Source organism: Talpa europaea, assembly GCF_964194135.1.
Source record: "Talpa europaea genome assembly, chromosome: 5".
Classification (NCBI taxonomy): domain Eukaryota; kingdom Metazoa; phylum Chordata; class Mammalia; order Eulipotyphla; family Talpidae; genus Talpa; species Talpa europaea.
The window spans coordinates 142,512,567-142,581,051 of NC_140071.1; the positions used below are offsets into that span (position 1 = coordinate 142,512,567).

The 68,485-nt window shown below is 67.6% G+C and overlaps 2 protein-coding genes across 3 annotated transcripts; both read left to right on the plus strand.

The window, feature by feature from the left end:
- Nucleotides 1-7,516: 7,516 nt before the first annotated feature.
- On the plus strand, nucleotides 7,517-25,508 carry SH3TC1 (SH3 domain and tetratricopeptide repeats 1; the record flags this gene model as incomplete). Its single annotated transcript, XM_084233036.1, has 17 exons — nucleotides 7,517-7,691; nucleotides 9,703-9,777; nucleotides 10,913-11,040; nucleotides 11,474-11,579; nucleotides 12,786-12,932; nucleotides 13,486-13,660; nucleotides 14,300-14,376; nucleotides 15,057-15,252; nucleotides 15,455-15,588; nucleotides 16,712-16,762; nucleotides 17,694-19,340; nucleotides 21,170-21,350; nucleotides 21,926-22,076; nucleotides 22,508-22,630; nucleotides 23,163-23,313; nucleotides 23,967-24,163; nucleotides 25,251-25,508. The coding sequence occupies 17 exons, from the start codon at nucleotides 7,517-7,519 to the stop codon at nucleotides 25,506-25,508; spliced, it is 3,972 nt and encodes a 1,323-aa protein (XP_084089162.1).
- Nucleotides 25,509-34,097: 8,589 nt separating this feature from the next.
- Nucleotides 34,098-55,268, plus strand: HTRA3 (HtrA serine peptidase 3; the record flags this gene model as incomplete). Of its 2 annotated transcripts, XM_084233382.1 has the most annotated exons (9): nucleotides 34,098-34,494; nucleotides 40,604-40,703; nucleotides 42,135-42,357; nucleotides 43,015-43,209; nucleotides 43,679-43,711; nucleotides 44,927-45,041; nucleotides 51,544-51,592; nucleotides 53,081-53,176; nucleotides 54,536-55,268. In XM_084233382.1, the coding sequence occupies 9 exons, from the start codon at nucleotides 34,098-34,100 to the stop codon at nucleotides 54,699-54,701; spliced, it is 1,374 nt and encodes a 457-aa protein (XP_084089508.1). In that variant the 3' UTR covers nucleotides 54,702-55,268. The 2 variants fall into 2 exon arrangements, with proteins under 2 accessions (XP_084089508.1, XP_084089509.1); XM_084233383.1 differs by lacking the exons at nucleotides 51,544-51,592; nucleotides 53,081-53,176; nucleotides 54,536-55,268 and adding an exon at nucleotides 45,842-45,910.
- Nucleotides 55,269-68,485: the final 13,217 nt, after the last annotated feature.

Consider the following 68,485-nt stretch of genomic DNA (forward strand, 5'->3'; position numbering starts at 1 on the left):
CATGCTGTGTACCCCACTCTGGCCCCTCACCTGCTGTCGCCTCTGCTCGCCCATCCTGGTCACCCCACGACTGGGTCCAGAGGGCGGGCGGTGGACCAACTCTGGCCTTGCACCCCAGGTGGGCCTTCTGACCCGCTCCCTGCACGGGTGTTATTTGAGGTGTTGAAGACCCCCCTCTTCCCAGTGCTGCACCCACGGGGAGGACACTTCCTGGAGGAGCGTGGGAACAGACACGCCAGGCACTGCCCCGGCCCAGCCAAGAGGCGGGTGGGGCTGCTGAGTCAGCGACTCCTGGGCTTGGAGCACCCCTGTTTGGGGGGATGGGGGGGAGCGTCCTCGAAGACCCAGGCAGGGAACTGCTGACGCTTCCTAGCCTGCGACCTGGCAGGCGCCATCAGTCCTCTGGGCGGCCTCTGTGGCCCCGACATCCTGGTTTGCAGAGGACGGCTCCTGACATCCTGGCCCCGAGCTGCGCTCACCTCCCAGGCCCGGTTCAGCCGCCCAGGCCAGAAATAACAAGCGGCCAAGCCTGGCTCACCCTCCCCGCGAGGCCAGCAGATCCGGGCACGTCTGTCCTCCTGCGGGGCGCAGGGACTCGGCCACCCTGCGGGCTGCTCGCGGGCGCTGGGCACTTGCTGCAGGGAGGCGTGGAGGTGGCTGTCCTGGTTTTCCTGGGAGACACCTGACTTGGGGCCACAGCTGCACTTTATAGATCAGGGGAGACAGCCGTCTCCCCTGTGGTGCCCGGGCTAGGGACAGGACCTGGACACTTCTCGAGCCTCGGTTTCCCCACCTGGAAGCCAAGGGCTGTGCTGGGCTGCCTCACCGTCCCGTGCCCTGGCTGTGTTTGGCACGAGTCACCTTGGCCCTCAGCGGGAGGCAGGACTGGGCTCCACTGCTCAGGGCCTGAGCCTGTGTCCAGCCCACTGCCCGCTGGTCGAGCCTGCCCCTTCCCGCCCTGGAGTTCCCCACCCCACTCCCTGCTGGGCGGAGCCCTTACCCCGAGCCCCTGTACCCTGCCGGCAAGCAGGCACCCTTCCTGCTCTGGGGTCCACCTGAGATGCGCCCACAATCCCCCACAGCACCCCACTCTCTAGAGCCTTGGCAGGAACCCACAACCCAGGGCCAACCCCAGCCCCCCCGTTTTGCAGATCAGGTGTCATGGGCACACGGTCGGCACCCCTCACCCGGGCCCTCCTCGTCTGCTTTCTCTCGGGCAGCACGGAGACCGGCCGATGGCGCCCGAGCCAGGCCTGTCCAGTCCCGCCTTCCCAGAAGGCCCTTGCCCTGCTCTGGAATTTCCTGCATGGCCCGGGCCCTGCTGGGGGAGCAGCCACCGCCGGGGGCTGGGGTGGTGCTGGCCCCAGGGCCGGGGCCTCCACATTCCTGAGAGTCACTGTTCCCGGCCTGTCGGAGATTAACCCTCTGGGCGAGAGTGACCGCTTGGGCCGACTTTGTCCCTGGTGGCCTGGAAATGGTCCCGCAAGGGGCGGGCTGTTCCCTGAGCGGACTCTGTGCCGGAGACCTTCACACCCTGCCTCCGGCTGGCTTCTCTCCCTCCAAGCTTCCACCAGGAGCTCCAGCTCCACGCAGCCTTGCCGGAGTTCACCCTTGGCCCCCCAGGCCTCCCTGCCTGCGCGTGGGTTGGGCAGGACGAGCCTGCTCTGGGGCCGCGCTCTCACCCACTGGGGTGGATGGGGGCCCTAGGTCATCCTCACGAGCGCAGGGGGGCGCTGTCTGGGGCTCCGGGGGGCAAGCGACTCTGGCCCTGAGCCGCTGTTGGATACCGTCGCTCTCTGCTCCAAAGCAGGAATGACCCCCGTGACCGCCAAATGAGAAATCCCCCGAGCTTCTGACCGCCCGCTGGCCAGCGAGGTGGACCCTGGCCCCATAAGGGTGGGGACCCCTCGGGCACGGAGGTGGGGTTGGAGGCGGCCCTGGGATGCTGCAGGGCTCCAGGTCTGCGCCGCTCACTGGGCTCCGCGGCCGTGTGCCCGCCACACGGAGGCCTTGTGCCTGGGCCTTCGGTGTTGCTGCAAACGTGTCCTGGCACCTCCCCTGCCCAGACTCCTGCGTGGCCAAAATGCAGGACCAGAAGCTGCCCTGACCCCGACGCACTCTGACGGGGACCACCTCGGGGGCCAGTTGCTGGCAGCCCGGCACTTGCTGCTCCCTGGGCAGCTTGACAGGACACGCGGGGGACGGGACGAGGCCGGCTCTCGACCAAGTGACAACTGGAAACCGCTGCAACCGGGTCAGGCATCTGAGAGGTTGGCCGCAGGCCCCGGCAGCCTCAGGCCAGTGCCACCTTCAAAAGGGGAGCCAAGGCCCAGGCGGCGGCTCTCCCCAAGAGCCCCAGCAGGGCTGGGGTGGGGGGAGCCCGCCTCTCCCGGGCAGTCTGTGTGGGCCTCCAAGAGAGACCCCACTGGAGAACCCCCCAGTCTGAAAGGTAGTCGGGAGCCCTGAGCGGAGTTGGGTCCTCTGGAGTTGGGATGCATGTATAGGGTCAGGGCACATTCTGTGGTGTTGGGGTGCCCTGCGGGGTTCCTGTGAATGGGGGTGTACCATGCAGCATCCAGGAGCACTGTGCACAGCTGGGGAGGCTCCTGGAAGCCCCCTCTGGCCGTGGGCCAAGAGCACAGCTGCAGAGACAAACAGGATGCAGGTCGCGGCTGCGGGACAATGGCCAGGAGAGGAAACGTGTCCGGGCCCTTTCATGGACTCGGAGCCCGCCGGGGGCCCCGTCCAGCATGTGCAGACGTCAGAGGCGCAGAAACCAGGCTGCTCCGCCGCGCCCACCGTGGGTCTGGAGCATGGCCTGGAGTTCAGGGCCTCCCCGCAGACTGGAGGCCCCGCACCTGTCAGTGAGGGTCCCGGCACCCCCGCCGGCTCTCACGGTGGCTGCGGGACCTCCCCGAGCGTGGCCGGGCAGCCAGTTGAGTGGGCTGTGGGCAGGTGGCGGGGCCGGGGCTGGACGGTCCAGTGCCTGCCTCTGGCCACGCGGCCCCTCCCCCTTGCTGCTGAGCTCTGCCCCCGCACTGGGCAGGTGGAGGCCGAGGGGCAGACAGGGCAGTGGTGTGACCAGATGGACCAGGGGGTCACCCTCAGTGGAGAAGGGGGTTGAAATGTGGGGGGCGGGGGGCAAGGACCAGGAGGGCGATGATGCCTGTGACGCCGCAGCGGGACCGGCCCTGGGCCGGGGCCCCTCGGCGGCGGCAGGCTCCCCAGGGGCGGGCTGGCGCCCCCGCCCTCCAGGGTGACGAGACGGAGGTGGGCGCCCTGTCCGGCCGGGCCGCGTCCGGTGCCGCACGTGGGCCCCACGCCCTGTGAGCACGCACGCGTGCGCTGGCCTGGTGTGCACATGTGCTTGCAGCCAGTGGAAGAGGAACAGAGAGGGCGCCAGGCTGCAGGCGGGGCGGCTGGTGGGCTTCCCCAATCCGGCCTGAGGCGGAGCCGGTGTCCTCGGCCTCCACCCGGCCCGGGGCTGGGCGGGGCAGCAGGCCAGGCCAGCGGACCAGGAAGGAGCTCATGACCCACGGCCCTCGGCCTGGAGTAGGCGCAGCCACCGCCAGCCTCTCCCGCCGGCCCCCTGCGCGGGCAGGAAGTGGGGCAGGAAGCAAGGGCGGCGCGGCCAGCAGGGCTGGAGGGCGACGCGGAGGCAGCAGGGCGGGAGTGGAGCGGCCACCTGGCGCCGCCTCGGGTCTGGGGCCTGAAAGCGGCTGCGGAGGGGCCGGGCACAGGTAAGGGAGCTCTGAGACAGGTGGAGGCGCTGGACAGGGCAGGGCGCTGGACAGGGCTGGGCAGAGAGGGTTGCTGGAGAGTGGGGGCGCTGGAACCGGCAGGGGCATCGGATGGCGGAAGCACTGGGGTAGGCGGGAGAACTGAACAGAGCGGGTGCTGGACAGAGTGGGGCTCTGGACAGCGGGGTGCTGGGCCAGGTGGGGCCTGGCGGGGGCTTGCAGAGCGGGTCTGGCCACAAGTAGATCCAAGGGTGGTTGTGGCCACAGGCAGATGTAAGATGGTGCCTCACCTTCCCCTACCTTGAAGGCATCTCTGACATTTGGGGTGGGGTCAGTCAGCTGGGAGGACAGAACCAAGGTCCGGACAGTTCTGGAAATCTGAGGGTGTGGCCAATGGCTGAGCCGGGACAGTTCTGGCATGAATGGCGTGATCCACGGGTGGGACTTGCTGCTGCTGGGACCTCACTGGCCCTCAGCTCCCATGGGCACTCAGCGTGTCTGGGGGTCTGGACGAGCCACAGAAGCGTAGCCAGCCATTCAGGGCGCCAAGCCCTGGTCTCAGTGGGACCCTCCCTGGTTAGTGCCACATGGGCGGACAGCACGTGTGCCCAGCCCAGGGGCGCCACAGGGGGACGCAGCCCCCTGGGTCACTGCTCTGAGCCTCTTTTCCATCAGGGCCCTGCCTTGACCAGGGGCATCACCAGAGGCTCTGGGGCACGTGGATGCATGTCCTGCCCCGGGGTGCATCAGGGACCTGCAGCAACCCTTGGCCTTCATGTACAGACCCTTCCCCTGGAAGGGCATCCCCTCAGCGCCCAACCATGGCACCCCAGGAGCTGCTGCCCCAGCCTGGCCTGAACTGGGCCAGCTCCAGATCTCAGTGGACGCAGGAGCCCAGCGTGGTCCTGTGGACACCCCTGAGACCCTGTCTCGGCCTCCAGGGACCCCCAGGACCCCCAGGAGCCCAGCTTGCCTGCGGGAGTTCCCAGCTGGGTAGGAGGTAAGCCTCATGGGAGTGTGGGGGAGCCCGTGGGGGAGGGGTCCTGCTGGCCAGGCTGGGAGGCGGGCAGGGCTGGGTGGGGTGGGGAGGGTCCTTGGGCCCCTGGGCCCCCCAGGTGGCCCTTCTTCGATAGACCTCATCCTCCAGGCCGCGAGGAGGGTGGGCAGGCTGGCCCCCCACTCCTGGTGGGAGGGCTGCTGTGAGGTGGGTTCCCCCTAGTCACTGGCAACGAAGACGCTCCTGTAGGCTGTCGTGCCAGAGCCCCCTGCCCGCGAGCACGTGATTCTCCTCATTAAAATGCCCCCTTCAGCAGAGAAGGTCAGATGGGGGTCTGGGGGGGCAAGTTTCCTGTGGTCGCTCGCCGTGGAGAAGCAACCCCAGGGGACCTGTTTCTCCCAGTTTGGAGGTCAGGGGAGGCCTCTCCCTGCCTCTTCCAGACCCTGGGGGCCCCGGGGTCCTGGGGTGTAGCTGACACCCCCTCTCTCTCCTCCACGTGGCGCTCTGGGGTTGTGTCTTGGGCTTGGGCCCCAAGTCCAGAGGGACCTCATCCTAACTCATCTGCAGAGGCCCCACCCCCAAAGACGGTCACATCCTGAGGTTGGGATGACATGGATTGGGGGGACCCCAGTGCAACGGGCCACCAGATAGCCCCCCGCTTCTTGGTGACATGGAAGCTGCATGGCCCCCAAAGTGCAGGAGACCCCAGCGAGGCCCGGCTGGGCCCCCCGCCCCGGCAGGGCAGGACTGCGGCTCTCGCTCCCTGCTGAGACCCCACGCTTCACCAGTGCTGAGGGGGGCGGCAGGAGTCTGCACCCCACTGGCCGGTCCCTGGGAACCGGCCTCTGCCCGAGCTGACACCCGCGGGAACCAGGCTGGCCCTGCACGGGCCCCGTCCGCAGAACAGGCTGCACCCCAGGCCCTGGCTGGGGATGTGTGGGAACGTGGGTGCCCGTGTGTGGGGGAAGGCAGGGGCGCGGGGCTCCAGCCCTGCCGGGGCGAGTGTTCCTCCTCATTCTCAGCGAGCAAACCGCATGACGGGGTCGCCCCGTCCGTGGACCCAGGGCTCGGGGCTCCGGGCAAAGTCCCTCCCCGCGTGCGGTGCAGGCCAGGGCGAGCCCGCTGCTGGCCGCCAGGGCCCAGGTGGGCAGGAGGGAGGTGAAGAAAGGAAGGGCTCCCTGGGGGCGCAGGACACCCCGGGGTGTAGCTCGGGAGGCCGGTGGCCACTTAGCCTGGGTGAGGCCATTTTAAGGACCAGCAGGGGACCCCCTGCAGCCCCAGCCCCATCCTCAAGCCCTGGCTGTGACTGGCAGCCCCAGGCCAGCAGCGATCATGGTGATCACGGGCAGCCCCAGCCCCCACTGAGCCCTGTGCGTGGGGACCAGACAGGGGCACCGGCCTGAAGCCCCGAGCTGCCGGGTCCGGCCCCTGCCAGGTGGCGGCACGGACAGCCCCACCGGAGACTCGGGCTTATGCCGGGTGATGACACCGCACGCGGAGGGCTGGGGGCTCGCACGGGCAGGGCACGGCCGGCCCAGCGCTGCCCACCCACGGCCCCGGGTGGAGGCGGCCCAGGGGCACCCTCCCCCGGGGACAGCCAGAGCCTGGGGGCCGCCCCTTCTGCGGGCAGCCCACGCAGCCCACCCCTCCCGGGCGACCAGGCCTGCGCCGCACATCTCCCGGGGGTGCCAGGGTCTGCAAGAATGGGGGTCATGCGTGGGGGTGCACAGCCCAGCCCTGCGTCTGTCTGTGACATGAGGCGGTGGCGCCTGCGGGGGGACGCTTGCCGCCTGGCGCCGGGGCCTGAGCCATGGTCAGGGGGTCTCCGCGGGGCCCGGGGGTCCCCGGGCTGCAAGGCGGGAGGGGCTCTGGCCACGGGCCAGGCGTGCTCGAGCGCGGGGGGCAGCGCCTCGCACACACCCTCCCGCCAAAAGGCTCCATGAGCTGAGGGACGGGGCGGGGAAGTCAGCGCGTGGACTGGGGGGGCGGGTCCCCAAACCTCAGTCCGTCAACAGCACAGCGTCTGTGAAGCTCTGGGGCGCGGGGAATCTGAGCGCCTCCGGGGCTGCCCTGGGCTTGAGGCGCCTCCTCGGGCCAGCCTGGCCCGAGGCCCCGGGGCCCCGTCAGGACCCACTCCAGGGGGTCCCAGGGCACCCCAGGGTGGGGAGCCTCTCGGGGCTGCCTCACCCACTTCCTCCTCCCAGCTGCCTCCTCCTCTTCCTTCCCTCTTCCCGACAGGGGCCGGGGCCGCGGGCTGAAAGGCCGGCATGGGGCCTGGGCCCTGGGAATCGGGGTTCACTCGCAGTTGTGGGAGCTGACTGGGCCGCTGTGGCTCAGGGGTGAGCTCTCTCGGGGGTCTGCCCCCCTCCCCCTGCTGGGGCATGTGCGGGCCGTCCCCAGACCACAGGCCTCACATCCGAGGAGGGCCCACCACAGAGACCTCGCGAACGCCACAGCAGCGGGGGCCTGTGTGGAGCCGGCGGGGTCACCTGCCTGCCCCAGGACACCCCGCCTGCCCCAGGATGCCCCGCCTGCCCTAGGACACCCCGCCTGGTGGTGCAGGCTCCACTGCTGTCCTGGGCTGTGCTGCTCAGAGGGGCGGGAGGGCACCCCCCCAGGCAGAAGGGGTCTGTCTTCCTGAGCCTGGCCTGGCAGCAGCATCCATGTTGGTCCTGGCAGCCTGTCTTCCGGAAAGACCGTCACCGCTGACCCGCACCCTCTCCTCTCCACAGAGGCCCACGGGGCATGCCGAGTCCTCCGTGCTGGGGCCACCCCCGTCATGGAAGGTCCAGAGGAGGCGGCCGCTGAAGAGCCCGTCCTGAAGGGGAGGGGCCCAGCGTGGGCCTCGAGAGGCGGCGGCAGCAGCGATGGCCATGTCCGGAGGGTGACCGTGAGTGCACACGCGGGCTTGGACCAAGCCGGACCTGTGGGGGCCGAGGCTACTGTCAGAAGGGGTGAGCGCGGTGGGTGGGGTCCGCCCTGTCCACCTTGTCCGCCCACACGCTGCCCCCACCTGTCCACCCGTCCACCGGCTCATCCACGCGCCCTGTGCCCACCCACCGCGGGCACCCGCCCTCGCCCATCGGCCCACGAGCCCCCGCCCACCCCATCTCCTCGCCACCCGTCCCCTGGCCTCCCCACCCCGTGGGCAGAGCTGGGGGTCTGCGCTGCGAGTGGGTGGGAGTGACCGTCCAGCCACCGCTGTCCAGAGTCAGGTCCAGCTGGCGTTTCTCCAGGGGCAGAGCCCACGTGGAGGGGGGTGTTCTACACTCGCCACGGTGCAGCTCTCCACAAGCCTTCGCACGAACCCTGTTGTCCGCACAGCCCCGAGCCCTTACGAGGGCACCCAGCGGCAGCGCCCCCGCCCCTGGGGGCAGACTTGGCCCCGAAGGCAAGGGCCTGGGTGCCGTAGTCACTGCTCAGAGACAAGGCCGGCGGGGAGGCGGCGCGGGCGTGACGGGGCCAGCACCCCCTCAGCCCAGCTTCAGCCAGGCGGCCCCATCAGGCCATCGTCCACCCTCGCCCCTGCCACCTGCCCCGCTGCCCGCCAGGCCTCTGCGGTCGCACGTGGAAGCCCAGAGACCCCAGGAGCCATGAACCAGGCCTCTGGAGAACGAGGCCCAGCGGCTGGCAGAGGGCAGCTGGCACGGGGGACACTCGCTCTTGGCCGTCCTGGGGTGGGCAGGGCGGCCTCCCTCCCGGTGCCGACGTGGGGTGGGTCAGGCCCTGCCTGGCCAGGAAGAGGGCTCTGAGGAGCTGGCGTGGGGGGCTGGGCAGGGCTCCCGTTGGCACTGAGCCCACCTTCGGGCAGCAGGAGGGACAGAGCAGCCTGGAGGGCAGCTGGCAGGGGCAGCGTCTCAGAGGAAGGGGTTCCCCGGCCACCCCGCGGAAGTATTCTCCGGCCAGCACTTCCTCTCTCTGTGCCGGGGTTCCGGCATTGGCACAGGCATCGGCCTCGGCGAATCTGTGTGCCCCCACGTGGGCACTTCCCCTTTCTGGGCGGCTCCCAGGCTGCGTCAGGGAAGCCGGGCCTGCTGTGCCCCCAGGGCTCTGCGCCTCTCGCTGCCCAGGGCAGCTTCAGACTGAGCGCCAAGTCCACAGACCCGGGGCGCCTCCCGTGGGTGCCACCCGGCCCGTTCTCCCAGCCCCTGTGCCTGCGCTGCCTGCGGGACGCCCTCTAGCAGCCCGGCGCGATGGCAGCAGCGTGAGCCCGGTTGAAACACGGATGCCGCGCTGCTGCCTCGTCCCGTGCCCGCCTCCCACCCACATGCCCTGCGGAGACGGCACAGCTGGGCCCCCTGCCCCCAGGGCTGCTGTCCTGAGAATACGCCTGAGTCCTGACCACAGCGCGGGGCGAGCTGCTGCTCTGGCCCCCCAGGGAGTGGCCGGTGCCGCTGGCCCAGGAGGCGGCCTGATCCGCCCAGACCTGAGCTCCCCTGGGTGGTCACCTCACATCTGTGGCCGGCAGAACGCGGCCCCAAAGTGGCCACGCCAACCCAGCACCCAGACACAGCGCCACCCGTGGGGGGGGTTATGGATCCTGAGACGGGCTGTCCTGGCCGCTCGGGGCCTAAATGCGCCCACAGTGCTCGCAGGAGTCGGGAAGGAGACTCGGGGCAGGAGCTCGGGGCCAGGGGAGGGAGCCACGAGCTGCAGGCCCCACAGGGGACGCCGCCAGCTATGGGGGGAGGGCATAGGAGCTGGACGAGGAGGGGGAGCCAGGCCTGCGCCCTGGACTTTGCCCAGCAAGGCCCAGGGACCCTTGGGCAGGATGAGACGCCCGCGCTGCCCGGGGCAAGTGTGCACTTGGGCACTGCCCCGGCACCTGGGAGCTTCCCCCGCCAGGCTCCGGTGCCTCGGGCGGGGGGGCAGGAACTCCTGTGCTGGTGGTTTATGTGGGGGGACACCCGGGCTTTGGTGAGCCTGAGCCTGCCAGCTGCCCTCAGGACACCCGCTCTGTTACAGGCGCTGCTCCGGCCCCTGGCGTCTCCCCCCTGGCAGCAGGGACCCCTCCGGGCCAGATGGGAGCGTACCCCACAGGTAGCTCTGGGGCTGCCCCGCGCAGCAGGGTTCGCCTGGGCTGGAACGGGAACGAGGACATTCCTGGCACCCCTTCCTCCTGGGCTCGCTCTGTCCGTGGACTTGGGGTCCAGAGCAGGGCCCCAGATCCTGCCGAAGATCCCCTGGAGGAGGCCTGGCACGAGGTGCCCGGAGCGGAGCCGGGGTCTCGGGTCTGGCCCGGACTCTGCATTTCCACGCGGGGCGGAGGTGGGATGCCCTGCCTAAAGGGGCTGCAGGCCTGGGGGCCACGTGCGGGGAGCGGGACCCGGTGCCGCTCCAGGGAGGGTCGCAGGCGGCACCTGCAGGGACTAAACCAAAGGGCGGGGGCGGGGCAGTGTCCAGGGACGGACCTCCAGGGCGGGGCTCGGACAGGCGGGGTGTGGGCAGCCCGGGGAGGGGCCCTGCCGCCCCTGCTGACCCCGGGACGCGGGGGCCAGCACTGCGGGCAGGGCCCTTTGCCTCCACGCCGCCGCTGCCCGCCCTGGCCGTGGGCACTGAGCGCCGGGCCCCCCGCAGCAGCCTCAGGAAAGCTCGGCCGCCCTCTCCGGGAGGAGGGCGACAGCTCAGAGCCCGGTCTGACCTCCAGCGGGGAGCGGGGCTGGACTCCAGATCCCAGAGGGCACCGGCTGCTCCCAGCGCTGCCCCGCGGGCCCAAGCCGGGCCGTCCTGGGCGGGGGCAAAGCTGAGCTGGAGGCGGCAAGCCCCCTCGTCTTTCCTCCCGGCCTTTTCCTCTCTCCGCTGTCCCTTCCCCTTCTTCCTCCCCCTCCCCTCCCCTCCCCCTCCCCCCACTGCCGGGAGGCCCTAACTCCCCCAGCTAGCCAGAGGCCCCTTAGGGCGAGGGGGGTCCCTTGAGCTAAGATCTGAGGGGCAGCCGGGGCCTGGTCCAGGCAGGGGTGCGAGGGCCCCGGGCTGGGGGTGTCTCAGGGAGGGTGGAGTGGAGGGGCGAGTCCTCGGCTCGAGCTCCCCGGCTCCCCGGGGACCACCGCCACGGGCTTGTGGTGAGGCCCCGAGAACCAGCCTCACGTCTGGGGCCACGGGTTCTTGGGGCTGGTGCCAGCAACCCAAGGCACGGCTGGCCTGCGCCGGGTAACCCCGCCTGGCCCTGCCCCTTCAGACCTGACCCTGCGGCTGCTGGCCTTGCGGAGGAAGAGTGGGCAGCCCGACGCCGGCCTGCAGCAGGCCCTGCGGGCCCGGCTCCGCCTGCTGGAGAACGAGAGCCGGGAGGTGGCCCGGGTCCTGGGGGTGAGTCTGCCCCCGGGGGGCGGCGGGAGGAGCCGGGCCTGAGGTGGGAGGACTGCTGGGGGGCACGGACTGGGGAGGCCGAGGGCTCGGGCCTCCAGGGCACGGCGGCTGTGGGAGGGGCCGGTTCCCCGATCGCGACTCCGGGTGTCACTCTGATGACCACGATGGTGCCCTGCGGCCATGGCGTTCCAGCCTCCTTGTTCCAGGGAGTGCGTGGCCTGGGGCGGTTGGGGGGCTGTGTGCAGCCTCCATCACCCGCCCTTCACCGTGCAGAGAGCCCAGGACTGCCCTGGGGGGCCACCGTGGGCTTCAGAGCAGGGGGCGCAGTCCGGGCTGTGGCGGGAGCAGCTCTGGCTGCATCCCCGGCCCTGGCGGCCCTGCCCTCCCTACAGCCCGTGCCCTACAGCGGCCCCCAACTGGTCTCCACTCCCAGGAGCTGTCGGCCCGGCTGCTGTCCATCCACAGTGACCAGGACCAGATCGTGGTGACCTTTAAGACGTTTGAGGAGATCTGGAAGTTTTCCACCTACCATGCTCTTGGTAAGGCGGCGACCCCAGAAGGGGCCGGGATTCCCCGTGGGGGACAGGACTCTCACCCCGCCGCGCCCGCCTCACACGCCGGTGCCTGGGAGGGGGCTTCAGCAGCCTCTCGGGGGCCAGGAGCCCCAGTGCGAGCCCCGGCGTCTCAGGGTGGCAGGGCCAGTGCGGGTCAGAGCTGCCAGCGAGCCGGGCCGGTGTCCACTGCTGTGCCTTGCTTGGTGGCTCTCGGGCAAAGCGAGGCTCTGCTCTGAGTGACCACGTGCTGACCGGGAAGCTTATTCCAACCTCAGCCCAAGCGCACCCCCCAAGCACTCCCTGTCCCGGGGGAGGCCCCTGCAGGGTCTGCCTGCACCTCCCCATGTTAGCAGGGAGAGAGCGGGCACCCCGGGGCCCCCAAACCCGCCTGTGCTAAATGGGTTCTGCCATCTGCTGCACCAAGTCAAAACACTGCAGTGCGTGAGGCCTTCACGGGAGGAGCCCAGCCCCGGCCGTGCGCGGGAGACACGGTTGAGACACTCACCCGGTCACCCCCCTTGCGGGTAGATGTCCAGCGAAGCAGGGTGGGCTCAAAGGGGGACCCGGAGGCCCGAAAGCCTGCTGCACCTCTAAGGCCCCTCCTGGGGAGATCCCCGGGAAAGCGCGGGAGGGGCCAGGCGAGTCTGGGAGGAAAAGAGCAAAATCAAAACTCACGTCAAGGTGAAGCCGCCATGTCCGCCTCGCATGGCCTCTCACCCGCGTCCCCGCCTCTCCCGAGCAGCTCCCGCTGCGCCCCCGGGTCCTGGGCAGGCCAGCGTGGCTTCTCCCCGGCCTCGGCCCCAGGCTCCCGGGCCGCCTGCCTTTCTCTCCTCCCTTTCTGGCTCCCCTCGGCCTCGCAGCTCCTGCTCACACTCAGCTCCGCCCTCCCGCGGGGGCCCCTCTGTGGGCATCACACTGCTGCAGCTGGGAGCCGTGCGCCCCACGGGCAGTGCGGGCCCCCCACGGGCAGCACCGGCACCCCACGAGGGCCGCTCACACACGGGGAGCCTGGGGACCTGGAGGTGGGAGGCGGCCTCCAGGCACGGGGACCCGGCTGGACCTGGCGGCGGCCGCTTGTTCCGTCCCGCGGCTGCCCAAGCAGGGCGAGCGGATGGGCGGGAGGTGGGGGCTCCGCCCTGGGGGCCGCGGGGCTTCCCGCCCAGGCAGCGCATGATGGGCCTCCCGCCCCAGGCTTCACACACCACTGCCTGGAGAACCTGCTGGTGGACCAGGCCTTCTGGCTGCTGCCGCCGGGCGAGGACGAGGAGACGGACATCCGGGTGCACGTGGACGAGGTGACGCTGCGGCTGACGCACGAGAGCCTCCTGGTCCAGGAAGGTGGGTGCGGCGGCGGGTGGTGCTGGGGCGTCCGGGGACTCGGGCAGCTGGCGGGGCGGGCCCTGGGCCCTGGGCTGGGAGGGGGGGCGCGGGCAGTGTCAGCCCAGGCCCGGTCACCCAGCCGGACAGACCCTGATCCCCCACAAGGAGGTCATGGGAAAGTGGGCTTCGTGCGTCCCACCCGGGCTGTGGCTCCGAGGCCGTGGCGGCCGCAGACAAGAAGGGAGGGCCGTGGCCAGGCCCCTGCAGCCGCCCACGCAGGAAGGGCTGGGCATCATGCTCCCAGCCCTCAGAGCACAGCCGGGAAGCAGGCTCAGAGGGTCCGAGCCTGGGCACGGTGGCAGGACGTGTCTGGACGGAGTGGACACCAGCCCGGTCCAGCCTCTGGACAGGCCCCTTGGGCTCTGGGGTCGGGCAGCTGGTTTCAGTGAACGTTGAAAGTAGGGGTGGCGGGGTGGGCTCCGGCAGGTGCAGCTGTCTCACCTGTGGCGGGGCCCACCTGCACAGTGGCCATGTCCAGAGCCCGAGTGACCGGCCTCTCCTCCCTGCCAAGGGCCTTTCTTTGTCCGGGGCGAGGACCATCACGTGAGAGTGACGACTGGTTCCCTCAGGCGGCCTTCGGGGCTTCCCCAGGGAGAGGCGTCCCTGGCAGAGGACAGGCCGACTCGCAGCCCCAGCAGCCCCACCGAGGAGGCAGCCCCCGTGGAGCCTTTGACTCCGTTTCACCAGTAGGTACCGACCTTCGTCTCTGCTTCCTGCCCGTCCAGTAGCGCGAGGCCCCGGGAGTCCCCAGGCCCTGGTCTGCTAGGAACCCCGGGGGGTGAGGCGGGGTGAGCCCAAGGTGTGGGGCACGCAGCTCTGCTCTGTGTCGTTCTGGGTTGTTCTGAGCAGTCTTTGAGGGAGCCATGTACCATGCGCCCCTGCAAGGAGACCACGAACCCTGCGCAAACATAAACCAACATGCAGATAACGCCTCCGAGAAGGAGAGAGCAGGGAACGTGTAAGCTCCTGCTCACGTGCTGGATGCACGCTGGGCACTAACTTGACAGAGCTTCCTGGCAGCCAGAGCAAAAAGAGAAATTGGATGTGCTGATACTCAGAGCCCACGCAGCGCCAGGCCGTGGCTCAGCTCCTCCCAGGCTGCTGGGCAGAGGTCCCTGCAGGAGGGCAGGAGCTGCTGGGCAGGGGCACAGGCTCCTGGGGGCGGCACCACAGCACTGGGCCTGGAGCCTGCACACCTGGCAGGTGTCTGTGGGGGGGCAGGTGGAGACCCCACTCTGGTCCCAGGGGCTGCCGACTCGTCCAGTCGACACAGTCTCCATCGCCCCAAACATGAGGCCACAGCACAAACCTCCTCCCGCTCCCAGGTGGGCTCTCAGGGCACCCGAGGGCCTGGGTGACGACTCCGTGGCAGGGCCCGTGGCCCCGGAGCAGGCGCTGATGGGTGAGTGTTTCCCTGGGAAGAGGCGAGCGAGGAATGGCAGTTCCCAACCTGAGGCTGCTGCACTCGCCCTCTCTCCTCCCGGCCAGAGGAGCCAGATCCCCTCCTGTGCTCGAGGCTCGCACAGCACGCAGCTCCCCGGCCGCCCCCCACCTGCCCCCCGGGAGCTGCCGAAGGCAACTCAGCCACTTCTTGGCCCATCTCCATCTCGGCTCCCTTCCGCTGCCACCCTGAGCGGCCCTGAGCACCCGGTGGGCGGCTAAAGACAGAATGGCCAGCTGCCCTGTGCAGGGACAGGCCCCTGCTCCCCGGGAGCCCGGCTGGCGAGCGCGTGGCCGGCCGTGGTGCCCATCAGGCGGGCATGAGACCCGTGCAGGAGGGAGAGGGGCTCGGCCTTACAGCCTCCCGCTGGGCCCCCGCCTGGCCTCACCAGGTGGGATGGACAAGAGCCCTGGCCTCAAAGCCCTGACCGTGACCTGGACCTGGTTCCTCCACATCTGGGTCTCAGTTTCTTACCATCACTGCGGGGATGACGCCCCCCAGGACCCAGGACCGTGGCCCTCGGGTGCCCGGGCCCAGCTCCCTCCTCCGGGCGAGCCTGCAGCAACACCCAGTGTCCCACTGGCCTGCAGCTGGGGCAGACCTGGCCTGGCGCCTCTGCTGACCACGTGCCCTCCCCGCAGCCACAGGCCTGGCCTCGGCGGTGGCAGACTGCGAGGGCTCGGGCCCCGAAGAAATGAGCTTCCGGGCTGGCGACCACATCGAGATCCTTGGCGCCCGGGTGCCCGGCCTGCCCTGGTGTGTGGGCCGTCACGTGGCCTCGGGCAGGGCGGGCTTCGTGCCCGCAGGAGCCGTCAGCGTGCAGGGCCAGGAGTCGGTGTGAGTGCGGTGGGCGCCCCTGGGAGGGCAGGGGCCTTGGGAGGCCCCAGGACGGACGCGCCTCCTCCCAGGGCCCCCCTGAGAGCAGGGCCTGTCCTGGCCTCTCTGTCTCCCAGCAGCCGGGCGCAGGGACCCCACGGGGCAGGCCGCACCCGACAGGACCCTGCCTTTGGAAACCACTGACGCGCGCGTCATTTTCCAGGTCGGAAGACGTGATTTTCCTCACTGAGGACGAGAGGGCGTTCTTCAGCAGCGAGGGGCGCTTCTCCGAGGAGGAGGCCAGGCGGCTGCTGAGGAGGACGTCGGGCTCGGACGCCTGCACCCAGTACAGCCTGGGTGGGTCAGGCGGGGCCGTCGCGGTTGCCCCAAACCTGCTTCCCAAAGGGCTGGACGGAGAGACGCCCCCAAGTCCCCCAGGCGCTGGCCACACCTGGCTCTGTGTGCTCAGCTGCCCAGTCCGCTCTCCTCACAACAGCCTTCCTGCCCCGTGGGGAGCGCTGGCTCCTCAGCGGTGAATGCCAACCCCAGGCACCAGCAGTGACCAGACAGATGCTATTGCTGCCCAGGGCCACGCGGGGCTGCAGAGACATGGGGGTGGGGCTAGGAGATGCAGAGGGGCCCTGAGGCTCCTGCTATGGGGCAGGGGGCAGCGAAGCCTTCCCTCCTGCCACCAGAGGCACCAACCTCACAGCCACACGTGCACACTCACCACGCCCGTGCATGCACAGGGGCATGTGGGTGTGCACACAGCAGCATGTGCACACACAGCCCACAATACACACACCGAGGCAGGCAGCACTGCCCACACGTGTGCACGCCCACCTGAACTGTGCGCGTGCGCGCACACACACACACACACACTCCCCACCACATGTGCACAGGGCCACGTGCACACACCTCACATGTAGGTCAAAAGCTCCCAGCCCCACCAGCAGCCTCTCCTCTGCAGCCGCGGGCCTGGCTCGGCCTCAGCATGGCAGGGCCAGCTGCGGGGGCTCGTGGGCCCTCCTGGCTGGTACAGGGTCTCCCCCGCTGGGCCGCCTGGCTCCGACCTCAGCTCTGCAGCCGTGGTTCCAGCGCTCAGCGCACGTCTCACCCCCCTCCTTCTCCCTTGACTTCTGTGGCCACTGAGCTGTGGGTGGCCAAGGCCCTGGCCGGCACAGCTTTGGAGCGGGATTCTGTGCCAATGGGCCATGCCGCTCCCCGGGAGTGCTGGAAGGAGGGTGCCACTCTGGTGGGAGGCAGGACCCCACTCCCAAGGGACAGCGCAGAGGCCCCTGTGGGGGTCAAGGCTGTCTGGGGTGGGCTGGCCAGGCCTGCAAGGTGGGGTTCGTTCCCCTCGGCTGGCGCGCCCAGCCCCTGCACAAGTCCGCTATCCTGTGTGTAGCGCAGACCCCGCGTGGCCACCCGCGGCCCGGCCCAGAGGCAGCACTCAAGTGGCTCTCCTCTCTCTTTGCAGACCGACTAGCGGACGCTGGGCTGGAGGGGCCAGAGGGGCCGGATGAGCAAGGTGGGTTGTCCAGGCACTGTGAGGGCTGCCCCGGCAGCAGAGGCCTGGCTGGGTGTGGGGGATTGCTGCGCGGGAAGGTTATTGGGGGTCTCCATCCCGCAGGAGGGCTGGGTGAGGTGGAGGTGACGCCCCCCCTTTGCTGTGGCAGTGGGTCCCCAGGGAGCATGCAGCCCCGCACTGTCCCCAGCAGACGTGGACTCTCCGCTGCCTGCTGCTGCTCAGCTGGGGGTTCCTCTCCCACAACCAAAGTGACAGAAATTTGCTCCAGGCTCTGCTCTGCAGGGTGAAGGGGAGGCGGAGCAGAATATGGGGAAGCCCCTGTGGTCAGCTTCAGCAGACCCGGGCCCCTCCTTCCCGTCCCCAACAGAGTCTGCCCGGGGCCCCTTTGAGGGTTCCTGGGGATGGCACCCACTCGGGGATGTGGCCAGGGCTGTTCCAGGGCCTGGTGCTTTGTCCCTTTGAGCCCCGTAAGAACCGGGCTCAATCTCCCAGCCGCGGGGAAGGTCTGAGGGCCGCATCCCTCTCCTCCTAACGGAAGTGTCCCCAGGATAGAGCCAGCGCGGGGGGCCAGTCCCCAACTCGACTGTGGCTGGGGGGGCCTCCATGCTCCTGCAGAACAGCAGCTGTGACCGGGTCTCCATGCAGTGGCGGGGAGGCCGGCCCTGGAGGGGGACCCCTCGCTGGTGCGTGAACATTCTCGGGGCCACCGGGCATAAAGGGGCCCCGAGGGTGCTGAGCTCCATGGCAGGCCTCCTGGGGCTGCAGCGCGGCAGGGCCCACGTCCTCTGGTGTCCGTGCTCAGTCCCCACGCATGCTGCACGCCGGGTGCCATGAGGGGGGCACTGAGGCCTGGGGGGTGCCCGCCAGCCTGGGAGGGGGCGTGCCCAAGCCTGCCCGCAACCCTAACCTATTGGGCCTTGGTAACTTGCAGAAATTCCTTCACTTGGTGTGAACCCGGAGCCCCGGCAGACCCTGCAGAAGGTGAAGAATGTCCTAGAACAATGCAAATCCTGCCAGGGCTGCCCCACAGAGCCCGTGTCCTGGGGACTGCACAGAGCATCCAGAAGCCCCAGCTCGCTGGGCCCCGAGGAGCCGGTCATCTACCTGGATGCCGAGGACGCCTGGGATGACCCAGAAGCCCTGGACCCACTGCTGCTGCTCCTGGACGCTCCGGGGTACCAGGCCTGCTTCCGAGGCCTGTACGACCTGTCCCTGCAGGGGCCGAGCAGCCTGTTCCGCGGCTTCAGCAACGAGGACCAGCTGGCCGGGTGCCTGGCACAGGTCCGGGGAGTGGCCAAGAGGGCCGGCCTCCCCATGGCGCTGGCCAGGCTCTGCTTTGTGCTGGGGCAGCTGTGCGCGCGCAAGCTCAAGCTGTCCCAGGCCAGGGTGTACTTCGAGGAAGCCCTGAGCACCCTGGGAGGTCACTTCGACGACCTCTTCCTGGTGACAGCCGTGTACACCAGCCTGGCCGCCGTCCACCTGAAGCAGAAGAACAGGGACAAGTGTGCGCAGGTGGTGCCCAAGGCCCTGGCCCTGCTGCTGGGCGCGCCAGGGCTGCTGTGCAGCTCCGAGGCCGAGGCGGAGCTCCTGAGGCACGGCCTGCGGGGAGCCATCCGCAGCCGGAGCCCGCCGGCTGAGGCGCGGGCCTGCTTCCTGCTGGCCCGGCACCACATCTGCCTCAAGCAGCCCGCGGAGGCCCTGCCCTTTCTGGAGAGGCTGCTGCTCCTGCAGGGGCCCACGGGCGCTGCCTGGCCGGCCGACTGCTACCTGCTGCTGGCGGACGTGTACAGCCACAAGTGCCTGCCGCACCTGGCGCTGAGCTGCGTGAAGGTGGCCTCGCGCCGGGCACAGGGCTCACTGGCTAGTGCGTTCAGGAGCATGGACCTGGTGCTGCGCCACACGCCCCGGCTGCATGGCCTCCCCGCCCAGATCGCCCGCTACCTCAGGCAGGCGCTGGCCACAGGTGTGGGCCCCACCCTGCGTGGGCCCCTCTATGCCAGCCTGGCCCAGCTGCACAGTCACCACGGGCAGCACGGCCGGGCCATTGCCTTCATGACACAGGCCCTGGACGCCGAGGCCAGGGCCGGCAGCCACTCTGCCGTGGACTGCCTGGTGGCCCTCGCCTGGCTGCACATGCTCCATGGGCAGAGCTGGGTGGCCCTGGACATCCTGGAGTCCACCCTGGATGCGGCAGTGGCCAGTGTGGACCAGGAAGGCGTGATCGCCAATATGGCAGCCATCGCCCTGAGGAGAACCGGCAGGACCCGGCAGGCGGCCGAGGGCTACTACCGCGCCCTGCGTGTTGCCAGGCTCCAGGGCCAGCCGCGGAACCAGGCGGTGGTCCTGGCCAACCTGGGGGCCCTGTGTCTGCGGGCGGGTGCCGGCCGGCTGGCCCAGCACTACTTCTTGGAGGCTGTGAGGCTGTTCGCGCAGCTGCCCAGCGGGGAGCGCGGCCCCGACTTCACGCAGGTGCTGCTGCAGCTGGGCCACCTGTGCACCCGCAAGGCCCTGGCCCAGCAGGCCGAGTGCTACTACCAGTGGGCCTTCCTGGTCGCTGTGGAGACCGGCCACCTGGAGAGTAAGTGCTGCCAGCCCTTCCGCACCTGCGCCTGTGACGGCCCCCGCCCCCGGGGAAAATGCCATGCCCGGGTTCCAGAGGGGCCAGGCAGAGAAGGGCGGCCAGCTGGCCAGCTGGGATGCCAACCGGGCATCCCGAAGCCTCAGGGGAACAGGCAGCAGTTGCCCTGGACAAAACACAGGCCGGGGGGGCGGCGGCTAAGCCCAGAGGCGTGCGTGGGTCTTGAGCCGCAGAGGGCATGTGCGTGCCTGGCTCTGCGCCGGTGGCAGGTGTGGGAACAGGCGCCCCAATCACCAGAGCCCAAGGGGCACGCAGTGTGTCGATGCCACTCTGGCCCCGAAGGGCAGGATGGGGGCGTCTGTTCAATCTGGGACCTGGGTTGTGGGAGGTTTGGCCGAGCAGGGGCGGGGGCAGCTGCTGGCAGGTGCGCCTGTGCCAAGGCCCCGGGGCGATGGGCCTGGCCTGGCAGGGGTGCAGTGGTGGGCCGAGGGCTGCGAGGACCGGGGACCCTGGCTGTGGTTGGACATTTTTCCTGAGAGCACCGGGGAGCTGTTGAGATGTGGAACACTCGCCGAGGCTGGAAGGGGATCCATGAGCCCCCAGGCAGAGCCGAGAGCCTGCCCCGACCACGGTGGCCTCTCGGGTCCTGGGGCGCTCGCCGGTGCTCCCGAGGCCTCTCAGAAGCCTCCTGTGATGCCCAGCCGACCACTGGGGATTCAGACTTGGAAGAGGCAAGCCAGGGGCCGGGGTACCTGGTGCCCCCCCAGTGCAGGCTGGGGAGACCAGGACCTCCCGGAGCTGGTGGGGTCACTGCTGAGTCCTGCGGGGGCTTCCGTCTCTGGGAGCTTGTCCGCGGCGGTCTGCTCGTCGGTGCAGGGAGCTGCCCGCGTCCACGCCCGACTGCGGCCCCTGCCCGGGCCAGGCCAGCTGGGATGTGTCCACGTTGTTCCTCCTGGCCAGGAAGCCTGGGTTCTACTGCTCGTCTCTGCAGCCCGTCCTCTCCCCCCGGCCCTGGGCCCCTCCTCCTCCCGCGGCTCTGGCAGGGACGCCCTTCCCGGCTCCCCGCATGGGCTTGGCGCTTCGCCCGGCCCCCCGGCCGCAGAGCCCAGGGCAGGCGCGCAGCGTGCTGAGCTTTCATCTCCCCCTCGCGAAAGCTCTAGTTTCGGTTGTGATTTCCTCCTCACTGCCCAGCGGTGGGGTGAGCGCTGCCTTCCACGCCTCCTGCTGTCGCCTGGAGACCCCCACGCTGGGGCTGGTGCCTGCGCTGGGGCTGGTGCGCCCCCGGCCGAGTCCGCCCCCCCGGGCTGACGGAGAGTAGCCTGAGATGTGGCCGTGGACCCTCTGCCAGAGGCGGCCCTGGAAGCTGCTGTGGGTCTAGTCGGTCTCGTGAGCTCAGTCTCCCCTTCCCTGTTGGTCTCTGGGTCCTTTGACCACTGATGGCCCCTGGCTCTGGCTCCCGGGAGGCCGGCGAGGGGTGTGGGGCCGGCTGCACGAGGGAGATGGGTCCGGGGCGTGCCAAAGTCCATGCCTGATGCCCGCCCCGCCATGTGCGCGTGCTGTGGCCTCGGCCGTGGCCCTGCGTGTGCCCGCCCGGCCGGGGGCAGTGTGGCTGCAGCTGTGCTCGGTGGGGCCCTGCCAGGACCAGCCCGGTGGGTGCACAGGCTCGTGGCGTCTCCACGGCGTCTAGGGCCCTGCCGCGGCCGTGCGACACTGAGCAGGCCGAGCTCAGTGCTCCCGGCTGTGTCACCCCTGCGAGCGGGGCAGGAAGGGTGGGCACAGGGCTCTGTGGCCGCAGGGCGGTGACCTCTGACTTCTGTCCCCCACCCCAGGCCAGCTGCTCGCCATCCAGCAGCTTTGTCACTTCTATACGGCCATCATGCCTAGCAAGGCCCAGTGCGTCGTCTACCACGAGTTCCAGCTCTCGCTGGCCCGCAGGGTGGCCGACAAGGTGCTGGAGGGTCAGCTCCTGGAAACCATCAGCCGCCTCTACCTGTCCCTGGGCACCGAGAGGTGAGGCTGGCTCCACGGGACGGGGACTGGGGTGCTGGGCCCTGGCCGGGACAGCCCCTCCTGGGGGACATCCTGCTCCTCAGCCCAGATGACAGCAGCGCACGGACCCGCTCGGCTCGTACCCAGAGGCGTCCCCGGAGGCAGAGTGTGGTCCCTGGGCTGTTCTGGCCTTGCAGCCGCGGCAAGCCTGCCTGAGCCGCCGCCCTGAGCCGCTGGCCCGGGCCTCTGGGGTGAAGGCAGCGGCCACTGTGGCCGGAGGAGCTGGTCCACAGGAGACGCCCGACGTCCGGCTCTCCCCCGGGCAGGGCTTGGGGTGGCATGTCCAGTGTGGAGTCCACACCGAGCATCCTGATCAGGTGGGGCACCCCAAATCACAGCGATGACACCCCTCCATGTGGGAATTCACCCCCAGAGCCAGGAAGCTCTTCCATGGGTGAGGCCTCACCCCACCCCAGCTCCAAGCCTCAGTTCACAGCGGGACGGTGGGGCCTGGGCCAGTGCACCCAGAGTGGGATCCCCACAGCGGCAGCCACTCACCCGCAGCGCGTGGTCTGACCGTCCACCCCCAATTCCAGGGCCTACAAGTCCGCGCTGGACTACACCAAGCGCAGCCTGGGCATCTTCATCGACCTGCAGAAGAAGGAGAAGGAGGCGTACGCCTGGCTGCAGGCTGGCAAGATCTACTACATCCTGCAGCAGAGGGAGCTGGTGGACATGTACATCCAGGTGCGCCCCCACCCCACCCCCCGCCAGAAGCCCCTGCCGCTGGCCTGCTGCCCCCCAGGCACTCCTGGCCCCTCCAACCCTCTGGACACCCCCAGACCCCAGCACCTCCAACACCTTCCACAATGATCCAAACTCTGAGGGCAGCAGCCTGAGTTGCTCCTGCTGCCCACCCCGTGCCGTGGGAGTCTATGAGGGGACAGGCGCTCCCCTTCAAGACACACCCCCCACACACACACAAAACACGGCTCAGAACACGCCAGAGGCCCTGAGCCCTGTGAGGCTGTCTCAGGCCCTGCTGTGGGGCGGGGCCTGGCGCCAGCTGAGAGCTCAGGCCCGAGGGGGACGTGCTGGCCGCAGCTGTGAGGGCGGTCCCAGGTGCGGGGGCGCTGGGCTCCCGGGCACGTGGCCATGAGGGCGCCCGCCTCCCGCAGGTGGCTCAGAATGCGGCCCTGTACACGGGGGACCCCAACCTGGGGCTGGGGCTGTTCGAGGCGGCCGGGGACATCTTCTTCAACGGGAGCCGGGAGCGGGAGAAAGCCGTGTCCTTCTACCGGGTGAGCTGCCGAGGGCCAGTTGGGCGGGTCTGGGGCCCTCGCTTCCTGGTGGCTCTGCCCGGAGTGATCTTGGCCCCCAGATGAAGAGGCCAGAGGCAGCTCAGGGTCACGGTGCGCGTCGGGACGCCCCACTGCTCGGGGTGAGTCCAGTCCCCCTTTGACGGTGAGGAGCCCAGGCTCGGGCCGTGGGAGGGCCGGCCGGTCCAGCCGCACCTTCTCCCCTGAGGGCGCTGCCCCCTGCCCGTGCCCGGCCCAGCTCTCAGGTATGGCCCAGCCCTGGCACAGAGGGCATCCGGGCCTCCTGGGCAAGGCCCCTTGCCCAAAGGGCGGGGCCGGGCTGAGGTCAGGCCTGTGGCTGGACGGGCTCGGGTCCCGCCAGGCTCGCCATGGCCAGTGTCACGACCTCCCTGAGTGGGCCTTTCTTTGCGGACGGCGAGTGAAGCCCAGCGGGGTGGGCGGGAGCTCGGCACCCATGGGGCTCTGAGGAGGGTGCGGTTGCCGTGCTGCGGGGCCTGATGTCGCCTGTGTGCAGGACCGGGCGCTGCCGCTGGCCGTGACCACGGGGAACCAGGAGGCCGAGCTGCGGCTGTGCAACAAGCTGGCGGCGCTGCTGGTGGAGCTGGAGGCACCGCACGAAGGCCTGGAGTTCGCCCACGTGGCCCTGGCGCTCAGCATCACCCTGGGTGAGCCCCGTCCCCTCCCGGGCCAGCTCTGGGGTGTGGGGCCTCAGCAGCGGAGGCGGCAGGGCCGAGGCAGGATGCTCTCCGGAGAGTGTCAGCGCCCCTGATGGTGCCTGCCCGGACAGTGAACCGAGAGCTCCCAGGCCCCCCACCCCAACATCCCAGGCTCCTCACTGGCCCCTCTGGGGTGTCCTGCCCCCCACCTGTGTCCACCTGTATGCAGACCCCCACAGCCTTGCTCCCAGCCAGCCCCACTGTGCTCTGGCTGGCAAAATGCCCGCGCTTTCCCAGAGCTGGGCCCTCAGCGGTGGGCATCCCTCTGTCCGGGCTGTCTGTGTTCTGCTGAGCCAGGGAACCAGCACACAGTAGGGCCAGCACACAGCAGGGCCACCACAGGGTTTGCCCTGGCCCTGCAGCGCTGGCCCTGGTGGGGGAGGATGCTAGAGACAGCAGCTGGGCAGGCCGGGGCTCCCAGGGGCGGGGTGGGCTGTGGCCCGGCCGGGCCTGGGGTGGCGCCTGCAGGCTGGAGGCCTGGGGCCCGTGAGTGTGCAGGCAGGAGCTGGGGCCCACACCCCCGGAGGACGGGTGCGCAGAGGGCCGGGCCGGCCGGGGACACGGTGGTGGGCAGGGCGCTGCTGACAGCCGCCCATCCGCAGGGCACCGGCTGAACGAGCGTGTGGCCTGTCACCGGCTGGCCGAACTGCACCACCGGCTGGGCCAGGCCGAGCTGGCCGAGCACTTCTACCTCAAGGCGCTGTCGCTCTGCAGCTCGCCGCTGGAGTTCGGCGAGGAGACCCTGTACTACGTGAGGGTGTACCTGGTGCTGGGCGACATCATCTTCTACGACCTGAAGGTGGGGCTCGGGGCGGGGCGCCCTGGGGACCTGGGGCCTGGGCCAGCTGCCAGGAGCAGGCAGGTCAGCGGGGCGCGCAGCATGCCCCTGTGCACCCAGCATCTCGCGAGCTTGGGGTCAGCAGGGGCTGACCTGTGGGCCACCAGGCAGCCATGGGCTAAGGGCCAGCGGAAGGGAGTGCCATCCGAGGGCCTCCGGGAGGTGGTCGCAGAGCAGAGTCTGGACAGTTCCCCACACAAAAGCGGAAGGGGATAGGGTGTTCTGGGGGCAGAGCGGGCCCCCCAGGCCCCCAGAGACTCTCGCTACCAGGTGAGTCCCAAATCCCGGCACCTCCTCCAGGAAGCCTGCCTGTAAGTACAGAGTTCTTCCTCCCTGGATTCCTGAGACACCCAGCTGTCCCCGGGGGAGGCTGGGGGGCCTCTGTGGTCCTGCTTCACAGGGGCAGGCACTGGTCAGGGTTATCGAGCAGTCCCTTGGGACCTCAGTGCTGGGGGACCCTCGGGAGACTGTGGGGGTGAGTGGAGGCGCGGGAGGGCCCTGAGCTGGAGTCTGGGGTTTGATCCAAGTGTCTGGCATCTGAGGACTAGGGGCACCCCCCATCAGGCTGCTGCAAGCTCCCGAGGCGACTTTACACTGGCCCTCGGCAGGGAGAGGCCCGGACCTGCAGCCTCCGTGTGGACACGGGGCTAGCGTGGGGCTCTGGGAGCAGGTGGGCCAGGCCCCTCAGCCCCGGGGGCCACAGGTGAACTCCAGGTGCTGGAGCTTTGGGGGAAGGGCCAGGGCCTTCCAGGGCAGTGTGAGGCTGGGTAGGGGCGGGGTGGGGGGACAGCAGGGTGTGAGGCCCCCGGCAGCTCCTGGGGTGCCCGCAGGAGGACATGCAGGTGTCCAGGCCCCCAGCACAGAGCTCAGGCCCTGGGGGCAGCGCTGGAGCCTGGGCCTCCGGCAGGAAGCGCTGACCCACTGTCAGGGCCGCGGCCCTGGGCTCACCAGGCGGAAGGCGGAGAGGCGGGCGAGGTGGCCTCTGGGCTTCAGCTCCAAGCCCACCACCCCGGGCGCAGGCCACCCCGGCTCTCACCTCTCCCCACAGGACCCCTTCGACGCGGCCGGGTACTACCAGCTGGCGCTGGCGGCGGCTGTGGACCTGGGCAACAAGAAGGCGCAGATGAAGATCTACTCCCGCCTGGCCACCATCTACCACAAGTTCCTGCTGGACCGCGAGCAGTCCCTCTTCTTCTACCAGAAGGCCAGGGCCTTCGCCACCGAGCTCAGCGGCCGCCGGGGCAAGCCGGTCCCTGAGCAGTACTGCAGGCGGATGCCCTGGCTGGCCCCCGCCCAGCGGCCCTGAGCGTCCCGGGCGGATGTCCTCGGGGTGGAGCCCCCGCAGCAGGGGTCAGACCGCAAGAAATGGTTTGGCGGGAACCACGGAAGGCCGAGGCTGACCTCCCGGGGGCTGCCCACGGTCCCCAACCCCAGACGCCTACCTGTCAGAGCGGGAGGGCCCTGGGCATCGACCGCTCCCTGCGCCCTCACGGCGCCCGCCTTCAGCCCTCAGGCCACCCCAGCAGATTGGGTGCATCTGTCTGGGTTTGCAGTGGAAGAGATGGAGGCACAGAGAGGCCAGGGCCGTGCCCGCGGTCAGCAGCAGGTGGGCAGCGCTCCTGAGCCGGGTCCCCACCCCAGCCTCCACCTCCCCGCAAGCAGGCAGGGGCAGGAGCCCAGGGCCCCCACCTCAGCTGTTCTGAGCGCCTCCTTTTTCTTCAGTTTTTGTTGTTGTTAATAAGGTGAAATTCACACAACATAAAATTTACCATTTAAACGCATTTTTGTGCATTTATGATGCGATGCACCCACCACCTCCGTCTAGTTCCAGAACACTTGCCTCACCCCAGAGAAGCCCGCTGTCCCCCTGAGAGCCGCTCTCCCCCCTCCCCCAAGACGCTCATTTAGCAGAAGGGGGACCAGCTCCGAGCAGGGCTTGGGACAGTGGGAGCCTGGCGAGGCCCCGGCTTTGCTGCTTCTCCCAGGACGGACAGGTCAGGGGCTCTGTCTCGGGGTAACGGGCCCCCCCACCACAGCCGTCCAGGCCCGGCCGGCCGCTCCCACCAGGGGGCAGCGGAGAGCACGCCCTTGCTGCCCGGGCTGGCGCTGGACCAGCTGGAGGCGCCATCTGCCCCCCAGGACGGCTGCGCGGGGGCGGGGCGGGGGCTCCGTAATTGAAAACACCAGGCAGGAGAGGCTGCCCGTGCAGTAACCCCTGGACACCAGTCTCAGAGGCCGTTGACCTGCTGGGCAGCGCCCCCAGTCTGGGCCTGCAGCCATCGCATGGAGGGGGACCAGCCCCAGAGCCCGCGCCTCCCTGGAACCCTTCCTGTCCCCCACGGCTTCCTCCCCACCCCCACCGCATTCCCCTGCCAAGGCCGGGCCCCAGCCCTGCCCGGGACCCTGCGCTGGCCTCCAGGGCCTCTGGGCCCTCAGGAGCAGACCTGGAGGTGCAGGGGCGACTCCTCCTGCCGCCTGGCTCCAGTCCCAGCCCCGGCCTCCAGGCTGTGGGGCTCCCGGGAGAGTTTATTCCTCGGAGGTCTGGTTTGGTCCCGTGTGAGCCGAGCATCTCTATGGGGCTGCACTGCGGACTCGAGGGGCCCCACCCAGCCCCAGCCCCGGACCACTGGGGGTTCTTCCCATTAACATGTCCCGAGGCGGGAGGGGCTGCACCCCAGCAGCAGACCCCCAGTCACCCCCACCGCCGGCCCCTCCTCATGCGTGACCGGAGCCTCCCCACAGGGTCCAGGGCATGAAGTGTGGACGTGGGTGCGTGTGGAGAGCAGAGCCAAGAGGGGCCGCTAGGCCCCGGACTGTGGCTGAGGGACACGGGGAGGCTGGCTGGGCCTCATGTCAGCTGGGCTTCAGTCCTGCTTGACCGCTTCAGAGGCCAGGCCTGGACAACCCTCCCAGCAGAGGGGGCGTGAGATGGGCACGTGCCCGGCACACAGTAGGCACTCGGCACACAGTAGGCACTCGGCACTGTGCACCGAATGGGCACCTGGCCCAGAAGCCCTGGTTTTAGAAGGCAGTGTCTCCGCTGGGCTCGCCGGCTGCCTGCCCTGCACACCTACTGCGCGCAGGCTCCACTGACCGCCGCAGACCAGGCGCAGGACTGTCACGTGGGGGCAGTTCCGGAGGCGCTCCCGGGCGGGATGAACTCACGCTCCTGGCCAGGGCTCCCTGGAGGCCTCCTAGCCTCCTCCCCAAACAGAGAGGGAAAACAGCCTGCGAGGCCCACCGCCCACCTCCTGGCTGCAGGCGCCAGGCTCCCTGCCCGCCTGCTCGGAGGCCGCCGTCCCTGTGCGTGGGCTTCCTTCTGGGGCCAGGGCTGCCGGAGTCCAGCCTGGCCTCTAGCTTTGGCCGAGGGAACGGAGGCCCAGAGAGCACCCCAAGGATCACAGCGCAAGGCCATGGCAGCCCCCACCTGCTCGGAGGGTGAGGCCCAGGGTTGGGAGGGACCACCGCGGGGAGCCAGCACAAGGGTCCAGCAGGCCATGGAGGGTCCCCCATGAAGACGTGTCAGACGATCCTGGGTGTCCAGGGGCCATCACGTGACACCCCCCCCCAGACCCCACCAGCACCAATCCTGACCCCAGATGTGCTTTTCTGGGACTCAGGGGCAGCCAGCTGGGCCATCTCGGGCTTCAGCGCTTGCCTGGAGGGCTGCTGGTCACGGCCATGGGACGGGTGCACTGTCTGCAGCAGCACGTTCAACGGCAACAAGGCCCAGTGGACACTGGAGGCCGGCAGGTCTCCGGTGAGCTGTGAGCCTGACCGCCGCGCAGGTGTGCTCCCCTTGAGAGGCACCGGGCGGCTCTGGTGAGGGGGGCACTGGACCCCTGCCCCCTCGGGCTCACATGGCCCTGGGGCTATGGGAGAGCCGGTGTCAGGCAGCGTGCCTCCACGGTCCGATGTGGGGTCCTACTGTGCGCGTGGTCCAGTCTGCCTTCCCACCTGCATCCAGGCTTCCGCTGAGCCCCCCGTCCCCCTCACACCCCTGATGCCCCCACTCACCCCTGCCTCCCCCCTGCATCTGCCCCACGGACTGCCCAAGCCCTGTCCCGAGCGCCGCCTGGCCTGGCTCCCTGGCCTGCAGGGTCAAGTGCGCCCGTCCCGCCCTGCCCCGCCTGGGCCTGTGCCCCTGACCGGCAGGCTCAGGCCGCAGGGGCAGGTTAGCAGGGAAGGGACTCCTAGAACCACACCTGCCCCGCCCACTGCCCCTGCCGCTTCACGCCCTGGGTGCCAGGTGGGTGCCACGGGACTCCACGCACCCGCTGAGCCCCTTGGGGTGGGGCCTTCGCAGGTGGGGGTCCCGCCGGCCCCTGAGCCTGCAGGCAGCTTCCAGACACCTCCAGGAGCATGGGGCACGAGACGTTTCGGGAGAGGCTGCAGGGGTGGCCATCAGCAGCGTAGATTTGGGGTCCTGACAGTGGGGAAGCCGTGGTAGCCCCAGAAAACGTAGGTGATGCTCGCCATGTGGGGGACGCAGGGGTCACGCGTGATCTGGGGGGGGCAGCGCCACAGTGAACACAGAGAGAGGAGGCTCCGTCTGTGCACAGTGGGGGCCGCGGGGCCGCGGGGCCGAGCATGGGCCAGCGCCTTGTGGGCTGGGCAGAGGATGGGCCGGGCCAGCGCGAGAAGAGGGAGAGGCCCGCGCCCCACCCGGGGCCTCCGGAGCCAGCCCAGCCCACGGAGCGGCCAATCCGGCGTCCTCGCGGGCTGCCCGGGGTGCGGGAAGGGCACGCCTCGGTGAGGTCACCCCCGCGGCCCAGCCAGAGCCTCGAAAGTGCTGCGTATGCACAAGCCACGGCCAGCCCCGGGGACCAACGCCGGCCCACGGGCAGGGCTTCCAGGCAGAGCCGCCACATGCCGAGGGGCCTGGACCGCGGGAAGCTACGGGACCCCCGGACAGCGCTGCAGGGGACACTCCCCCGCTCCCTGCCTCCCGGGACGGCCCGTGGGCCCGCACCCAACACACCACACGGCACACACATGGCACACAGCACACACATGCACACAATACAGTACACAGGGCACAGCACACACAGCACACACCCATACATGGCACACACAGCACACAGCACACAGAGCACATACAGCACACACAGCACACACACAGCACACGCACCCCTTCGGCAGCCTCAGGGGGGAGGGGCGCTGTGTCTGCAGCCCAGGTGTCTGGGCCCTGCCCTCTGGGCTCTGGGTTCACCCTGCACCCTGACACTGCTCAGCCCCCTCTCCAGTCCTGGCGCACTGGGGGTCCGTCAGGCTCCTCCCTGAGCACAGCCCCCCTCCAGCACACTGAGCACCACCAGCTCCCCCGCCCCTCCCCGAGAGGGGATGAGCAGGAGGCCCTGAGTGCTGAAGTCAGCCCGTGGTGCCCTCCGCCAGCCCAGGAGGGGACTGTCCAGTCAGGCCTTGGGTGCTGTGCCAGCAGTCGGGGTCTGGGGGGAGGCCGGCTGTGCTGTTGGGCACACCTGGGGCAGCAGCTCCTCTCTGAACTGGGCCCCGGGACCATGCCGGGCTTCGCTGCGGGAGTTGGGGGGGGGCCTGCTGGTCAGCCCAGCTGGTAGGGAAGATGGACTGTGGGTGTCCACACCATCCCCCGGGCCCAGGGCACCCCGCCAGGCATGCCTCCTACCTGGCGCCCCTCCCCCACGGGCACCCGCCCCATCTGGGCACCCCACAGTGCAGAGCAGCTATGCCTCACTGGCTGAGCCAGGGGGCAGCGGGAGAGACTGCCCAGGGCCGGAGGGTTTCTGCAGAGGTGGAGCCAACGAGCAGGCTGCGGAGCTGGGACCAGCCTGCCTCCGAGGCAGTGACCCTGGGCAGTGACCCCAGAGAGACTCCTGCAGTCCCCAGTTGCTGGGGGGAGACAAGAAAAGGGGGTGGTTCAGGGAGCCTCGGGGTTAGGTTACCACATGACAGGGACAGAGAAAGACAGAGACAGAGAGACAGAGACAGAGAGAGGGCGGCTGGGGAGGCCTGGAGACAGAGCTCCAGGCTGGCCGGGGAGGGAGCAGCCGCTCCCTGAGGGCTGACAGCAGAGAGTGAGGGGGTCAGGCCCGGTTCCTCCTGGACGGTGTGTGGCCCTCCTGGAGTGGACACAAGGCGGCCTTTAGGCTCCCGTGCGGGGTGCTCTTCGACCAGGGGCATCTCCTCTGTCACGGGGTGGCCCTGACCTCCCTCCCTGCCCCCATGGCCATGCTGGCGGCGTGTACAGCGGTCAGCACCGTCGGCCATGACCTGGGCAGGTCACGTTGCCTTTCTGCACCTCGGCCTTCTTCCCCGATGGTGGGACGGCAGGAGCCCCACAGGACCGGGGGTCACACCCACGGGGCAGGAGCTGGCAGAGCCCCTGAACGGGCAGTGGTCCCACAGTCAGGGGCAGGGTCTGGGGTGCTGTGTCCTGAGGCAGCATGAAAGCTCTGAGGGCCCACCCTTGGCCCAGCAGGACCCTGGAGCCTGTGGGCCCAGCGGGGAGGGGCTCCAGCCCCACGGGCCATCTTGGGACAGGACGGACCCTCCCCGGGGAGGCTGCTCTGGTCCCATGGGTGGGGTGACCTGGGGAGACTTCCAGGAAGGGCTGGGACTTCAGACAGTCTGGGCTGAGGATGGTTGTCCCACCAGGGCTGACGGACCGAGGCTGGGTGGCCCTGATTTCATCACCGGCCCTGAGTGGCCGCCCCTCCCGCCGTCCAACCCTCTGTGTCTCAGCCTCAGTCAGCGGCTCCACCCCAACCCTGGCGGGAGCGGCCCAGCACACTGCCCCGTCCCTCCCAGCACCGGGCTCCTGGTGTGCGCGCTGGGACAGGGCGGGCCCTCACCATCTGGGAGACGCGGCGGCGCGTGCCCGGAGCTGGTGAGGACTGGGCACTCCGCTTAGTGGAAACCGCACCGCAGGGCCGGCTGCAGACCTCAGGCTCAGGGCACCTGCGCGCCTGCTGCATGCTCCCGCCCGGGGCGGCGCGGCCAGTGGGCGCGGTCAGCAGGCATGGTCAGCAGGCCCGCCCGCCCCACGGGGAGGTGTTTTTTGCCACGTCCCGCCTGGAGGCTCCAGGGAGCCACCTTCGGGGCCTCCAGTTGTGGCGGTCTCGGGGCTGAGGTCCATTTCGATGTGTGTGGGAGGGGGCGCAGCCATGAGAGGCCGACCAGCGCTGGGCCTGCCGGCCCCCTGGGGGACCCCCAACTGCACAGTCACCTACATTTGAACTCTGACTTCAGGGAGGGCTTGGTCCTTTTCAGGGGCTCTGACCAGGCCAAGCCCGCTGGTGCTCAAGGCAGGGCCAGCCAGGTGTCCCCCCCAGGGGGCAGGAGTCCTGGCGCCGTGGGCTCTGCTGCTGTTCCTCTGGGCCTCGGAACCCCAGCAGGCAGCGTCATTCTCGTTCCCCGGAAAACTGAGGCCCAAGGTCACACGAGGAGCAAAGTGGGGCCTGGCCTCAGATGCTGGGGGCCTGCTCAGTGGGTGTCTCCCTTTTTGCCTTGGCTGGCAGGAAGCTCAGAGCCAACCTCACAGACATGCACAACGGAAAGCACATCTCCTGACGAGAACGCGTGTGTCCACCGCGCCTCTGGCCGCCCGTTCTCGCTCTAGCACTCTTTGGCTTCACTCTGCTTCTCTCCCTTCTTCGTTCTCGTGTGTAAAAAGCCGCAAGTATTTGGGGGTGGCTGTAAAAACAAATGAACTAAGGATAAGTTTAGACAAATAGAATATTTGTTGGGGAACACTAAGGGACACAGGGGAGCCTGACACACCAGCAAAAGGCCCGGAAGCCCACGCGGAGGGCTCAGCATGCCCCCACCCCGGCGCCAGGAGGAGCCTGGACCTGGGCCCCGAGGCGTCCTCGCTCCCGGGCGGGCAGGCGGGGCGGGCAGGCGGGGGCACCTGGCAGCGCATCCTGGTTTGCAGAACCAGAGGCAGGAAGGAGGGCCAGCAGCAGGGGGCGCTGCCTCCCCCACAGCTGGACACCGATTCCCTCTGGGCCTGTGCCAGCCCCACTGCCTGCAGCCGGGGAGCCCTGCCTGCCCACTCAGGGGGATCATGGCGTCCCCAAGGCGGCGCCCGGCTTCCGACTGGAGAAGGGGGGCTAGGTGTGTTCCTTCACCCTGGGCCGCAGCTTCCCCATCGCACAAGGCTGCAAAGGTCAGAGACCCTTGGGGACAGTGTGGCCCAAGAGGAGGGACTGAACCCACCTGAACCCACCCGGGGACCTCGCCCTTCCCACACCTCCTGCGGGGATCTCAGCAGTGCCCGCCCCCGCCAGCAGCACCCCGCCAGGGCCTCGGGACGGCTGCGCGAGCGATGCGGGGAGGGCACCAGCAGCCTCGGCCCAAGGAGCGGCGGAGAGGCCGCCTGGCCCCGTGAGGGTGGGCTCCGCTCCGCGGCAGCTCTGAGACTCAGCGTCCCCTCTGCAGGGGAAGGCGTAGAAGAGTGAGCTCCTTCCCTTCCCAGATCGCTGCTGTTCCTCGCGGGCGCCCAGCCACAGACTGCTCGGCCGGGCGCCCCAGGTGTGTCCCCAAGACTGCCTGGCTCAGGCTGCCCCACAAAGTCCTGAGTCCCCAGGTGCTGGGAGCCTTGGGGGTGGGACCCAGCCCCACCCAGCCCCACCCAGCCCCACCCAGGCCCACCCAGGCCCACCCAGCCCCACCCAGCTCCCTGTGCATCCTCTGGACCAGAGCTTCCTACCCTGGGCTCCGTAGACGTGGATGGAAACCACCTTTATTTTCACGAGCAGCCCCCGCGCCGCTCTGGTGAAGGGGCCCAGCCCCTGTGGCCCCATCTGGAGAGGGAGGGCAGGGGTCTCCGTCCGGCCCGCGGCCCCGGCGCCAGCTCCCACAGGCCGCGGGGCATCCGATGTGCCACCAAGGAGCCGTGTGGCCGGCGCGTGTGCTGTTCCGCGTGTTGTACGCACTCACTTTAACCTCCCGGCTGCCCCTGCAGGCTCTTCAGATGGCACCAGGCCTCAGGGGCTCCCCACAGTGGAGACCCCAGCTCTGGGTTCACTCCTGAGCCGTCCCCTGCTGCCCGAGGCCTCTGGTTTGCTTTTGCTTCCAGAGCCTTTGGCCAGGGGCACCAGCCAGACCCCACCCCACATGCACCCCGTCCCTTCCCAGCCCCTCCCTCCAAGGGGCCCTGCATCCTCCTGTGACTCAGGGTGGGACCAGAGTCTGAAGGGGCCCCTCAAGTGAACCTGCCCCATAAGCAGGGGGTGGGACGGCTGCCCTTCCTGCAGGCTGACTGTGTGCCCAGCCTGGCTCCAGCGCTCCCCCTGCGTCTCTGCACCCAGACACCCTGATGGGCAGGGCCGGCCTTCCCCTCTGCTGGGGAGAGAGAGGACAGCCCCCGTCCACGTCCACGGGGCTGGAGGGTCACGGGCAGGAACCGGACAGACCTGTGCAGCCGGCCAGCCCTCCTGGCCCTGGAGGGGGAGGCATGGGACACCCCCTCAAAGTAGTCCTCCTGCTGCGTAGCCAGGGGGGCGACACCCTCACCTCTGGGGTGCACTGATCGCATCAGGGTGCGGCTGAGAGGCCCCGGAGGGCAGGGACGGGAGGCCCTGGGGGCGAGGCGCTGGGGACTGCGGGGGAGGCTGGGGAGTCGGTTTCTGCGGGGTGGGGGGGTCGCTCATCTCTCCGCCTGGGTGCGGATGCGGCCGAGCGGGACTCCAGAGGGCCCCCCCGCCCCGCCCCCTCCCGGCGCTTCCAGCGGGTTCCCAGGCTGGCGGGCCCACCCCAGGCTGGGGCCGCCCCCTTTCGGGAGGGCGGACGGGCGGGCGGGGCCGCGCCCTTAAAAGCAGCGGGCGCTGCCCGCGGACCGTCCCGCGGAGGAGCCCCTCCGCCAGCCCGGCCGCCCGCCCGCCCGCCGGAGCCCCCGCGCCCCGCGCCCCCCGCCATGCCGGCGCGCGCGCTGCTGCTGCTGGCCGCGCTCTGGGCGCTGGCCCCGGCCCCGGCCCCGGCCCGCCTGCCCGCGGCGGCCGCCTGCCCCGCCCGCTGCGACGTGTCGCGCTGCCCCGGCCCGCGCTGCCCGGGCGGCTACGTGCCCGACGCCTGCGGCTGCTGCCTGGTGTGCGCGGCGCGCGAGGGCGAGCGCTGCGGCGGGGCCCGGGACGCGCCGTGCGGGGACGGCCTGGAGTGCGCGCGGGGCGCCTGCCGCTGCCGCTGGGCGCAGCCCGTGTGCGGCTCCGACGGCCGCACCTACGCCAGCGCGTGCGCCCTGCTGGACGCCGGCCGCGCCCCGCGCCCCGCGGGCCCGCCCGTGCGCCTGCTGCAGAGGGGCGCCTGCCCGGCGGGTAAGGGGCGCGCGGGGGGGGGGCGCGGGGCGCGGGGGCCGCGCGGGGCGGGGGCCGCCGGAGCCCCCTCCCAGCACGGTCCTCTCCGAGAGGGACACAGAGGCCTGGAGTGGCCGGCGCGGACCCCGAGGTCCGGGGGGTCTCGGGGGAAGGGGCGCCCCGCAGCCTCTGCCCCTCCCGCCTGGGTCCCGCCCCGCCGGGGCTGCGGGGCGCGGGGAGGGCGCGGGGCGCGGGGCGAAGTCCGTCTTGGCCTCTCCCTTGCTGGCTGCAGGGACTCGGGGCTCCAGCTGCCCTGCTGAGCCGCCTGTGGGGGCCCAGGCTCGGGACGGGCCGTGGGGTGGGGACTCCCGTCCCTCAGCCCCCCACGTGGAGCCGGCTCTTGACGGCCTCTGGCCACGCGCTTGACCTCGCACCTGGAAAAGGTTGCCAGAGCCCTGCTGTCCCCCTGTTTGTGGGGGCCTCTCAGGAAGCCCCTCTGGCCATGGTGCTCCAGGCCCCAGGAGCCCATCAGGGCCCCCAATTCACAGGGGCAGCCAGGCCCCAGGGGCACCCTCAGCCCCCAGGGAGGCACACACGGCCCCCTCTGAGCCCCCAGGGAAGCACAGCCCCCGGCCACCCAGGCAGCCTTAGGGTGAGGGGCGTGGACCGGGCACAAGTCTCCCGCAGCCAGGGGGCATTGGGGTGGGGAGCCCGGGGAGCACCGTGCGGCGCGGGGGAGCTGCTGGGGAGGAGCAGAGCCCAGAGCGGTGGGGTGCGCGGGCGCGTGTGTGCGTTAGACGCCCGCACTGGGCGGGTCTCCCTGGAGGGGCCGTGAGTGGCCGGTGTCTTGCCCACGGCTTAGACTGCATCCTCCCAGGCTCCCCCGGCCATGTCTGGGGTTCTGCGGGAAAGTGTCCCCATGCAGGGACCCCGGTGGGGTCCCAAAAAGGAAACCACAGGCAATGAAGCCGGGTTTCCCGGGAACAGGTCAGCAGAGTGCGCCCCTGAGCCGGGTGACCCTGCACCCTGGGGCGCCAAGGGCCCAGCTCGGGAAGCTCTGTGCGGGCCCCTGGCGGCTTCAGGAAACACGAGGCTCCAGGTTGTGCCCAGGAGACCGGGATGGCAGCAGGCCCCTCCGTGGCTCTTAGGGAGACCCCTGGGCCGCCCGTCCGGTCTGGGGCACGGTGTTGGGGCCTCAGGCTGTGTTGAGGGTTGCGAGGCGGAGGGCTCGGGGGCGGGGGGCTGGCGCGTGGTGGACACTGTCAGAGTAAGGCTCCGGCGCTGGGCGTGCGGGGAGGGCGGAGCGGTCCAGCCGCTGGAACCTTTGTCCTCGCCGGCCGAGCCCGCATCTCTGAGGGGCCGTCTCTCCGGGTCCAGCCGTGGCAATGAGGCCTGTGCGCGCCCGCAGGAGAATCGGACCTCAAGGGACACCCTGAGCAGGGTGCAGAGAGGGGATCAGCTGGCTGGACAGCGGGGTACGGGCGCCTCCCGGGGACTCACCGGCCAGGACGCGCCCTCACGTGTGTTACGAGGGTGGATCCCCAGCTGCCACTTCACTGCGTTCACTGGCCGGGGTGGGGGCCGAGCAGGGAGCGGGCAGGGGGGTCCCTCCGGAAGGATGGGGCGGGCGGTACAGGGGCAGAACGCAGGGCTCACAGGTGCGGGCCCCCAAGCCCTGCGGCTGCCCAGAGATAGGGTGGGGAGCCCCGGGGTGTGGGGGCGGCCGAGGGTCCTGGTGGTTGTGTGGCCAGGGTCTCGCCTTGGGGCCCGTGACTGTGTCCCAAGCACAGGGACCCTCATGCAGAATCCGGTCCCTGCAGGACACGGTCACCCTGGTATCCGCGAGCCGGGCCCCTCCTGCACCAGAGGAGCCCTGTGCCGGGAAGGCCAGCGGGTAGGCTGAGATCACGTGGCCAGGAAGTGACCCAGCCAGGCCCTCCCAGTCTGGCTGCTCCCCCTGCTGCCCCGCCCCTGCGCTCCTCTGCCCCAGTGGGGGCAACAGGCCCGAGGTCTGGAGTGGGGTCAGGCCGGGGGCCAGTGTCCTGGAGGGCCACGTGCCCCCCCTTCCCTGGGCCTGGCCAGGTGTCCCCGTGAAGCGCGTGCGTGGGCAGGGGTCAGGCGCTGCCCCCTCCAGCATTTCTGTTCAGCGGGTGGTCCCCTCCCTGGACTGCCATGCACCGCTCTGGGTAGGGTCCGGGCGGAGCCTCCAGGCCTGCCTCCCTCCTCAAGCCTCCTCCTCCTCCTGCCCTTCCGCCTGGACGCTCTCCGCGGTCCCTTCTGAGCCCAGGGGAGCTGCTCATTTCCTGCCTGCACGCCAGCGCTGGTGACCCACTCGGCTGGAGTCCGCGAGCCGGCTGGCCGTGGTCCCAACCGAGAGGGCCACCCCACAGGGAGCTGAGGCCAGACGTCTGTTACCCTTAGCCACGCCCGCCCTGCCAGCCCTTCCTCGGCCCTCGCCTCCCCACCCAGCCTTGCTCCTGATCGCCCAGGACTCTGACCTCCACTGACCTCCCGCCTCCCTCAGTCTTTGTTCCTCCCCACGTGGCCAGGGTGACTGTGAAATTCATCCTGCTGTCCCCTTGGCAGCTCCCTGACCCACAGGCACTGTGCCATCCGAGCCCCCACCCCCAGCCCTCAGCTCCCGGGTGCCAGCCAAGAGGCTGCGCTCCCCACCCACCCCAGGGCCTTTGCACCTGCAGGCTGGTGAGCCCCATCGTCCACCCTCCCATGGCCGCGCTCCTCCGCCTCGGCCTGGGCGTCCCCTGCCAGAGCCGTGTCCCTCTCCTTTGCCGCCTGAGCGCAGCCTGGGTCACCCCACCTGCCTGTGCGATCTCCATCCTGACCAGGCTCAGAGCCCTCTGGCGCAGCCGCCTGGGCTGTTCACTCCCCGGGCCTCATCCCGCACGGCGCGCACAGTAGGTGCTGTGGAGCGGGGGCTGGGCAACCCGGGCGAGGGCTCCTGTGGCCCGCTGGCCCCAGCTCCCAGGTCAGCAGAGCTACTGCGTGGGCTGGGCAGATCTCAGAGACCGAGGGGCCTGTGTTCCGGAAGGCGAGGGGGGCTCCTGCAGCCTCCCGCCCGGCGGCCGGCGGGCTCAGCGGCGCGGGGGCAGCGCTAGGCAGGCCGCAGCGTGGCGTGGAGGCTCTGACAGCTTCGCAGCTTTGTTTACTTCAGAGCTTCGGTTGCTTTTGATTTCTAATCCTGTTAGCACGTCCTGGGGCTGCGCGTGTTGGCACTGGCTCCGGGGTCATTTGGCAAGATGACACTTCCCCTGCCGCCCCGCCCGCCCGCCCGCCCGCCCGGACAGCAGGCTAGCTGCCACATCTGGTGGCTCTTGAGGACGGGTGGGGCGGCCTTTGCGCCCAGCCTAGCCCCAGGGCTCCGCCAGAGGGAAGCTGGACTAGGGCACCCACTGTCCTTTCCTCCTGGGCTTGCCCCCCACGCCCTGCCTGCTGCCTCCCAGCCGGGAACTGAGGCAGATATGTCACAACAGCCCCCTGGGCTGGCTGGCCGGGGCCTCCACCCTTCTCTGAACCTCCGCACGGTGGCCAGAGGGGGCGCTGTAAACTCAGCTGGACCCTTTAAAGCCCAGCCATGGTTCCCACTGCCTTCAGGACGAACCCAAATACCTGGTGAGGCCCCCAGGCTCCGTGTGATGTGGCCTCTGCTTCCTGCCCACCATGTCTGCCTCCAGCCTGTGCCGGGAGGGAGATGATGATGTGGAGCAGAGATGAAGGAGAAACCACCTCCGGCGCTGAGCGGGGTCGATCAGGGGGACTTCCTGGAGGAGGTGGCATATAAACAGCTGCCCGAATGGCCGGGAGACGTGGGTCCAAAAATAGTCTATGCAGACCTGCTGGGCGTGATCGCGCATGGGGGACAACTCCAGGCCCTGGCTGCGCCCCTCCCTGCATTCCAGGGACAGGAGCGGGGACACCAGGCTCGCAGACAGCAGCACCCTTCCCCTGGGACGCTTGGGGCCTGGAGCTGTGTCGTGGCAGCGGAGGGGCGGAGCCGGTCCACTCCGGGACAGACGGAGAAAGACACAGGGAGCTGTCCTGGGAACCGTGAGCCCCCGAAGCTGCTCCTGGGGCTCCAGAGCCTGCCCCTGGGGGGCCCTGGGGCAGGAGGACATCTGTGCCCTTGTTCTTTCCTTGCCCACCTACACTCCCTGCTCAGCGCGTGGCCAGGGCGGGTGGCCAGGGCTCGGACAGCCAGTGCCCCGCGGAGTGACGGGCTCAGGGCCCAGAGGGGCCAGGTCAGGGCGGGTTCCCGGGGGTGGGAGGGATTGCTGGCAGAGGGAATGGACTGTGCAGAGGCCCTGCACACTGAGAGGTGCAGCGAGTCAGAGCCGCCGAGAGGCACGGCAGGCCTGAGCAGAGCCTGAGCGCCCTGCTGAGGGGTCGCCATTTTGTTTGCGGGCCATGGCCGGCGTCATGCACAGCTGGGCACAGCTGGGGCCCCATGTCTTCCGCTGACGGTACCTCCACTGGGCTCAGAGCCAGCTCCTGGGGGAAGCAGCGTGTGCGTGTTGGGGGCAGATTCTCTGAGTACCAGGCAACGGAAGAGTGAGTGGACAGGAACTGGCCTCCGTCTTGGCTCTGCCCATCCGCACGCAGGAGGGCAGGTTGTGCACTGCGCAACTCAGTCACACTGACGGGTCAGGGGCCGTCCTGGACTTGTGTGTCCCCGTGCAGCAGGACACAGCAGCCCCGGGGACGTCGGGGCCGTGGCGCTGCCGCTCCGGGCCTTGGTTTCCCTGTGGTCTGTGACAGCCGGGAGTGCTGAGCCGGCACATAGCAAGTCCCGCCCGGGCCGCGCCCCCTCCGCCCAGGGGCTCTGCCGTGGGATCGTTGGTGCCGCAGCCCGAGTCCTGCTGCCCCTCCCGTCCCGGAGCCGGCCTGGACACCTGGCTTCGGTCGCGTTGCTGTCGGCTTCCTCCTGCGGAAAGCGTCCAAGGCCTGTGGATAACAGTTTATTTTTGAAAACAAACAAAAAAACGCGAACAGCTGAATGTGGTCGAGACTGACTGCTGACTTCAGAACTTTGGCGCGAGGACAGGGTGGGGGTTGTCAAACCCACATAAACAGCCTGCTTCCCAGCCGCCCGCGGTTCTCGTGTGGAAAGGTTTCCATGCGGTGGGAACCGAGGCCTCCCTTCCCACTGATTCATGGGGTGACTCATCGGTGTGTGGGGAGGCGGACTAGGAAGCGGCCCTGCGCTGCCCCCCGCCCCCTCCCCACCAGCCACCACGGTCGGCTTAAAGGGACAGGCCTGGCGGAGCCAGAGCGGCCGCGGGGTTCTAGGCCCTGGGCTCCGGGAGGGCGCAAGGGCCAGAGTCTCAGGACCGGGGGCCAGCGTGAGGTCGGCCGGCGCCCCAGAGGATATTTGCCCCCAGTCTCAGTTTCCTAGGACATAAAACGGGCCACAGGTGCTGTTCTGGGGAGGCTGTTCCTGGTTAACAGCTGAAAAAGGTTCTTTGCGGTGTAGACCTACTATGTGCTGGGTCAGCGAGGGTCCTCCCCTGTCCTCTTTCCAACCTCCCTGGCTGCCACCCCGACAGCCGGGACGCACAGGTTCCACGTGGTGCCTGTCTCTGGAGGGGCCGGGGCTGAGGGGTCCGGGCCAGCCCCCCCTGACGGCAGCAGAAAGCTGAACCAGTGAGGGTTGCACGGGGGTCAACAACCGCCTGGCAAGTGGGACTGGCCGACATGACCATTGACGGGACTGCATGGTGGCCAGGCCGGAGGCAGCTCAGGGGGCTGACCAGGGGCTCCTGCTGGGCCCTCCCTGGTCTCTGTACTAGCCCAAGGCCTGCAGGGACCAGCCGGAGCGGGGTGGGGGGGGCCTCGTGCTGGGCACTGTTGCCCTGGAAGGCCGAGGCGGGAACCCAGGTCCAGCATCACCGCTCTGCAGCCCGGGGCAAGCACCTGACCTCTCTGAGCCTCCCAACGGCCTGAGGGGCCAAGGGGGTGCTGCGAGGCCATTTCACAGTGACCGTCCTTGGGGTGAGCAAGTCCCCCTTCCCTGATGGTGGTGATCTGGGGGCTCTGAACACGGTGAGCGCCTCCTCCCCGGGCGCCTGGGCCGCGTTGGGCCCCACTGACGCGCCTGGTTCTCCTGCCAGTGCAGGTCTTCACCAGCTGACCAGCCCGCGGTACAGGTTCAACTTCATCGCGGACGTGGTGGAGAAGATCGCGCCGGCCGTGGTGCACATCGAGCTGTTCCTGAGGTGAGAGCGCGCCGGCCCGCGCCCTCCGTCCACAGGCACCCTCGCCCCGACCTCCCTCCCTGCCCTGGGCCCTTGGTCGCCCCGAGTCTGGCCCCAGGCCCCACAGGGCTGTGGTGCGCAGGAGGCTGGCAGCCATGGTCTCCCCGCTGCCGTCCTGGGCACGGCCGGCTCCCCTGGAATCCTGGGGTCTCCTCCCTGACAGCGTGACTGTCAGCGTACTTTCTCAGATGGGGCCCAGGCGGAACCCCACTCCGCCTGATAGGGATCAGCCGCCACTGCACGGTGCCGGCGCGGCCAGCGTGGACAGTCACCGGGCCCCCGGCCACCCCCAGGACCTTGTTTGTTTTCGCTGCCCTTTCCCTGAGGCCGTCCGGGCCAGGGCGCCCACACCCGGGCACAGGGGACCAGCTGGCCCAGGGTGCCCGATGGCTGGCCTCGGCAGAGACCCTGCCTGGGGGGCGCCCACGTCCCTGGGCGCCCCTGCCCCCTCAACCCCCGGGAGGGCAGAGACAGCGCCTGCCCCGAGGCCGCCCCCGTCTGTGGGGCCGGGAAGGGAGACGTTCATGTTCCCGTTTCTGGATGAGGACATGGGGGCCCGGGCTGCCCGATCCCCCACGCAGAGCTCCTGAGCCGGGCAGGGCTTCCTGGCCCCGGAGCTGAGCCCGACCCTCAGCAGCACGCTGACCCCCCGCTGCCCTCCCCGCCCCGGCCCGAGACCTGCCATTGAGGAAATTACAGCTGGACGTGCTAAGTGGCAGCCGGGTCTGGCAGGCGCTCGGGCTCCAGGAGGCCCCGGGCGCTGGCCTAGCCTGCTAATTGCGGGCTGCAGCTGGACGGGCTCCACGCCGTGTCACCTGCTGCGCAGCCCGGGCCCAACGGGCGGGTACGGGGCGGAGGCGGCGACACCCCAGACGCAGACAAGATGACCATCAGGCCAGAGCTGCCGACCGTGACCCTGACCAGTGAGGCGGCCCAGGGCAGCCTCGGGCCCCTTCTGCAGACGGACCTGTGACACGTCCTGTCTCTTGCTCGGAGCCCGGCCCTCAGCCCCTTCTCTCGCTCGCCTCTGCTGAGCACCGTCAGGGCCGAGCGGGCACCGGCCCTGCCCTGGAGAAGGTCCTGATCGGCCCTGTGTCCGTGGCCTCCTCCCCCGCCCTGGGCGCTGGCCGGGCACAGCCACTGTCACCCGCCAGCGAGCACCGACCTGGCCCGGGCCCCACTCCCAGAGGCAGACACCGAGGCCGGCATCTCGCTGTGTCGGACGGCCTGGGCCCTCGAGCCCCGCGTCTGGGGAGGCCGTGGCTGGTGTGGGCCCCCCCGGCCAGAGCCCAGCTGGGCACCCCTCCTGCGGCATTTGGGCCCAGGAGGCACCTGAGGGTCAGGGAGCCCGCCCCACACTCACCCTGCCGCGCCCTGTGCTCACCCCCACAGACACCCCCTGTTCGGCCGCAACGTGCCCCTGTCCAGCGGCTCGGGCTTCATCGTGTCGGAGGACGGCTTGATCGTGACCAACGCGCATGTGGTGTCCAGCTCCAGACCCGCCTCGGGCCGCCAGCAGCTCAAGGTGCAGCTGCAGAGCGGCGACTCCTACGAGGCCACCATCAAGGACATCGACAAGAAGGCGGACATCGCCACCATCAAGATCCACCCCAAAGTGAGCGGCTGGGAGCGCCTCTGGGCTCTGGAGAGGCAGGGCCAGGCCAGGCCGGCCCCAGCTCGACCCCCACCCTGCTCCCCGAGCCGCCGGGTGGGGCAGACCAGGAAATGGGCCTCCGTCTTCCCTCCCTAGGGGGCCCCCCAACACCCACCTGGGGATGCACTTGTCCCTGGGGGGGTGATAGTGGCCACTGGAGAGAACTTAGGACACAGACATGGCCCACCCCAGCAGACAGACGCCCGCGGGCTCTGGGTGTAGGTGACGGCCATGGGGGTGGTGGCCTCTCCTGGGCCTAGGTTGCCCCATGTGTCTGTATTGGGGGGGCAGGGACTAGCCGGAGGACTGTAAGCCAGTGCACTGGCCCAGCTGGCCGCAGGGCTGCCGAGGCCTGGGGGGGAGGGGGGCGTCCGCAGCTCCTCTCGGGTTTTCAGAGGGACCTGAAGCTCGGTGGCCCTGGAGGCCGTGCCCAGCTGGGCCCTCTGCGTCCCCCCAAGCCGGAGTGGAGCTGTCCCGGCGTCTGTTGCTCCCCCCGCTCAGCTGAGCCAGCATTGAAGACCCGGGCCTCCCCCTCGCTCCGCCCGCTCCTCCTGCCTGTCTGCCAGACGGGCTCCTCCCCGCCAAAGACTGAGCCCTGTCACTGCCCTCCCCCCACAGAAAAAGCTGCCGGCGCTGCTGCTGGGCCACTCCACTGACCTGCGGCCCGGGGAATTTGTGGTGGCCATCGGCAGCCCCTTCGCCCTGCAGAACACTGTGACCACGGGCATCGTCAGCACCACCCAGCGGGACGGCCGGGAGCTGGGGCTGCGGGACTCGGACATGGACTACATCCAGACGGACGCCATCATCAACGTGAGTCCGCCGCCTCGCGCGCCCAGGCCATGCTTTCTGTGCCTAGAGTGGCGCCCTGGACCTGGACGCTGCCCCCCAGGCTCCAGGCTGCCACCCTGCGAGGGCCCCACATGGCGCCAGCCTCTGGGTCTGCCCGCTCGGGTACTTTGCGGGAGGCCGTGTCTGCAGGAGCCCCCGGGCGCGGGCGGGTGGCTGGGAAGCAGGGCCTCGTGCACCCAGGGCTCGCCGCTGCCACCGCAGTCGGCCATGTGGGGGGTGCCTGGGGGGCGCCTGCGGGGAGCAGAGGCCGGGCCATACCGGCCCTCAGACACCGTCCACTCAGCCTCTGTGCCCTCGGTTTCCTGTCCGTGAAATGGGGGTTGGCGAAGGTCCTTCCACACTGCGGGGTGCCGGTCCAGGCGGTCCCAGGCTGGGAAGCAGGCACCGGCGGGGCTCCCGGCCCAGCTCACGCCCCTTTCCTCCCCTGCAGTACGGGAACTCCGGGGGACCACTGGTGAACCTGGTAAGTGTCCCCAGAGCGGGGCTGCTCACACGGGCAAGGGGAGGGGCTGGGACGAGACCCTGGGCCCCCAGGGACGCCGGTGCCAGCCAAGGAGTAAGCCGGGCACCCGGAGCCATCTCCCCGTGGGGCCACGTGCCAGTGGACACTGAGCCGGGCATCACCCCTCTGGGGTTGCCATCCTCACCTTTACATGCAAATGAGGCAGGGCCCCTTGCCTCCCCCATCGCACTCTGCAAGTCAGGCTCTTCCTCATCCTCCTCATCCGGGTGAGGTTTTTTCCAGAATAAGTCAGGAAATGCAGCCCAGGTCCCTTGGGGTCCCTGCAGGGGGGACAGTGGTGCCCCGTGGAGCTCTCTGGAGGGGCAAGGCCCTAGGAGCCTGCAGTGGACCAGGGAGGGCTTCCTGGAGGCGGAGCATCTGTCCTGGTTCGGGGGAGGGGGCACGGGCGCCTCAGCCCAGAGGCCCACGGAGGAGCGGGGTCGGGGAGGCCAGGTGCCAGACAGTGCGAGGAGGCTGGTGGCCCCTGTCCAGCAGGTGGACGCTGCCTGCACCCCAGACTCGCCGCAGGCTCCTGCAGGGCCAGCCCTTCCCACGGGCTCTCAGGAAAACTCCTAACAGGCTTGTGACTGGAGGCCAGGAGCCCATGGGGAAGGGCAAACAGGGTCGCCCTAGGTCCCCCAAGTCCTCTGCAGGGGACCCCCACCTCACAAGCCCAGCAGGGCCAGGCAGTGCCAGGCGCGGGGACCAGACAAAATGTGTCTTGATCCAAAGCTCTGCCTGGGCCCCAGCGGGCCCCTGGAGGCCTCCAGGCCTTGGCCCCAGTGCTGTGCTGACCGCCCCTGGGGTGCCTGGGAAAGCCGGGCTGTGGGGGCTCTTCCGGGAGTGTGTCAGGAGGGGGCGCTGCTGTGGGGCCGATTGTCCAGGGTACCCGCCTCGTGGGGCCAGCTCCAGAGGGACAGAGAAGCGGGAGGGGCCTGCAGGGTGCTGGGCCCGCCTGCCCACCCTGCTCCCAGAAGGCAGCGCAGGGTCCGGGTCAGCTCTCACGGGCTCGGAGGCTGCTGGTGTCCTGGCCAGCGCGCTCGCTCTCGCTGGGCGTGGGCAGCCCCGGGGGTCCCTGGCCCAGACGTGAGCGCTTTCCAGGCCAGCTTGGCGCCCTGGGGGTCCCCGGCCGAGCTGCAGCAGCGCTTGCCCCGGTGACCGCTCTCCCCTGCCCAGGACGGCGAGGTCATCGGCATCAACACGCTCAAGGTGGCCGCCGGCATCTCCTTCGCCATCCCCTCCGACCGCATCGCGCGCTTCCTCGCCGAGATCCAGAACAAGCAGGTCAAAGGTAAAGCGCCCCCCAGGGCTGGCTGCCCACGGCCAGGGCTGAGCCCCGGGATTCGGGGTGTGCGCCCCGCCCCACGTCCTGAGACCCCAGGACAGCTCAGCCTCAGCAACTCAGGGCCCCCCCACTTCATGCCCCAGTCCCCTGCCCCCATCCCTTCCCAGCCCGCCCTCCAGCCTCACCCCCTCCAGGGCCCTTCGGGGGCTGCTCCAGGCTGAGTCCTGCTCGCCCCCCACCCCGTCCCCCCGCCTGCCCTCCCTCCCGTCCATCCCTGTCCACCCGCCCCCCTTTCCTTGTTCTTCCTCCCTTCTCCCGCCTCCTGCTCAGCCGCGCTCTGCCCACTCCCTCTGTCCTCCCTCCGTCCTCACCTCCTCCCGGCCACCATCCCCGGCCCCTCTGTCCACCCAGCACCCTCTGTCCTTCCTCCCTCCCCGCGCCCAAGCCCACCCCTAGGAGCACGGCCTCCGCCCAGCTGGCATGAGAGCCCCCTGCAGAGCCGCTTCCTGGGGCGTGGGGCCCTGCCCCGAGCCTCGCTCTGCTCAGCCTCGGCTCCCCCCATCCACCCGGGAGGTGCAGCCGCCCTCGCCTCCGTGGCCACGGGACCCCCCAGGAGCGGCCCTCCTAGTGCTCCCAGCCCCTCTCCAGGGGAGCGTCCCCCGGTGGCCCCACCTTCCCGCCTTTCCCCTCAGCCCAATGAAGCCCCCCCGCCCGCCGTCCTCCCCCTTGCGCCTGCCTCCCGGTGGACACCCCGACCCGACTCAGGCCTCCGCTCACCTTCAAACTGCTTCCCTGTCTCCCCCCAGCCCCCTCTCCGGCGGCTCGCTGAGAGGAGGGACTGCCCCAGGCTTGCCCCTCCTCCACCGCCGGACGGTGTGGCTGAGCCAGGCCGTGCGGACCGGTCACTCGAGGAGCCGCTGTTGAGGGCTGTGCGGTCCCCTCGCGCCCCTGTGAAGAGAGCCTGGAGCCAGGCCGCGCGGCCCGGCCTCAGGAGCTGAAGGCTGCTGCTCGGGGCAGGGCCGCCATCTCACTCCTGAGCCCTTTTCTTCTTGGCTGCCGGGAAGCTCTGAGCTTGACCCAGGGTTGCGCGTTCCTACCTGCCGCATCCATGTCCCTCCTCTGACCGCAGCCCTTCCAGCTTCATCACCCCTGGCGCAGGGGTCTCTGACTTTGGCCTCCTCGCTGGAAACCGGCGGGGCCGCCTCTGGGTAGCTAGAGCTGGGCGCTGACTGTCGGGTGGAAACGACAGTGACAGCGGCGGCCTCCTCCTTCTCGCCCGGCCTCGTCTCCTCCCTCAGGGCCTGCGGGCGGGGGCGGGTTCGTTCCTTCGCCGCACAGGGTCCCTGTCGTGTGACCCCAGCGCTCTCTGCTGTCCCCGGGGCCGTCCGTCAGCCCCCCAGGACAGCAGGACTGGCCGAAGGACCCAGGGCACCGAGGCAGAGTGGCCAGGCCTGCCGTCCCGAGTTCTCAAGTTCTCGGCGTTTGCTTCTTTGGCAATAAAGAGACCAAGTTCCCGAAAGCCACTCAATCTAAAGTTCTTTAAACAAGACTTCCTTCTAGGAAAACAGGAGGCGCCAGGGCCCAGTCCTGTCCCCAGGTGCCCACCATGCTGTGGGGGCCTCGGCCTGGGGCCCCAGGAGGGCTTGGGGTTCACGACCCTCCCAGGGGTCGTGTTCCTGGGGCTGAGCTCTGTGACCCCTGGGGACGCCTCCACGCCGCCTCTAGCCGGCGCGTGGGGAGCCTTGTTCATCTCCTGGGAACCCAGGAGCCACTGGGGTGGGGGCACTGAACAGAAGGGACCCCAATACTCACTCCCTGGCCTAAGGTCACAGGCAGCCTCGGGAGTCCCCTGCTAGAGTCCTGGATCCTTCCCGAGTAGAAGAGGAAGTGGGAGCAGCAGTGGGGGGTTGGCGGGGGTTGTTATGGGGCCGGGGCCTGACCCTCCTCCAGGGTGCCGAGGCCTTGTGTTCGGGGCGCCTCCTTTCCAGCCCCTTGGGGCGTGATTCCGCTTCGTGTTCCGTCTGCACAGGGCGGGCTCGCGCGGCAGCACACGCCAGGGCGGTGGCAGGATGGGCTGCGTGCGGCCTAGGGCCCGGGGCCTGTTTGACCTTGGCACCGAGAGGAATGGCCGAGAGGCGGATGGAGGGTGCCGGGGCCGAGGGGCTGTGGTGACAGGCCCAGGCCCTACTGGGGGCGTTTGCCGGGGTGGGGCGCCCGGGGGGCCAGGCCAGCATGCCCTGACTCAGAAGCCCAGGCGTCGCCCTGGCCATGGGGTTTGCTGCTTCATTGCGGTGAGACCCACAAACCACAAGCAACCCTTTAAAGGGCGCCACGCTGGTGTACCCAGCCCAGTCTCCCTCTAGACCCAGCACCTGTCCTTCCCCAAAGCACCCACCTTGGCACCCCCCACTTGCAGCTTCATCACCATCCCGAAAGTTCTGGCCTCACGTTGCTCCAAAGTGCTTCCCTGACTTATTTCGAGAGAAACACAGGGGGACTTCCCGCCTCCCCCCGCCGGGTTTCCGGGAGAAACGCGCTTCCCTTGGGGGACTTCTCGGGGCGGCAGAGGCCCCGAGAGGGAGGATTCTGCTGACCTAGAGCTCTGCTCGGCCGTGTATGGGCAGCGCCACTGGCTCCGAGGCGGGCTCGGGGGAGGGCCCACAAGCCAGGCCTCGCTGGCTCCCCGCTGCCCGCCAGGGCTCGGCCAGCGCCCACGGGGCCCGGCTCTCTTCCTCCTTGCAGCCTGCCCGTGGGGCTGGGAGCCAAGCTGAGCCCGGCCGGCGCCATGTTGGCTGGGGAGGGCTCCCCCGCCCCTCTGAGGACTCCCCCACCTTGGGTCCCGACACCAGACCTGCCCCCAGCCGGCCTCCCGCTCCCTGCGCGGATGAGCCGGGGCCACTGCCCCTCGCTGTCTGCTCCGCTCACGAGCTCGGACTCGCATCGCTCTCAGCTTGGCGCTGTTTCCAAGGAACCTTTTCTCACTTGAGGAGGAAGATGCTCTCCCTCTTCTAGCAGCTCCGCGCCCGAGGTTTTAGACTCAGGGCTATGAAATGGGACGTTTTCATTTGTTTTGTAAGTAGTGCAAGGGCTCCGCCAACCCGCCAAAGTTGCATTGGTTTGCTTTTGGTTTGCTTTTTTTTTTTTTTGGGCTCTGGACGTCCAGTTGCTCTTGGGACATTTGCTGAGCAGACTCCCCCGTCTCCCCTGAATTGCCTTTGCACCTTTGTCAAAAATAAAACAAGTCTGCAGTGTGGTCACACCAGCCCCGCTGGGCCGTGAGTTTTGAGGCAAGCGGCAGCTCCGCCCTCTACCTCCCTCCTCAGCCTCCAGCCCGCCACCCCGTTCCTCTGTGTTTCGTGGGATTTCAGAATCAGCTTGTCCGCTTCTACCTCCAGCAAATAGCTACTGGCGTCGATTGATTGCTTTGGATCATAGATCATTTTGAGCAAATTAACCACAATAAAAATGCAGTTTTCCCAAAGCCGGCTCCTCTGACCCCGAGCACCCCCAGATCAAGGTCCGCCTTGATCGCTCTGAGCAGCGGCTTTTGTTTTCAGCGTCCAGGTCCTATTCGCCCTCGGTTCGCGTTATACCCACGTGTTTCATCATCGCGGTGCTGTCATCCATGTCGCTTCAGTTTCAGTTTCTGATGGTTTGCTGGAAAACACAAATAAGAGTGACTTTTGCTCGTGAGATCCTGCACCCCTGACAACTCACTGATGAATCTAGTCGCCTTCCTGCGCCCCACCGGGCTCTCCCCGTGGACGCTCGTGCGGCCTGCAGATGAGGGCGGGGTGGCGTTGCCAGTGTTCACGCCTTTGGTTTTTCTTGCCTGGCTAGCCCCGCCGCGCGCGCTGAGCGGAAGTGGCGAGATGGACCTCCTGGCTAGTTCCACTCGTGGGAGAAACGTCAGCCTTTCCCCATCAAGCATGATGTTGGCTAAAGGTTTTCCCTGCTTGCCGTCTATCGGGTTGAAAAAGCTCCTCTCACTTCTGTTTTCACTAGGAACGGGGGTGAGGCTTTGTCAGCCGCTTTCTCCGCAGCCGTTGAGGTGATGGTTTTTCTTTCTGTTACCACGGCAAATCGCTGCGGTTGGTGTTTGAATGTTAAACCGTCCTTCCCTTCCTGCGTAAACATCACACGGTCACAATTTGCTAGAAACATGTAAGGAGTTTTGCATCTTTTTATGAGAGGTGATGGTCGGGTCTTCTTTCTAGTTTGACATCACGACAGTGAGTTGAGATGTTTAGGGAAAGCACTGCTCTGTGTCTCTGTAGGGGCAGGGCAGGACACAGGGCAGGTTTCCTGACCCCATGCAGACCGGGTAAAGGAGGCGTCAGAGTCGTCAGTGGTTTTTTGCAGGTCTTTTATTGGGGTTCAGCAGGTACATGGCAGGCAGGGGTGCTGGGGGTCTGGGAGGCTGGCAGGCCTCCCAGCCCCCAGCAAATCTTCACTCTATCTGGGCTCTCTGGCCTTCTCTGCTTCTGCTTCGGGCTTCTTCTCTTTCGGCTTCTACTGGCGTCCCCGTGACGCCGCCCTTAAAAGCACAGTCTTAGCGCAGGTGCACCCACTCCAGGTGCCGCCATCAGGCATGCACTCAGGATCACAGGGTTCCCTCCTCTATCCTGATGGCGGGAGGGCAGAAAAGCCTGACATTTTTCCTTACCCTACAGTCTCCTCTGCTTTCCATTTTTTACACAACAGGCTTCGCTTCTGAGACTTCGGCTCACCTAATGTGTGGGTTTCCCCACGCCAGCTGGGTGTCCTACTGTTTAGTTCAGTCCGACACTGACTACTGGGAGAGCGCGTAGACCCGCAGGTCACAGGGTCGGTCCCGCGGGACCCAGGTGTGGTGGTTGTAAACAACAAAAACCCTCTTCACCTGTGCAGCCCGAGCTATTCCAGGAACTTGGAGCAAAAGATGGCAAGACGTGAAACGGGGTGACTCAGCACTTGGGAAGTCACGTTTTAGGAGTCAGGTGCTGGGAACCACAGCCAAAGACAAAATACTTCTTTATTCTGAAGCACCGTGTCACAGAAGCTCTCCCTTATTTTTCATTTCTAGGGAGTTTCTGTAGAATGGACCCTGTTCTTCCGTCCACGTTGGGTAGCATTCTCCTGACGGTCCGAGCCTGAAGGTTTTCTTTGTGAAAATGTCAGCGCAGAGATGTTAGACTGGCCAGGTTCTCCATTCCTTTTTGAGTGAGCTTTGGCAGTTTTGGAAATTTCAAGGCCGTCGCCCACGTGCCCCAAGTTGCCGAGTGCATTCACAGCACGTTCCTCCTGAGAGTCTCTTCGCCCCCGTGCCCGCGAGTCTCGCCTTCCCGGCACTGACAATGGTGCCTTTTCTCTCTCCTTCCCGGCCAGGCTGGCTAAGGGCGGATCAGTTTTATTGATCTCAAACGCCCCGTTGTTTGTTGCATTTATTTTCTTTATTGTATTTGTTTCCTATTTCTGTGATTTCTACTCTTGACTCTTCCTCTCGGCTTCTTCCTTTGGGTTTTGGTTCATCTTCTTTCTCCAGCTTTCAGATGAAGCTGCAGTCTCCCGTGTGAGTGTCTCCCTTGAGGGGGGCGCTGGCATCATGGCGCTTCCCTCCGAGTACTGCCGCACCCGGGCCCCACGAGTTTCAGTACGCTGTGTTTTCACTTTAGTTTTAAGTGCTTCCTGCTTCCCTTTATGGTTTCTTCTTGGAATAGGGGTTACTTAGAAAGGCAGTATTTATTTTCCAACTTATGAGGAATTTTCTAGATACTTTTTTTTACTTTAATTCCATTGTGATCAGAAAGCAAACTTCTAGTGATAGGCAATTGAAAATCTACTGAGATTCATTGTGTAGTTCGGATTATGGACCTGTTGTTTCTGGCTTTCAGACTCAGCTTAGGGCCTCCCCGGTGGCGCAGCGGTTGAGCGCTGGGTTGTGAAGCTGCCCGCAGCCTCTGCAGCGCCGGTTCGATCCCCGGCTGCTCCCCGGCCACCGGAGGAGGGTCCCGCATGGCGCGCAGACCTCTCCTGCCGCCCGCTGCTCCCCTCAGCAGTGTCCTTCGGGCCTTCTGCCTGCTCTGCTCCCCGCCCTGGCTCTGGTGGATTCTCTCACCTCCCCGCACATCTGACTGTACCCAGTGCTTGTATAAATAAATAAATAAATCTTTAAAAAAAAAAAAAACTCAGCTTAGTCACAGGCCGGCTCGCCGACCAGGGAGTCTGCCCCCAGAACCAGGGGGTTCATGGGCACTGTTGATTAATGTTGCTGTCCTTAGTGGGAAGGCGGGGGGATGGACCCGGGCTGCTGGGCACTCAGGTGAGGGGCTGGAGGCAGGACTCTCCCAACCCCTCAGGAGCAGCCAAGGAGAGAGCAGCTTCAGGCTCCTGACTGCGTGGGCCAGGCTGGTCCACGCGGGACCATCCCTACTGCTCACCTGTCCGTGTGGACGCTGGTCCCCACCCCCCACTGGCGAATGCAGGTGACCCTGGTGGCTCTAACTGGCCCCGTTCTGTTTGTTTGCAGACTGGAAGAAGCGCTTCATCGGGGTGCGGATGCGGACGATCACGCCCAGGTGAGTGTGAGGGACGGTGCCCGCCCACCTGCGCTCCTGGTGCAGCCCGCGGGGCTCTCGAGTGGGTCGCAACAGCCCCTGAGGGCCCTTGCCCCGCTGACGGACAGGTCTCTGTGGCTCCCTCGGGACGCCGTTCAGGGGCCCCTCCTCCAGGGGGTTTCCAGGATTCTCTTCCACAATGAATTGCACAAACTTGGTAGCTTAAACCAGCGGAAACCCGTCCTCTCACAGCCTGGAGGGTGGGTGCTCACAGCTAAGAGGTCAGCAGGGCTGGCTCCCGCTGAGGCCTGCAGGGGGGCCACTCCGTGCCCCCCTCAGGCTCCCGACACCTCTGCTTTGCTCGGACTTGCCCTCGGATGCTCTCCCTGCTGTGTGTCTGTGTCCAGACCTCCCTGGGCCCAGGGCCCCCTGCGTTGGGGCAACCTCACCTGAGGCCCCCGTCCACAGACATCTTCAAAGGCCCTGTTTCCAGGCAAGGTCACAGTGAGGGTTTGGGGGCACCCTCAAGTGCAGGCGGGTGCACAGTTAGGCTTCCCTCCCCAGTTGTGCACGGGCTGCGGGGCCAGAAGCACTTGTCTGTGCCTACCCCCGTCTGGACCATGAGCTCCTGGGGCCGGGGCTGGGTCCTGCTCATCTGTGCTCTTTCCCAGGGCCGGGGTACAGCAGGGCGGGCACCCCAAAATGCTGAATGAGTGAAATAAAGTGGAGGGAGGGAGGAACTTGGCAAGTCAATGCAAGGGCCTGAAGGAGGGTGAGGTCACTGCCTCGGGCAGCTCCAGGATAACAAGGCCCGGGAGGCGTGACCACACCCCCCAGCACGCGTCCCTAGGCCGTCTCGGGCCCAGTTCCCTCAGCTGCTGCTGTAGGGATGACATTTTGAAGGCAATTGTGGTCAGTCCAATAAATATGCCAGCCTCTCCGGAGATGTGTTCTTTTTCATCCATCGTCCGTCCATCCGTCCATCCATCGCTCATCCGTCCAGCCTTCTGTCTGTCCATTCTCTTTCGCCCGTTGTCTGTTCACATCTCTCATGTTATCTGTCCATTCATCCATCCGTCCATCTGTCCATCCATCTGTCCAGTCTCTGTCTATTGCATCATTCACCCACTGGTTGTCCCTCCTGCCATCTGTCCACTCGCTTATCTCTTGTGCTGTCCGTCCACTTGTCCTTCCTTCCCTCCTTGTACCCATCCACACATTCAGTCCATCCATCCTGCTGCTTCCCCCCACCTCCCTCCTCAACACACCCCCCACCACGCTCCTGACCCCCCCACCCGCCTCTGTCAACCGGGGGTTCTCCTGAGAGCCCTGTTGAATGGGGGATACAGACGAGATCCAGTGCCACCCCAGAGTGGACAGCGGCCACCAGGGCAGTGTGGGTGCCCAGCATGGCTTCATGTCTGGCCTGATGTGGGGGGGTCAGCTGCGCACAAACAGCCCATCTGGGGACCCGGAAGTGGCGCCCTAACCGTTGAACTGTCTTCCCAGCTTGGTGGAAGAACTAAGGAACAGCAACCCAGACTTCCCAGCGGTCAGCAGTGGCATTTATGTGCAAGAGGTCGTTCCAAATTCACCTTCCAAGAGGTGGGCCCCGAGCGGCAGCACGGAGGCTGGGTGGGAGCAGCCGGACATCCTGGCGGGCGCGGGGCCTGAGCTGGCCTGCTCCATGTCCGGATGTGACAGTGAACGTCCCGCGGTGGGAGGTGATGTGGACGTGGGGGCGGGACCCCGGCCTGGCCTGTGACCGGCAGAGGCAAGTACGGAGACCAAGCTTCCCTCCAGCTGCAGCCTGCCCGCCCTCACCCCAGGTGTCCTCCCTTCAGGTCTGGGACATGCAGGGGTGGAGCGCTGGCCTGAGCGGAGCCCCTGCTCCAGCCTGCCCCTCTGCAGCCCGAGGGCCTCAGTCTCCTCATCTGCAAAATGGGCAGATTCACCTGCGCTTCCTGCCCAGGGAGACTTTGCCAAGATCGAATGAAAAATGTTTTCTTTGAAACTGTCTCTTTCTGGAGAGAGTGGAGGTGCCACCGCTTCCAGGCTGGCATGCTGACCGGTCCCTGGCAGCACTCTGAACAGCCCCTGCTCCCGCAGCCCGGCTCTGTCCGGCGGGGGCTGCATCAGACCAGGGGCTCACGCTGTAACCAGGAGCCAGAGAGGCCACGCTGGCCGGGGCTGCTGGGCAGCTAGGAGGGCATGAGTGGAGAACACAGGCTCCCGCCCCACATGACCCCTCTGGCCCAGGGCACTCCCTTTCTGATCTGTGCCCCCACCCCCATGCCCTGTGGGAGCAGGGAGCACACCCCTGCCCGCCGCAGCAGGCCAGGCAGAGCCCCTGAGGCCTGGGGCCCGGCAGCCAGACGACAGCCCCAGAGTGGGCTGGACTCAGGGTCGTGTCCCCTGCTGGTCCCAGAGCCATTGCCGGAGCCGCCGCCCACAGGCGCAGTGAGCCCAGGAGCAAACACGCGTGAGGCTGGTCCCGGCTGTTTCACTGACAGGGAGACGGGCCTAGTGGTTACCACCCCAGACCACTCAGTGGCACGTGGGGTCAGGTGCCATGGAGCTCCCAGGCCACGCGGCCACCCCCGGGCGGAGGGCAGTCGGCCGGCCAGGAATGGGGGGGACGGCCAGCACCTCTGCTCTCCTGGGGTTGTCCCAGGGACTGCAGGGCCGCAGCGTCAGCCCCAGCCTGCCGCGATTTGCCCAGCACACTCCCGCCTTGGACTGCAGAGCTGGAAACTGAGGCAGGAAGGGGCAGGCTCCTGGGCGGGTGGCCAGCCAGGGAGGCCGCAGGCAGAGAGCCCCAGCGGTGTCCGTGGCGCGTGCTGGGCGGGCCGGGGCCTGTTCCGCAGGGAGGGCCGTGGAAGCAGTTTTGTTCAGCTGCCGCCACTTAGGGTCTGAGCCCAGCTGGGCGGCGGGCGGGTGCTGACCGCGTCTCTCTGCTGGCAGGGCGGGCATCCAGGACGGCGACGTCATCGTCAAGGTCAACAGCCGCCCGCTGGCCGACTCGAGCGAGCTGCAGGAGGCCGTGCTGACCGAGTCCCCGCTGCTGCTGGAGGTGCGGCGCGGCAACGACGACCTGCTGTTCAGCGTGGCGCCCGAGGTGGTGCTCTGAGCCCCCGGCCCGACGAAGGGCCCCCGCGGTCCTCAGCAGGGCAGCGGCCTCCGCCCGGCCGCCAGGACAGAACCCCAGGCAGGACTGGCCTGGCCACCTCTCGGCCTCGGGGGCCCGGGCGCCCACACCCGCCCCGCCAGGGTGGCCGTGCCCCCATGTCTGAAGAGCTGGGGCGCCCGGGGCAGCCTTGCACCTCCCTTCCTCTGCACCCGCGATGCCTCTGCTGAAGGCCGCCGCCCCCCCAACCCCCCGCAGCCCCAGCACAGAGCCCGCCATGTTGAGTGACCAGAGCAGGCGCTGAGGACCCTGCGCTGGCAGAGGCTGCCTCCCGGGTGCAAGAAGCCGGCAGGCGGCTGGGCCTGCCTGACGCCCTGGGGCTGAACTGTCCTGCCGGAGCCGGCCTAGGAGTGGCCGCCAGAGGAGGCCGGGGCCGGGCGGGAGGACAAGAACTGAGCCGACTTCCCCGCCGTCCCGACCGAGCGGCCCCGGGGCTGGCCCCTCTCCAGGAGCGTGCGGCGTGGCCGGCCCCACCCTGCCGCCCCTCTGCTGCGTGGGAAGTAAAGCTGAAGTGACACAGTCCTCGGCCACAGGGCGTTTGTCCGGGGCCCCTCTTGGCGGGAAGCTGGGGACCACAGCGCCGGCGCCACCTCTGCACACCTCCCGCCACCTCGGCCCGCGCGTCCTCCTTGGGCTCCCTGCATTCAGGGGACACTGACCCCCACAAAGGTGGCCACGGCAAGTCCTGTGGCCATGGGGCTCAATGGGGTGGGGTCAGAGAAAGAGCCTCCCCCATGCCTAGAAGGGTGCAGGCGCCGCCTCCTGCGGCTCTCGGTCCTAGGAGCCTGGTCCATCCTTACGGGTCAGGGGCTCAGTAGTCCCCAAACTGACCACCAGGCCCTGCTGGGGCGAGGAGCCCTGCAAGAGGCCTCCAGCCCCCACCAGGCCGCAATCCCGCTTCCCGCTGCTGCCCTCCTGCTACCCTCCTGTTCATCCCACTGCCGGCATCTGCAGGAATTCAGGGCCTGGCCCACAGCCCAGCTCACCTCTCAGCTGGCCCCGTCCCTGTGCTCCCGCCAACCTAAGGCCCTGCCCACCCGGACCTGGTGCCCAAAGGCTGTGCACCCTCCTGGCCTTGCTCTCACCCCCACAGGCACACACCGCAGCCCTCACAGCCCAGCCTGCCCCAGTGACTACCCTGGCGGTGCTGGGCAGCCATGTGCTATGCCTGAGGGTGAGGAGTCTGGGGTGTCAGCCCGGGACAAGGGCCTGAGAGAGAGAAGAGAGGCAGCAGGGGTCAGCGCTGGCACCATGCTGCTCAGTCAGTGCCCGACATGTCCTCCCAGGGCGAACCGACCCAGCTCTTGCTGAGAGTCCCTTGTGACCCCAGCCGTGCCCCTGGCCTCAGCCTGTCCAGTGTGATGGGGGAGGTGGGGCGTGGGGGTCCCTCAGCCCCCTGGCGGGGCTTGGGCTGAGTTCTGGGCCCTGCACTGCCCAGGCCCCACGCTGGGGCTGCCTTCTGCCGCGCTGGCCCCAGGGGGTGGAGATGGCTCTGCGGTGGAGATCTGGTCCCCTACCCCCGCTTGGCACCCTGCTCTGTCCCTGCGGCCGGAGCTGGCCGCGCCGCTGCTCCAGCTGTGCTCGGGAAAACAACAACTGCCGGCCCGCCGGGGCTGCCAGGGTTGTGCAACCCGCGGGCTCCTGCTGCCAGGTGGGGCTCCCAGCTAGCGGGGTGCTGGTGAGGTGTGTGCTTGCAGAGAGGAGCACCCCGTTCTAGCCGTAGCGTCCCCACACACGGGGGCTCCTAGGAGGACAGCCCAAAGGGGCCCTGCTGGTGCCTGTGCCGAGAGCCCCACTGGACAGGGGTGGCAACAGGCCAGAGAAGGGGAGGACTTGGGGTCACACATGAGCCAGGGCGGCTCCTGACAGCCCTCGGCTGGGTTTGTGCTGACTGCCGTGGCCACGGCTGCTGCAGGACAAACCGCGGCCAGGGCTGGGCTGGCTCCTGTGGGCAGCGCATCTTCCTCCCAGAGCCCCTCCCCGCGCCCCAAGGGTTAGGGGATCGTAACACTAGGGCCAGCAACGGGAACTCTGCGCTGGCCGAGGCCTCAGGCTGGCACCCCGACCCTGGCCTGAGCGGCACAGGCTCTGCATCTGCACCCGGTCGCCCCTCGCGACGCGCGTCCTGCTCTTGGGACCTCTGGGGTCTCACGCCCCCTCTTCCTCCAACCCCAACCTTTGTGCAAGCTGCTTCCTAGACCTGGAACCCCACATTCCCCGGCTTCTGCCGCATCCCCCTGACCATCCCCCGTGCCCCCATGGCAGGCTGGAACGGCCCAGAGGGGCTCCCATCTTACCCGCGAGCCCGTGACCGTCACGCCGTGGCCGGGGGCCGTGCGGGTGTCTCAGGTGAAGGACCTGGATGAGGGTCCCGGGCCGACAGAGCTGGGTGAGGATTGTGAGCATCGGAGAATGAGGACGCAGGAGGCGGGTGGTGAGGGAGGAGCCGGAATACAGGTTTCTAGGAGCAGGAAAAGGCAGGAAAGGGGTTCTCCCCTGGACCCCCGGAGCCAGCCTTGGGGGCCGCCCAGGGAGCCTGACAGGGATTCCAGAACCTCAGAGAATAAACTGTTGTGTCAGGTGCTGAGTCTGTGGGGCTTCAGCAGCCCCAGCCAGCTAGAGCCCTCTCTGCGCCCCACCTCGGGGCCCCGAGCCCAGCCCGGCCCCAGAGTGGCCCTGGGGCCCCGTCACCAGGGAGCTCGCTCTTCCTGTGCCCCAGGAGGCAGGCAGCCGCTGAAGTCAGGGCTGGGCCCCCGAGCTGGGCCCAAGCTCAGGTGGCTCTGACCAGGGCCTCCGTCCCCCGCAGGTGGGGACCTGAGAGACATCTGAACTCTGGCGTTCTGGGCCACGCTTGCCTGCGCTCCGCAGCACACCCCGGACTGAGTGCCAGGAAGTGCAGGACGCCCAGGGGTTGGAGGCAGGAGACATCCCTCTTCGCTCAGCCCTACACAGCACCCCCCCCCACCCCTCCAGAGTCACCAGCCCCCACAGGGCTTCTCTAGGCTCAGGACCCCCTGCGTCTCCCACCTGCCACCGCAGCTGAGACCCCAGCACCACTCGGCCCTGGGCCCACTCCCACAGCACTCACCACACCCCGCCTCGGGGCCTCCCCCACGCCGTCCAGGCCTCTCCTCTGTGTCCTCACACGGTAGATGCAGGCGCGTGCACCCGCCCCCAGGTCTCTGCCCTCTGCCTCCTGGGCCGGCAGCCTGGAGGGGCTGGACCCCCCTGCAAGCCCGAGGCCCAAGGCCCAACTCCCACGAACCGGGCAGGGAGCTTCAGTGGGACGTGCACACACGGACACGCTCAGAACACGCACGTGTGCACTGACACCGCCCTGTGGGGCGCACGCAGCAGACACCCCCACGGCCAGGCGTGAGGGGCACGCCCAGCGCACAGGACCCTGCGTCCCCGCGGTCCGTCAGCCGTGCTGTTGGCTGAGGTGCTTCCTCACGTTAAGTTTTCAAAACACTCTTGGAGCTTGCGTAGAGCTGGCAGCCCAGAGGTGTTTTCACTGCAAAATCACTTTCGTTGCGACACCAACACTCAGGACAGTGCCCCAACCTGGCAGCTGAGGCGCTGCGGGAAGCTGGCCCAGCCCCGGCTGCAGCGCCCGGCCCTGCTGGCTCCAGCGCCGGGTCAGCCAGACGCTCCCTGGACCTCACACTCCCTGACCACTCGCCGCCAAGCCCGCCACCCGGGCCGCCCGGGCCTCCGGCTCCCGGAATCGGCCCCAGCTCGCGCATGGCCTGCGTGGAGCCGGGGCAGGGGCGGGCGGCAGGAGCGGGCAGGGGCGGGCGGCGCACTGGCTGGTTTGCACCCCAGGCTGGGTCCATGAGGACCCACATGGGCGGTCCCCAGCTGGCCGTGCCTGCAGCCCCAGGCCCTGGCTGGCACGGCGGGGCTCCGGCTGCGACGGCTTCGGTGACCTCAGGAGCGAGGTGCGTGTGTTCCCCGCTGCTGGGATGTGAGTGTTTCGTCATCACCCCCGGCGCCAGCCCCCCGGGGTGCCCCGAACGTGGGGGCTCAGCTCCATCGGCAGGTCCTCCAGCGCCTGTGGGGTCCCGCCTGCGCGCTGCCCGGGCACCGCCACCCTGCCCAGCCTCTCCCTGCCTCCTAGAGAGGGGAGCCCTGCGGGATTGCGGTGCTGAAAGACGCCGTCCTGGGAGGCCGCCCTCCCGAGTCCACGCGCCCTGTGAGCGGCGGTGCCGTGGCTGCCCGTGCTGTCCTTCACAGCGCCGGCGCCCGCGGCTGACTTGGAAGGCATTTTCCTCTTTGGGGACCCCGAGCTTCCCAAAGCCCTATCATGTCGCGTCTACTCTGACACACAGTCCAGCAGGAACTGGCCCTTGTGTGCGGTGCAAGGAGAGGTCAGGCCTGGCCTTTGCACGCGGATGTGCAGGGCCCGCTGCCGGGAGCTGGGTTGCTGCTGCGGCGCCTCCCCCGGCTGTGAGCCGCGCCCTGCCCCTGTGCCCTGGTCCCGCAGCCTCGCCCCACCCCGCCCTGGACCGCGGCCCTCAGCCCGAGGACGGGCCCGTCCTGCAAGGACACGGTGCCGGGGGCAGCCACGTGTCCTGTCCCGTCCGCCAGGCGCTCTCAGCGTTCTGGGCGCCCGCTCGCCGCACACGTCTGTGTTTATCAGTCCCGCTGCCTGTGAACTGGCTGACGGCGCTGCGGGGGAGAGCTGGGTGGGGGGCAGGGCATCTGATCACGCGCCCCCGTCCCCCGATGCCGTGTGCCGTGAGGGGGCCCATGCCCTGCTGCAACTAGCAGCCTTCCCTGTAGACCTGCTGCTCTTCCTGGCGAGCTCCACCTGGCCGCACCCAGCCAGGCGCCCGTCTCTCACCCGTCCTCACATCCACTGCAGACTGGGGGTCCTCTGCTCGCCCTCCGCACCGCTGCCCCCTTCCTTTCCAGCCCCGCTGCCCCGCCCGTCTCCTCGCCATCTTGCTCAGGCTGTGACTCCAGCGCCGTGTCATGTGGAAACCCTAATAGAGGACATTTCATCTGGCCCCTTAGAGGAAAGCGTCAGATTTCACCATTAAACCTGTTTACCAGTTTCTTATAGCTACACTTTATATGCCTAAGAATGTTCCCTGATCCTAATTTACTAAGAGTTTTTATTGTGCATGAATATTAAAGTTTATTGAAAGCATTTTCCGCCTCCACTAAAGTGATTAAACGGTTCATCCCTTTGTCCTGTTAATGTAGTGAAAGACACTGACATGGAAATGTTTTCCCAACCTCCCATTACCAGACAAAACCTAATTTTATTATCACGTATTATCCTTTTAAAGTATTTTAAAAGCACCCAACCTGCCCTGCAGTCAGGGTGTGTTTCCTGGAGGAGGTGACATTTGGGGCCCTTTGGGGTGACACCAGAGAGAAACAGTATCATGGAGAAACTAAGCCTGTGCCCTACGGGGCTCTTGTAGACCTAAACATAAACCCCAAACCTACTAGCGGGCAGGCAAAGTCCTCCTTGCCTCTCACCATGAAATGGGCTGGACTGGAGCGCGGGGCGGCTGTGCAGGACGCGAGAGGATCAGGACCCTGTGCATGGGGGCATGTGCTTGCCGGCCAGGGCTGAGCTGGATTCTGTGACAGAGTCCTCCACCCCCTGCAGCCCCTGGCTTTCGAACTCAGTGGCATGGACAGCAGGAACAAGCTGGCCGGGCCACTCACTTCCGCCTGCTGGGTCTCCTGGAGCTCCGAGGCCCGCCTGCCTGCCCGTCCTGGCATGAAGGTGATCCCCCGTTGGAACTGCCTCTTTGAAGATTAACTGCAGCGGACTCCGGCACACATTCTAATACTGTATTTGGGCAGGAAGCATCAATGAGTCCGGCCTTCGAGGGCTGCGCTGTGTCCTGGCCTTGGTCCATGGCAGTCGACTGCTGCCAAGGGTCCAGGTCATCCCGAGCTTCAAGAGGGCTCTCCTGGATGCCGTCCAAGCTGGCCATTATCTTGACAATGTGTTTGTGTTTAGGTGGGGTTGGGTCTAAAAATAGGGCTGGAGAGACGGCAGTGAGGCTGGTATCAACGGGGCCGGAGGCAGGTTTGGGGCTCAGAACAAGGCCCCTGGGAGGTGAGGACAGTTCTAGAGCACACTCTCCACCGACCCCTGGGCTTGCCCTGAGCATGTCTCCTTCTCCCCACCACCACCACCACCACCATCACCATCACCATCACCACCACCACCACCATCACCACTATCACCACCATCACCATCACCACCACCACCACCACCATCACCACCATCACCACTATCACCACCATCACCATCACCACCATCACCATCACCATCACCACCATCACCATCACCACCATCACCACCATCACCACCATCACCACCACCATCACCACCATCACCACCACCATCACCATCACCACCACCACCATCACCACCACTATCACCACCATCACCATCACCACCATCACCATCACCACCATCACCACCATCACCATCACCATCACCACCACCACCATCACCACCATCACCATCACCATCACCATCACCACCATCACCATCACCATCACCATCACCATCACCACCATCACCATCACCACCATCACCACCACCACCATCACCACCATCACCATCACCACCATCACCACCACCACCATCACCACCATCACCATCACCACCATCACCATCACCATCACCACCATCACCATCACCATCACCATCACCACCACCACCATCACCATCACCATCACCACCACCACCACCATCACCACTATCACCACCATCACCATCACCACCACCACCACCACCATCACCACCATCACCACTATCACCACCATCACCATCACCACCATCACCATCACCATCACCACCATCACCATCACCACCATCACCACCATCACCACCATCACCACCACCATCACCACCATCACCACCACCATCACCATCACCACCACCACCATCACCACCACTATCACCACCATCACCATCACCACCATCACCATCACCACCATCACCACCATCACCATCACCATCACCACCACCACCATCACCACCATCACCATCACCATCACCATCACCACCATCACCATCACCATCACCATCACCATCACCACCATCACCACCATCACCATCACCACCACCATCACCACCATCACCACCATCACCACCATCACCATCACCATCACCACCACCACCACCATCACCATCACCATCACCACCACCACCACCATCACCACCATCACCACTATCACCATCACCACCACCACCATCACCACCATCACCACCATCACCATCACCATCATCACCATCACCATCACCACCACCACCACCATCACCACCATCACCACTATCACCACCATCACCATCACCATCACCATCACCACCATCACCATCACCACCATCACCATCACCATCACCACCACCACCATCACCACCATCACCACCATCACCACCATCACCACCATCACCACCATCACCACCATCACCATCACCATCACCACCATCACCATCACCACCATCACCATCACCACCATCACCACCACCATCACCATCACCATCATCACCATCACCATCACCACCACCATCACCACCACCACCATCACCATCACCACCATCACCATCACCACCATCACCATCACCACCATCACCACCACCACCATCACCACCATCACCATCACCATCACCACCACCATCACCACCATCACCATCACCATCACCACCATCACCATCACCACCATCACCATCACCACCATCACCACCACCATCACCATCACCATCATCACCATCACCATCACCACCACCATCACCACCATCACCATCACCATCACCACCATCACCATCACCACCATCACCATCACCACCATCACCACCACCACCATCACCACCATCACCACCATCACCACCACCATCACCACCATCACCACCACCACCACCACCACCATCACCATCACCATCACCACCACCACCACCATCACCACCATCACCACTATCACCACCATCACCATCACCACCATCACCATCACCATCACCACCATCACCATCACCATCACCACCACCACCACCACCATCACCATCACCATCACCACCATCACCATCACCACCATCACCATCACCATCACCATCACCACCACCACCATCACCACCATCACCACCATCACCACCATCACCACCATCACCACCATCACCACCATCACCATCACCATCACCACCACCACCACCATCACCACCATCACCACCATCACCACCATCACCACCATCACCATCACCATCACCACCACCACCACCATCACCACCATCACCACTATCACCATCACCACCACCACCATCACCACCATCACCACCATCACCATCACCATCATCACCATCACCATCACCACCACCATCACCATCACCACCATCACCATCACCATCACCATCACCATCACCACCATCACCATCACCATCACCATCACCATCACCATCACCACCACCACCACCACCACCACCATCACCACTATCACCACCATCACCACCACCACCATCACCACCATCACCACCACCATCACCATCACCATCACCATCACCACCACCACCACCATCACCACCATCACCACCATCACCACCATCACCACCACCACCATCACCATCACCACCATCACCATCACCATCATCACCATCACCACCACCACCACCATCACCACCATCACCACCATCACCACCACCACCATCACCATCACCACCATCACCATCACCATCACCATCACCACCATCACCACCATCACCATCACCACCACCACCACCACCATCACCATCACCATCACCACTATCACCATTACCACCATCACCATCATCACCACCACCATCACCACCATCACCATCACCATCACCACCATCACCATCACTATCACCACCACCACCATCACCACCATCACCATCACCACCATCACCATCACCACCATCACCATCACCATCACCACCATCACCATCACCATCACCACCATCACCATCACCATCACCATCACCATCACCATCATCACCATCACCACCACCATCACCACCACCATTACCATCATCACCACCACCATCACCATCACCATCACCATTACCACCATCACCATCATCACCATCACCATCACCACCATCATCACCATCACCATCATCACCATCACCACCACCACCATCACCACCACCATCACCACCACCATCACCACCACCATCACCATCACCACCATCACCACCATCACCATCACCATCACCACCATCACCACCATCACCACCATCACCATCATCACCATCACCATCACCACCATCACCACCACCATCACCACCGTCACCATCATCACCATCACCACCATCACCATCACCTCCACCACCATCACCATCACCACCACCATCACCTCCACCACCATTGTCTTCATCTATGTTTCTCAAGAATCCACCTGCCCAACCACCTTCTATCATCAAAACCCAAGCCTAGGGGGCTTCAGATGCCCTGGCCCGGGTGTGGGAAGAAGTGGTCACACAGCAGTGGGGACCTTCTTCAGGCAGTTGGACTCTGTCCACCCCTGAGAAACTTTGAGGCTCACACCCTGAGACCCAGCAGTTACACTCCCCAGTTACTGTGTCCAGGGAGACATGTCTGTGAAGCCACATGTGCTCTTGGGAGCGACAGCGTCTTGCAGCTGGCCTGAGCCAGATTCTGTCTCGGAGGTGACGGGGAACTGTGGTCACCTCCCAACGTGCCCCGGCAGGTCACCCACCAGCCTCTTCCTGGGGCCACTTGCCCTGGTAGGAGGCCCCTGGGCAGGCCCCACCGTGGCCCACTCCACCCCCTACACAGTGAGTGCTGCCCTTCCCCAGCCTCAGACTCTCTGCAGGCCCAATTGCTGCCCTCCAGGCTCATGGGGTGCTGGCCCAGGTGCACCCTCCGAGTTTCTGTGGCTAGTGCCGTGGCACCTCAAACTCCCCGTGACGGATCCCGCCCCTCAGCCAGGGGACACCTCCGCTGTCTGCTGTGGCCACCTTCTCAGGCCAAAGGGACGTCGTGGCAGTGGTGCCCAGCAAGGATGGGGCAAGGGAGGCCAGGCCAGGTGGCTCTCAGCCAGGAGCACTTCCAGCTTTTGTCTCCATGGGGCCACTGGAGGTGTGCCCAGCTTCCCCAGCAGCCCAGTGGGATGGAGCCCTAGGTGCCCACAGCCGAGCCCTGCTCTGAGAGGCACCTGCTCTCCTCTCCCCTCCCCTTCTCTGCTTGCTAGGGTCAGCCCAACACCCTTCCCCAGAAGAGGACCACGAGGAAAGGACAGTGACGGAGGGTAGGGGTCCAGGACATCAGCACAATGGCCAGGGAGTGAACACTGGGGCCCCAGGAATCACAGGATGGAGGGCTTCCTGGAGGAGATGGCCCCAGAGCCAGACTTGAAGGCTAGCGGAGTATGGAGGTACGATGTCCTGGGGCCTCCCAGGCCTTCTCACTGCGGGTCTGTGGACAGAGGCGTCTCTGAAGCACTGCAGCTGGGGCTCTCCGGTGGTTACCACCACCTATCTGGGGTCCTTTAAGTGGACGGCCCCAGCTGGAGAAATGACCCCCTCTCGGCCCATCCAGGCTGTTGGAGATGGGCTGCTTCCCAGCGCTGCAGATGGGACACGCAGGGGCCCGCTCCCTGCAGGCCACATCGGGTTTCACTGCGGGACTAGGCCCCTTCAGAGTCCCTGGACTGGCCAGAGCCAAGAGGGGCTCACGACACCTGCCGGGGCACCTGGCCTCTGACCCAGCCCTGCCTCGAACCCGCCACCCCGTCCCTCCGCTCGCCCCTCTCTCTTTCTTCCTTAAAGGGAAGGCTCATTGTCCCTCACCAGTGTGAGGCGTCAGGCCGTTCACCGTGGGACGGGAGCTGCAGCACGAACCCAGAGGCGCCCGCCACGTGGGCGCAGCAGCCTGTGTCCCCCGAGCAGCCTCGTCTTCTCTCGTCCTCACGACAACCCGCTGGGCCTAGCCTGGGGCGCAGGGGCCTGCCCTCCCTCCTGGCGGTGGGGCACAAGCTGGGCCTCATCCAGCAAGCTCCCGGACAGCTGGGTCTGCTTTTGCCTGAATCTGCACTGAGGGGTCTATGGGGTGAGCCTCAGCCCTGCTGTCGCCCCACATCCCATGGCATGAAGCCTCTCTCCACAACGTCAGTTCCCACCCTGCTCCCCAAAGTGGGGGCTCCGTGCCAGGCCCATGGCCTCCCCGAGGCTGCTGCTGGGCCTGTCTACCCCTGGATGGTCCCGTGCCCACTTGGTGTCCACGTGGTTGTCCAGCTGCCCCCGTCTTCACCGCCCTGCCCACCCCCCACCTGAGTAGGGGAGCCCTCCAGCCTAGATTCAGCAAGGGGCCAGCACGGCCAAGCACTCAGGTTACAGGAGTGACGCCTGCAGGTCAAGATGACAGCCGGCACTGGGGCGGGGTCTGGGCTCCATGCAGGACACAGGGGTGGTGCCCCCGGAGTTGCCAGCAGGCCCGAGTCAGACTCTGGGGAGAGGGAGCAAGGCGCCCCTCCTCTGGACAGAGCAGGGACCCTGGGAGGGCAGGAGATACACCCAGAAGTGCCCCTGGGGGGAGCCAGGGAGCGGGACCCAGGGACGGGTCATCACAGACGGGGCAGGGCAGCGCCTGGGACGGCCCCCAGCCCGCTACAGCCCAGCGGCGGACACCTGGGCCGATGCCCGCAAACGGCTGCCCGCTGCACAGCCAGGGTAAGGACACCCAAGGCCCAGGTCAGGGCCTCTGCCACTCTGGGTCTGCAGCCTGAGAACAGTCAGGGTCACCTGCAGGCAAGCGGTCAGCTGTGCCCAGCGCATGCTCTCAGCTAGCGCTCCCCATTCCCCACCGAGTGGGTCCCCGTCCCAGGGAGGCAAGAATGGCCCCACGCACTCAGCCCACAGCTGCGCAGAGCTGCCACGGGCGCCTGGCCCTCGCCCAGTGGCCAGATGGCCAGGCCGTGCTCCTGAGGCTGGCAGGCCCGTGGGTGAGGTAGCGTCTGGCCTGCATGGTGAGGGCACTAATGGCCGTGGGTGGTGCCAAGGACAGGCCTGAGGGGGCTGCACGGGACCGCGGCCCCCTACAGCAGGAGGGGAGGCCGGGGCTGGCCCCGTGGGAGCCAAGGCAGGTGCGGGAGGGCCCAGGCCCTGGCACCAGCCAGCGGATGGGTGAGGAGCATGAAGGGTGAGGTCGGGGGACGCGGGTCACTTGTTTACAACAAAACACCTGAAGTGGGAGACGCAGCCTGCTGGGGGCAGAGGGCCGCCGGACGCCCTGGGGCCGGGCAGGCAGGACTGGAGGGGATGCCATGGGGTCGGGGGGGGCCCGCGGGTGTTGCCAGCTGCTGTGCAGACGGCTGTAGGCAGTGGGCCCTGCTGGGGCTTGAGCCCACGGCCCCAGAGCGCCCTGTCCAGAAGCCACTACTTCCCAGGAGGCCCAGCGTCCATCAAGGCAACAGGTTCTAGGCAGGGGCCTGGGCAGGCCACCCAGGGCTGCCCCTGACCACAGACAGGGACGTCCCGAAGGCCTGGGGGGGCAAGGGAGCAGGGCAGAGGTGCCATCACAGGCCTTGGTCTCCCAGGGCCCCAGGAGGGCCACAAAGGAGTGTGCCCTTTGGCTTGAGGGACACGAGGGCCCTCCTCTCGTGGGTGGACGGAGGGTGACTGGGACGAGCTCATGACGGCTCCCTGCAGCCCTGGGGAGGGGCTGGGGTGCCCGGGGCAGGGGGGCAGCCAGGAGGTCACCGCCCACGTGACACCCCCCGCCCTGAACACGCTCACGGTCCCTCGGGCCCGGACCGCCTGGGCAGCCGCACAGGCCCCCCCCAACCCCACCCCCCGCCCCAGGGAGCCTCTGCCTCCCCCATCTGGCCCGGCCCCACACAGGCGGTGTCCGAGTCTGCGTCCGGGGATGGGAACAAGAACACCATGTCCACGGGTCGGGACGTCGGGACCTGTCCTCCCAGGCCGGGTGTGGCCACCGCCCTCCGGGATCCAGGGGTCAGGGCCTAGGTGGGGCCTCACGGGAGTCTCAGTGTCTGGGCTGACAGAGGACCCGGGCCCCCGAGAGGCCTGGTCCAGGGGAGGGTGGTGGGAGCACCAGGGCAGGCCTTGGTACAGAAGCCTCCCCCAGGTCAGCGCAGGCGCCCAGACCTCCCAGGCCCTGACCGTGCTGCTGGCCCTGCCCGGGCCAGAGGCACAGAGCCACCCCGCCCGCCCGCCATAAGTGCACTCCCGGGGGAAAGGCTGGTCCTCGGCCCCGTGTGGCCTCTGCCGGTGCCCTCCTCAGGGTCTGCCCCAGCCAGGCCCAGTGACATCCTCCTCGTGTCTGGACAGCAGGACCACCAGGGGCCTGCTGGGCAGACCCAAGCTCACGGTCTGGCTCCCGTCCACCTACTTCCCAGAAGGCACGGGTCCCCTGGCCCGGTCCTGGCCAGCTGACTAGACTCGGACCGGGGTGGTCCCAAGAAGACTGGAGGAGGAACAGGGCGGGGCTGGGAGGGCAGCCCTCTTGGAGGGGACAGCCACACCCCACTTCTGAGGAAGCTCCTTGTCCACCCCAGGCCCAGCCCCTGGGGTCTGGTCAACGGGGCTTCCCAGGTGGGCTGCAAGGGGCCTCAAGTGTCGGGGCCACCAAGGGTCCCAAGTCTCTGACAGCCTGACAGCAAATACGAGGCCTGACTCGTGCCACTAAGTGTCCCTCGTTATTGCTTTGATTTTCAAAGTCTCTCCCCCTCTCTTCTTATGTGGACACTGAGGCCCAAGG